The sequence below is a fragment of the Dipodomys merriami genome, unplaced genomic scaffold (assembly GCF_024711535.1).
Source record: "Dipodomys merriami isolate MVZ:Mamm:240054 unplaced genomic scaffold, mDipMer1.0.p SCAF_15, whole genome shotgun sequence".
NCBI classification, from domain to species: domain Eukaryota; kingdom Metazoa; phylum Chordata; class Mammalia; order Rodentia; family Heteromyidae; genus Dipodomys; species Dipodomys merriami.
The window spans coordinates 18,125,537-18,196,936 of NW_027202826.1; the positions used below are offsets into that span (position 1 = coordinate 18,125,537).

At 41.1% G+C, this 71,400-nt stretch overlaps 3 protein-coding genes across 3 annotated transcripts in view; 1 reads left to right on the forward strand and 2 right to left on the reverse strand.

Annotated features, from left to right (window-relative positions):
- The first annotated feature begins 8,098 nt into the window (after positions 1–8,098).
- Positions 8,099–43,942, forward strand: Metap1 (methionyl aminopeptidase 1). Its single transcript, XM_070022316.1, has 11 exons — positions 8,099–8,269; positions 22,399–22,450; positions 24,967–25,079; positions 27,994–28,054; positions 31,058–31,149; positions 32,036–32,119; positions 35,031–35,169; positions 37,030–37,161; positions 37,287–37,430; positions 41,250–41,315; positions 42,351–43,942. Exons 1-11 carry the CDS (start codon positions 8,156–8,158, stop codon positions 42,512–42,514), a joined length of 1,161 nt encoding a protein of 386 aa, XP_069878417.1. The 5' UTR covers positions 8,099–8,155; the 3' UTR covers positions 42,515–43,942.
- A 4,604-nt stretch (positions 43,943–48,546) lies between these two features.
- On the reverse strand, positions 48,547–58,940 carry LOC138826923 (alcohol dehydrogenase class-3). Its single transcript, XM_070022317.1, has 9 exons — positions 58,880–58,940; positions 56,680–56,781; positions 55,059–55,200; positions 54,483–54,570; positions 51,295–51,514; positions 50,934–51,194; positions 50,469–50,604; positions 48,959–49,097; positions 48,547–48,817 (listed from the first exon to the last, which is right to left on the reverse strand). The coding sequence occupies exons 1-9, from the start codon at positions 58,889–58,891 to the stop codon at positions 48,793–48,795; spliced, it is 1,125 nt and encodes a 374-aa protein (XP_069878418.1). The 5' UTR covers positions 58,892–58,940; the 3' UTR covers positions 48,547–48,792.
- A 5,777-nt stretch (positions 58,941–64,717) lies between these two features.
- Positions 64,718–71,400, reverse strand: part of LOC138826924 (all-trans-retinol dehydrogenase [NAD(+)] ADH4-like) — a 14,350-nt gene continuing 7,667 nt past the window's right edge. The window contains exons 6-9 of the mRNA XM_070022319.1: positions 70,819–71,079; positions 68,565–68,700; positions 67,612–67,750; positions 64,718–65,290 (exon numbers count right to left, since the gene is read on the reverse strand). Coding sequence (XP_069878420.1) covers positions 65,266–65,290; positions 67,612–67,750; positions 68,565–68,700; positions 70,819–71,079 — 561 coding nt within the window. The 3' untranslated portion in view covers positions 64,718–65,265. The remainder of the gene's footprint in view (positions 65,291–67,611; positions 67,751–68,564; positions 68,701–70,818; positions 71,080–71,400) is intronic.

Sequence of the window (71,400 nt, forward strand, 5' to 3'; positions counted from 1 at the left end):
GCCAATAACTTTCTGAATAAGACTTAAATCTCTCAGGAAATAAGAGTGTGAACTGACAAATGGGATTGACTCAAATTAAAAAGCTTCTGCACATCAAAGGAAACAACCACCAGAATGAAAAGACAGCTTACAGAATGGGAGAAAAAAAATCTCTGCATGCTATTCAATGGATCAGCATCCAGAATATCCAAAGAGCACAAATAATCCAATTACTAAATGGACAAAGGAATTGAGCCAGTCAGTGCTCAAAAGAAGTACAAGTTGTACATAAGCAATAAAGAAGTGTGCAGCATCCTTAGCCATAAAAGGAACGCAGTTCAAAACAATATTGAAATTCCATCTCTCCCAAGTAGGTATGGTGATTGTAAAAAAAAACAAAAATAAATGTTGTCATGAAGTCAAGGAAAGAGGTGGAGTAGGGGAAGAAAACCCTTAGACACTGCTGATGGAAATGTAAATTAGTAAAGTCACTGTGGAAATCAAATTGGAGGTTCAAAAAAAACTGAAAACTATGCCACTCAGGCATATATCTGAAAGGCTGTAAGTCAACATAAAATAGTGATCTCACAACCATGTTTATTGTAGCTCTGTTCACATAGCCAAGCTATGGAATCAACCTAGGTGTTGTTACAAATGGATAAAGAAAAGGTAATTTGTGTGTGTCTGAGAATGTGTGTGCATGTGTATATATGTCTATATTCATGTGTATATCTATATCGTGTATATATGTATTTATACATACAAATGAAGTATTATTCATCCATAACAAAGAACGAAATGATGTCATTTGCAGAGAAATGAATGGAGAGAGAAATTGTTGTGTTGAGCAAGATAAGCCAAGTTCCAGCCAGGTGCTGATGGCTCACATCTGTAATCCTAGCTACTCAGGAGGCTGAGATCTGAGGGTCAAAGTTCAAAGCCAGCCTGGGCAGGAAAGCCTGTGAGACTCTTATGTACAATAATCCACCAGAAAACCGGAAATGGCACTGTGGCTCAAGTGGTAGAGGGCTAGCCTTGAGCTGAAGAGCTAAAGGACAGCACCCAGACCCAGAGTGAAGCCCCATAACTGACCAAAAAATAAAAAAATGTAAACCAAGTCCAGAAAGCCAAATATTGCATATTTTCACTCAAAGGTTAAATATAGAACCAAAAGAAAATGCCATCAATAATATGACATGATTGTAAAAGGGGGATTAGGGGATAGGAAACAGCAGGAGTGAGGTATGGGAGTAAATATGTTTTAAACAACATTATATGTATGTGTGAGAATAGCATAATGAAACTCAATGAAGAATATTGAACAGCTGGGGGAGAGAAAAGAGGCTAAGAAAGAATGACTTAATCAGGGTGCATTGAGTGCATGTATGTAAATATCACAACAAAACCACTTTATTCAGTTACTTTACCCTTATAAGAAAAGAACAGGCTTTTCAATTTTTTGGAAACATTAACAAAATGAATGGCAGGTCCATCAATGAATAAGTACCTGTTTCTCTGGTTGCCTCTTAGATAAGATCTGCCCAGCTAGCCAGTTCTATTAGGAGAGACTTTACATGGAGAAAAAAATGAAATGTAAAGTCTTGAAATTTGGGGAGTATTTGATATGTTAGTTTAAACTGGCAACTATGGATGCACCTATGTCTTGAATAATACTTATATAAAGTTGTTTGTAAATATATAGTTGACACATCCTAAGTATATAATGATATGTTATGACCTAAATATATATACACACATATATACATATACATGTATATACTATATACACACATATATACATATATACACATATACATATATACATATATACATATGTATATATGCTATGTATATGTCTTCCTTGTATAACTAATGTATGCATAAACACTATAATTTTTCTTTTTTGGTTGGTTGTGGAGCTTGAACTCTGGGCCTGGGCACTGTCCCTCAGCTCTTCAGCTCAAGGCTAGTGCTCTACCATTTGAGCCATAGTGCCACTTCCGATTTTCTGGTGTTTTATTGGTGATAAGAGTCTCAATGGACTTTCCTGCCCGGGCTGGCTTTGAACCGTGATCCTCAGATCTCACCCTCCTGAGTAGCTAGGATTACAGGTGTGAGCCACCAAAGCCTGGAAAACAATAATTTTTTATATGTAATTCTTTCTTAAATTTAAACATTTTTATTTAGTTATTATAAAGACAATGTATAGAGGAGTTACAGTTACATAAATGAGGTAATGAGTACATTTCTTTTTCATATATGCTAATTTTAAGAGAAAGAAAAAATAATTAGACTTTACCTTTAAAGAAGTATGAAAAACTAAATTTCTGGTATTTAAGCCATATAAAGTCAATGCCATTTTGTTGTAGCAGCCTTAGCAAACTCACACACTAAAAAGCATCTGTCCCATCTGTACCTCAGAATCCAGAGCCTGAATATTTAGGGACTGGGTGCTGACTGAGCTTTTTCTCTCGAGGCTAGTGCTCTACCATTTTGAGCCACAGCACCACTGTTAATTGGAGATGGTTAATTGGAGATAAGAGTCTCACAAACTTTCCTTCCTGGACTGGCTTTGAACCACGATCCTCAGATCTCAGCTTCCTGAGTAGCTAGAATTACAGGCATAAGCCACCCATGCCTGGCTGGCAGGATTCTTTATACCTTAACCAATCTCTCTCTCTCTCTCTCTCTCTCTCTCTCTCTCTCTCTCTCTCTCTCTCTCTCTCTCTCTCTCTCTCTCTCTCTTTCTCTCTCTCTCTCTTTTAGTAATTCTGCAAGCAAGAGCTCTCTGCTTGTATGGTGTGAAATTTCTTCATATGAGGACCTATGCCCTCATTCTGAGTGAAAGATAACTCAAGTGTTCAATTCAGTCAAGGATCCTCACTAAGCAATTTCAACTTTTGAACATCACTTTTTAAATTTTTATTTTGTTGTGTTCTTACTGGGGCTTAAACTCAGATCCTGAGCACCATCCTTCAGCTTTTTCACTCAAGGCTGAGTGAGTAAGCCACAACTCCACTTCTAGCTTTTTGGTGATTAAGAAGAAATCAGCATTTCAAGGACTTTCCTACGCAAGCTGGCTTCAAACCTTGATCCTCAGATCCCAGCCTCCTGAATAGCTAGGAATACAGGCATGCGCCACTGGTGCCTGGTTCTTGCTTGCTTTTGTTTTGTTTTGTTTTGTTTTTTGTTTTTTGTTTTTTGAGACAGTCTTTCTGTGTGACCTAGCCTGGATTGGAACACACAATGTAGTGCAAGCCGGCTTCAAACTTCTTCATTCTTCTCATTTGCCTCCAGATTGCTGAGATTACAGATATGTGCCACTGCATAAGTAGGGAGATTCTTCAATAGTCCCACCAATAACATGATTTCTTCCAAAATGAAACAGAAGGGAGTGGTTTTATTATGTTAAGTAAAATTCACTCTTGTTTAATATAGCAGACTGTCAGGAGCCTAGCATGATTTTATTTGTGGACTTTTATTTTTGTTTATTTTCAAATAGGAAGCAAGCTTTAGAAGAGCAGTTATATTACTATCAGATTTTAGAGTTCTCCAAAAGCATTTTATCTGTATGTCCTAATAATTTCTTCTTAAGAATTATAGAATGAGCTATTCATAAATACCAGTGTTTAAAATAGGGCAACTTGACGTTAGGGTTGGGAAGAATATATCCTGTTCATCTTTTTGGGGGCCGGAGGGGTTGGCCGTGGGGCTTGAACTCTAGGGTTGGGCCCTGTCCCTGAGCTCTTCAGCTCAAGGCTAGCACTCTACCACTTTAACCACAGTGCCACTTCTGGCCTTTTCTGTTTATGTGGTGCTGAGGAATCAAATCCAGGGCCTCATGCATGCAAAGCAAGCATTCTACCGCTGAGCCACCTTCCCAGCCCCTCCTGTTCATCTTTATAGAAAATACTAGAATATATGGAATGAACAGTAATGAACAGCAAATTACTTAAGAAGCCCTAGAGATTTATTACCAATATTTCTGTTATAAAGACTCTTACTGCCTAGATATAACAAATATTTTTGAGAAGAGATAAAATTTAACTGCAAGATAAGGAAAGAGACTGGATTGCACTATTTAGCTGCATTATTCATTTTGAGGATGATGAGAACAGGATGAAGCAAAATGAATGGCTTATGCAATCCAGGTTGTACATTGCTTATTTTGAATAACCAAGAGCCATTTGATTAAATAGCATCACCCACGGTCACGAAGGCCATTCTTCAGAGAGCAGCTGAACTCATAGACAGATGAAGTGGCATTCTCACAAAGGCATTGTGACCCTGATATCATGCTTGACCTCTCCTTTGAGACTTGTCCTACCACCCCTGTTGGTCTTTCTTCTTATACTGCTTTCAAACATGCCCCAGCTAGAGCTGAAATGGGGTCCTATCATAAATCAATGTCTAGGAATGGATGCCATAAAATCCCTAATTTATGTGCTTTGTACTGTGTGCTCCCTTCAAAAACATAAAGCTATACAAATAGAGTAACCAAAATTACTGCTAGGAAAGGACCATTTGGCTAAGAAATAAAGCAACAGAAATCTGCAAACTCACTGCATGGGCGTGGGTGTACAGTGTCCCGTGCAGCAGGAAAAGGGCTACTGTAGACAGGTTTGCAGAAAGTAGAGAAACTTAGAAACCAAATAGATGCTTGTCTTTGATGTCCAGGCTGATTTGATATAGCGTAGTTACCTTTTCTGCTGGCTATTTGGTGAACATAGCAATCCATTAGTGTAATTTCAGCCCTAATTGGGAAAGTATGAAAGCATAGTACTCCTCTTTTGCATCTTTCCTGGGCCTCTCTTTGCTGGAAGAATTGTTATAAACCTAAGAATACATGTAAATGTTAGTCTCTTAGATAATTCAAGATCTCTCTTTCAGATCCTACTAGTCTATTGATGATCCATTACTTCCAGAGCTTAAAGGAGCATGGTCAATTTTGCAAAGATCTTTTGGTGTTAATGCATCTGTCAAATATTCCACAATTTATAATATTTATCAAAACGCCAATTACTCAAGGTTTCCACGTCTTTTAAATTTATCACTAGTGATTAAGACAGAAAACTAGAATGGTGCCTATTTTATGCTGCCACTCCAAGCCCACTTGAAAAATTACATTAGCTCTCCTTGTCTGTGAAATCAATCTTGGAATGGTCTTGGTATCTGTACATTGTGGAATATGTCAGCAGAAATCAATTCAAGCTACTTTGGTGTCTCTTTCCCAGAGACAGCAGATGATGGCACTTGCCATTTTAATTTGCTTGATGGTATGGAAGGAAGCCAGATGGGAAACACATCTTCCCAATTAAACTTTGTAGTGCTTGATGGATATTTATCCGAGCCACTGAATTTTAGATGACATAGTTGCCTTAACACAAAATTTCAGTCAATTAATTTTCAGACTGACTTGTATTATAAAACATGTGTTTTCTTAGAAAAGTAGACAGGAGTTTAAGAGTTGAGTCTAAGAACTTTTCCTCTTTTGAGTCCAGAACTCTTTTTTGAGGGAGGGAGGGAGGCTTCCTGGACTGTCTGGGGCTTGAACTCAGGGTCTGGAAACTATCCCTGGGTTTTTTTTGCTCAATGAAGCAGTCTACCACTTGAGCCAAACTCCACTTTGAACATTTTGGAAGTGTGTTGGAGATAAGTGTCTCATGGACTTTCCTGCCTAGGTTAGCTTTGAACTGCAATCCTCAGATCTGTCTCCTGAGTAGCTAAGATGACAGGTGTGCACCGCCAGCACCCAGCTCAGAATACTTTCTTTTTTTACACTATTTATTTATGTATATTTATAATATAAATTTCCCCATCTTTTTAACTGAAGTGAAATCTGCCTCTTGTAATAAAAACTAAAAATAAATAGGGGAGACTGAGATATGAGGATCATGGTTTGAAGCTAGCCTTGGCAGGAAAGTATGTGAGACATCTCCAATTAACTACCAGAAAAAGGTGGAAGTAGCACTGTGGCTCAAGTGATAGAGCACTAGCCTTGAGCAAAAGGAGCTCAGGGACAGCACTGGGACCCAGAGATGAAGCCCCTGAGCTGGCAAAAAGCAGAAGAAAAAAAGAAAGAAGAGAAAAGAAAAGGAAAAGAAGAAATAGGGACATTTGTTTGCTTTCGTGCTAGAACTTGCACCCAGTGCTTCCCATGTTAGCCAAGTGCTCTACCACTGATATACTCCAAACCCCTTGAAAAGACTTTTTCCCCCTTTGCTGGTCCTGGGGCTTGTACTCAGGAACAGAGCATTGTCCCCGAAATTCTTTTTGCTCAATGTTAATACTCCACCACTTGAGCCACAGCTCCACTTGTGGCTTTTTCAGTAGTTTATTGGAAATAGGCGTTTCAGGGATATTCCTGCCCAGGATGGTTTCAGATCTCAGATCTTCAGATCTCAGATCTCAGCTTCCTGACCAGCTAGGATTACAGGTGTGAGCCACCAGCACCCCCCTTTACTAGGTATTGAAATCAGAGCCATGATGCTGCTAGATAAGCACTTTATGACTTAAGTTATTACCTGCCCCACCCCCAGCAGGAGAACGGAGGATGTAGAGAGTGGATGAAGGTGAATGTAAGTACTTTATATGCACCATGAAAATATGAAATCTGTTGGAATCATTTTAAGAAGGGGAAGATGTATGAGGGGGAGAGATGGAAGGATGAGTTTGAACAAAGGTTAGCACAGCAGGACAGCAGTTGGGTAATAAACTTCTCTTCCTGACTGAATCCTGCATGGTATTCTCTTTATTGGCTACTTACCTACCTTAATTCACCTTATAGTATGAATGTATGGAAATGTCAAAAGGAACGCCTTCCTTTATACAGCTAATATATGCTAATAAATCTTTAAAAACTACCCAAATACCTATTACTAGTAGATTTGACTTGGTAAATTATTCACATAATAGAATATTAGGGAGTTGCTGAAATTATGTAATAGTCTATTTAATAACAATAAAGGACATTTACAACATAAAGAAAGCAAGTAACTACTGTGCATGATACTGTACAGCTTTAAAATATTTAAATATTGAACAAGTCTTATATACACGTATTAAATACATAAATATCACCTACACATAACACATGTACAGTGATGTTATTTTGTTTTTTCCATATATGTATGCATTGTCATTATTTGATTTTATTACTTGTATGTAAGGCTCCTACAGTAAAATCTGGACTAGTAGCGATGGAAAGGTTTTAAACAACATATAACCAGGTAACAAAATTCACAGTACTTAGATGATCAACAAATAGCTGTTTCTCCCTTCCCCACTGACAGAAGGTATTAAGGAAGGTTGAAACATGGCAGCTCGGCACGTAATTGATTCAGGCAACAGGTTTGCATCTGACAAGCCCTGCAGTTTTCCAACTTGACATTTCATCGTGAGCACCCATCCTTCCTGGTTGCCCCTTCGTCAAATGGGAACGCACAAGGACTATCTGTGCGGGGATTTCGCATTTAATTGGCACCTACGATTCCTCGCCGGGTAGGATCTGAATGGCGGGGCGTGAAACAAACAAGCAAACAGGAACCGGGCTCGGGGGAGGACGCGTGGACTCCCAGTTCACCGGGCCATTGAAGCTCTGGTTCTCCTTTTTTGTGAATGGGCGGTGGCCATTAAGGCCCTACTCGTGAGAAACAGAACTTGGAGGAGGGAATGACTTTCCTTGGGGCGGAGGCCTGTAGGCACGCGGCGGAGCCCCACGTCCATTCCGGCCGCCCTGTGTGCAAGCGGGTCGTGCAGGATCCCGGGCCTACATCGCCTCGATCCCCGAGGTCGCGCAATTGCCCAGCGGGGTGGAGCTCGGGCCCCGGGGCTCCTCGCGCGCGCGGCCCCCACGTGCGCGGCCCCCACGTGCGCAGACACTGCAGGGCGGGGCTCCCGGGAGGAGGGAGGCGTGGTCTTGCGGAAGGGGCGTGGCCACCGCGGAGCGCGAGGGGCGTGGCGTGGGCGTGGCGCGCTGCGCGGCCGGCGGGTCTCGCGCTCCTCGCCCCTTCCGCGCCAGAGCCCGCGGCGGCCGGGGCTCCTCCCCCCCGGCTCGGTTTCTCTCCCCTCCCCTCTCCACCCCTCCGCCCGCCCGTTCCTCCGTCCCTCCCTCCCTCCCGTCCGTCCCTCCCTCCTCCTCTTCCTCGGTGAGGCGCTCCTCCGGCAGGCAGGCAGCATGGCGGCCGTGGAGACGCGGGTGTGCGAGACGGACGGCTGCAGCCGGGAGGCCAAGCTCCAGTGTCCCACCTGCATCAAGCTGGGCATCCAGGGCTCGTACTTCTGCTCGCAGGTAGACGCCCGCGCCCCGCGGCCCCCCGCGGCGGCCGGGGCCCTCCCCTCTCCCCCCTCCCTCCCTCCCTCCCTCCTCGCGGCCCTCTGGACTCGCTCCTCCCCCCCCAGCCCCCACGCGCGGTGCCGCCGCCCCCTCGGGCCTCGCCAGGCCCCGGCCCGCGCGCCGCGCTCGCGGGGACGCGCCGGCGGGGACGGAGGTGAGGCCCGCGCGGCCCGGCCCGACCCGGCCCGACCCGGCCCATCGAGGCGGAAGCGGCTTGGCCGCCCGCGGGCCCCGCGTCGCCCTCGGGTGGCGACCCCGCATCCTCCCCGGCGGGAGCTGCCAGGTGTGCGGGGCGGGGGCGGGGGGACGGGGCGATCCGCCGCAGGTAGGGACGTCCGGGAAAGGGCCGTCCCGCTGGCCGTCCCCGGAAGCTTGGAGGCCGGGCTGTCATCCTGCTGGGGTGGCTGGCCTGGGGGGGGGGGAAACTGCGGGGTCCAGCCCGGCTCCTTTTGTGTTTTATTTCCTACGGGGTCTTGACAGTTCAGCAACTTGGAAGGTGGGGGTGGGGGGGGGAGACTGTGCAGTTCATTCATTCCTAAGACCCCCCCCCCCAGCGTGAGGGATGAATCGCTTTTTCTCTGTGTGAGTGGATGGCCCACGGAGTGAGGACAGGTCGGTGCAGGTAACGACCCTGCTAGACGGTGGTGTATCTCAGTTAAGTTCTGGGCAGTGGAACGAAGTCAGCATTGACTGGGTCCCGATGGAAGCGGGTGTTCCGTGTTCGTCCTTACTGAAGAGTGTACTGCTGTTCCCGCGGCATTTTGAGGCTGAGAATAACTTGCTGGGATAGCTTGGCTTTCCCTTCTAGCCCAGGTTTGTGGAAGAGAAGCACACGAATACACTGAGGTGGTGGTGTCCTGGGGGGGAGAAAAGCAAATGAGAGTCCCAAGGCTTTGTCCTAGAGTTACCCTTGCTAATTTCCTGTGACATCCCGAATTAGTGAAGTTACTTGATCTCTGTGAGTCCCATGTTGCCTTGTACAGAAAGGAATGGTAGTCTCCTTGTGAATTTCATAAGGTTGCTCAGAGACTCAAATGATCTGTGACTCCAAAGTGCTGTACATGATAAAGTCTCCCCCCCCCCACTTTTCCTGAAGACGCTAGTATAATTTAAAATTGCCATGTATATAAAGATGAATAAAGTTGAGTGCTGGTGGCTCATGCCTGTAATCCTAGCTACTTAGGAAGCTAGATTTGAGGATTTCTATTAAAGCCAGCCTGAGCAGGAAAGTCCCTAATAGTCTTATCTCTAGTTAGCCAGCAAAAAGCTGGAAATGGAGTGGTGGCTCAATGGTAGAGCACCAGCCTTGAATTAAAAAAAAAGCAAACACAAAAAAAAAATCTCAGGGGCAGTGCCTAGGTCCTGAGTTCAAGCCCCAGGACCAGCTCAAAAAGAAGGGGAATGAACAAGAATGAAAACAAATATTAAAACAGATGCATATATTTTCAAATATAAAATTTATGACAAAGCATGTATACAAATAAACATGTAAATAGAAGCCTTAAGGTCAAAGCACTTGTAGACAAGCCATTGCAACAGACCTTAGCTGTTTTATAGGTCTTCTTTTCAGATAGGATATGACTCTTGACCTTGTTGGTATCATTTGGAAAAAGTTCTACTTGGGGAAAGCTCTGTTGCTTGATCTAAAAATAGCAGTGGGGCTCCTCCACATGCAAAACTCGGTGCAAATTTCTTGGATTCTTTTATCGGTTGTGGGGCTTGAACTCTGGGCATGGGCGCTGTCTCTGAGCTCTTCAGCTCAAGGCTAGTGCTCTACTACCATTTGAACCACAGCACCACTTCCGGTTTTCTGAGTAGTTGATTGGAGGTAAGAGTCTCACGGCCTTTCCTGCCCAGGCTGGCTTTGAACCTCTATCCTCAAATCTCAGCCTCCTGAGTAGCTAGGATTATCAGCGTGAGCCACTGGCACCCAGCTTTTTTGGATTCTTTAACATTTTTCATTTCTAGTTTGTTGAGTTCCTGTGAAACATAGACTTAGAAGGTAATTTGCTTGTGAAAATTGTGCACCATCTAAGTAGAAGAAGTTGCTTCACGTTGAAAAGTTGATGTCATTGCTGAGTGTAGTAAACATACCTGTAACCTCAGCATTTGGGAGGCCAAGGCAGGAGGATTGGGAGTTTGAGGTCAGCTTGGGCTACCTAGTGACTAGGGTGTAACAAGTCAGTCTAAAAAAAAAAGAATGCATGCATTAATATTTACTAACACTTTTCTGTTAAAATTTGTTAGAGGTACTAATGAGGAGACTATGATCAAGCTTGTGTGACAGTTCAGTTATGAGGACATGGTAAGAACATGGAATCATTGGAGCTTGTAGAAAAGTACAGACACTTTTTGTAAAAACACTCAGGCTTTATTAATATGGTAGGGTTTGTGGGTACTCCATGATGGTTCTGTAGATGTGTTTCTGGTACCACTGTTAGATCTGAAGTTGGACATACCCAGCAATCGTACAACCACCTCCTATGGTCAGTTAGTAAGATCTGTCATTGAGTCAGGTGTCTCAATTTCCTCTCAATTTTTCCACTGATATTAATCACCTTGTAAACTTATAAGAAACCTAGAAGAAACTGATCAGTAGACCTTTTGTTCAGAAGTTCTTTTGCCTCACTCTGAGAATGATTATCCCTAACACAGAGTTCCCATTGCTCTCAGGATATTATACAGTACAGTACCTCCTCTTAGTTTGGCCTTACTCTCTTGCTCATAGGCTATGTTTGTTTCTTTTCCCTCTTCAGAATGTCATCTGCAGTCACAGCTGTTGTTTCAGTCCCAGTTAGAGACCTTCATCAAGTCACTGTTTTCCTCAGCCTCTCAGATGAGTGTTGTTCCTTGTGCTTCTCACATCCCTCATTTCAGAAGGGCTTTCTCCCACTCTCCTTCCTCTGCTCCTAGTATCTGGCCACCTTGTCTTTGGAAAGAAACAGAAGGAAACTACAAGGGACATTTTTGTAACACCATAACTGAAGTAAGCCTTTCTCAGTCATTCTGTTACACCATCCTGTTTATTTTCAGGCTGGGTGTATTTGCAGAATTTCTAGGTTGGTATTAGTAACTTTGGAAGGAGTGAGGTATATCTGCATAGGTGAGCACATACCCTCCGAAAGTATTACCTTTCCTAGGAGAAGCAGTGGCAGCTCCTGCTTGTGTATCAATGAGTCTGTAGCATTACTAGCAAACCCTTTTAGGTAGATGTAAGGCTGGGATGCATTCATTGTAAATTGGAGTGGAATGGAATGTAAATATGATGATAACCCTTTCTATTTGATCCGGAACCTCTCCTGACCTCACAGTTTTTAACACAAGGCATTCTTCTAGGGGCAGGTAGTACTCCCAGACCAACAATTAGAAGTCCTTTTAGGACTGGGAGTGTGGCTTAGGCAGTAGAACACTTCCTAGCAGGAGAGCAGAGTTCAGTCCCCTTTACCACACAAACAAGCTACCAAGTCTTTTTTTTTTTTTTTTTTAATTTCTTTAATACTTTCACTTTACAATGAAGGAAAACAAAATTGAGAAATTTAACTCTCTGGGCTGGGAATGTGGCTTAGTGGTAACATGCTTGCCTAGTATGTATGAAGCCCTGGGTTCAATTCCTTAGTCTACATAAACAGGAAAAGCTGGAGGTGGTGCTTTGTGCTTTTGCTTGAAGCAAAAGAAGCTCAGGGACAGTGCCCAGACCCTGAGTTCAAGCCCCAGGACTGGCAAAAAAGAAAACAAAAAAAAAAAAAAAAAAAGAAAAAAGAAATATTAACTCCCCTGCTAATAAGTGACCAAGCGAAGGTAAAAATGTGACATCTAAGTCCATGATTTTAGCTACTTCTCATTCTTAGTTTTGAAATTGTATTATGATGAGTTGTCCTAGGTAGTTAGTAGGTAGGGCTTTTGTGTGTGTGTGTGTATGTGTGTGTGCTAGTATTGGAGCTTGAACTCTGTCAGGGTACTTAGGTTCTTGCTTAACTTTCTGGCTCAAGGCTGATGGTCTACCACTTGCTGGCTTTTTGCTAGTTAGTTGGATATAGATTATCTCACAGATGCCTGCTCAGACTTCAAATCTTGATCCTCAGATCTCACTCAGATCTTGGCTTCCTGAGTACCTGAGTAGGATTATAGGCATGAGCCACCCTGGTGCCTGACAGGCAGTTGTTTTCTTTCTTTCTTTCTTTTCTTTCTTTCTTTCTTTCTTTCTTTCTTTCTTTCTTTCTTTCTTTCTTTCTTTCTTTCTTTCTCTCTCTCTCTCTCTCTCTCTCTCTCTCTCTCTCTCTCTCTCTCCCTCTCTCTCGTAACATTAAAAAGTGAGAAGAAGCTGGATGTCAGTGGATCATGCCTGTAATCCTAACTGCTCAAGAAGCTGAGATCTGAGGATCACAGTTTGAAGCCATCCAGGGCAGAAAGTCTGTGAGACTCTTATCTCTAATCAACTACTCAGAAAAAGCTGGAAGTCATTCTGAGGCTCAGGTAGTAAAGTGCTAGCCTTGAGCAGCACAAAAAGGCTCAGGGATAATTCCCAGTCCCTGAGTTCAAGCTCCAGGACAGGCAAAAAGAAAAGAAAAGAAAAGAAAAAGTTGAGTAGAGATGTCTGTGTCTATGTGTGTTGGTCCTGGGGCTTAAACTCAGGCTTTAGCATTGTCTCTGAGCTTTTGTGCTCAAGGATCACTTTGAGCCACAGCTCTATTTCCAACTTTCTGGTAGTAAATTAAAGGTAAGAGTCTCTTCAACTTTCTTGCCCGGGCTGGCTTTGAACTTTGATCCTCAGATCTCAGCCTCCTTTGTAGCTAGGATTATAGGCATGAACCACTGGTAACCCGATAGGATACTTACCTATATTTTTTGTATAACACTTTAAATGCTGCTTTTACCTTGCTTTTCTCTTATAATTCTACATACTCTTTTGAGATTTAAATTGGTAAACTTCCATATTCTCATAATGAGTCATTTGGAATAGGATTATGAGTTTATTTATATGCCAGTCCTGAACCTTGAAGGCCTAGGCACTGTCCATTAGCCTTTTTTTTCTTTGTTGCTATGGGCTAACACAACCTCTTGAGCCATACCTCCACTTTTGCTTTTTAGTGGTTATTTGGAGATAAGAGTCTCAGACTTTTCTGCCCAATTTGGCTTTGAGTGGTGATCTTCAGATCTTAGCCTCCTGTGTAGCTAAGAATACAGAGGTGAGACACCTGTGTCGGGCTAAGGATTGCTTTTCATTTAATGAAATAATGTATCTGCCTTTGAAGCATTAAGAAGATGATGGGTGATGAAAAGTCTTTCACTGATATAACCTATTTAGAAAAGTTTTATAAATAGGCAAGATCATGAAATAAGACATCTCATTTTGCACAGTTAAAAAAATTAAATGATGGTTCAGTTTCATTAATTAGATTGTAAGTACAATATATCTTGAACAGTGTCACCCCTTCCATCTTTCTCCCCCAGCTTTCCCCTTCAAGTTATGTAGTTCAGTTTTTATATATAACAAGGGCATTTACTCACCTTCCTTTTGTGTACACAGTTTCAATATGCAAGAATTTAGTCACTGTCATTTAGTTATACAAAGTTCCCTAAGGACACAGTTTATATTGCGGTGGTACAGTAATCAAGTGCAGATGTGACTGCTCCTAGAGATCATCAGGTCAGTACAGATGTGCAGGCTGACCAGTGATTGGCTTCTGTACTACTGCCAAAGCCCGGCTGTGGTTATCACTGCCTTAACCTGTATTTCACATGCCAACAGCAAAGGGTGGGGTTATGTTGTCTTGTTTCCTATTTTTTTTTTTTTTGGTCGGTTGTTGGGCCTGAACTCTGGGCCTGGGCGCTGTCCCTCAGCTATTCAGCTCAAGGCTAGCACCCTACCACTTGAGCCACAGCGCCACTTCTGGCTTTTTCTGCCTATGTAGTACTGAGGAATCAAACCCAGGGCCTCATACATGCAGGGCAAGCACTCTACCACTGAGCCATCTTCCCAGCCCCTTGTTTCCTATTCTTAAACTCAGGCACATTTTAATAAAAATAGATAATCCAAAGAAGGATCTGACCAACAAAGAAAGGATAAATGATACGCTGACAGTGCAATTTAAATATAAGTGGAGTTGTAGAAGAAATGTGTGGAGATGGCCATGGGAGCATTGTCATTGCAGGCTCTCTAGGAGAAGCTGGGGGCAGGAACCTTTTGACATAATGAGGAGAGTGCTGTCAGTGATGGTGTGGTGATGCTCCAAGGAAGTAATGGCATGGAAACTTGCCCCTGAAGGGACTTGTGGAAGAATTGAAGGTACAAAGGATGACGTTTGGGGGCCACTTCAAAGGGGTGCTACAGTTGGACAAGCATAAAACTGATACCTGCTGTTTCGTACGTTAGCAATGAGAAGGTGGCAGTCTCTGTCCAAATGTGTCTATAAATTCTATGAATTTTAAAACGAAGAAATGAAACATGTTAAGCTGGGCACAGTGTCCTGTAATGTCAGCATTTGGGAATCTGAGGCATGAGAAAAGAGAGTTTGAGATCAGTCAGTGCTGAATAATAAGTTCAAGGTCAGCCTTAGCAAAATAGCATGACTAGTACCTCAACCTAAACAAATGAACAAAAAACCCACTCTATTTGTAATTTTGTTTTTACTAGACACTATTAGTTCTATTTTTCCATTTCCTGGTAACAACTGTGAGAGAGTTCTAATGCCTTGACAGAAGTTTTAAAGATAATGGCATAATTACAAGTGTGTTACTGATTGTGAAGATCACTTTGCATAGCAGGGGCAGTTTACATGATTAGTTTTGTGGCTCCACAAAGCAGTAGCAGTCTGTATGCAAAGCTCAGTCTATGTAGATCTTGAGACTATTTTGTGGACTATGTATTTTATTTGGGAAAAAAAGAAAGAGTTTTAACTTTGGGTCTATGGACAGAGATCAGCGATGCCATGAGCTGAAGTCTGTGTAGGTTCTTCTTGGTTCGAAACCTTTTGGTGGCTGTTGGCTCTCTGTTGTTTTCTAGAATATACTGATGCTTATGATCTGATCCCCTGCTGATATCTTTAGCTTTGGTCTTGTACCTCTTTTCATAGCACTGTGTGGTTTTTCTTTTAAACCTTTATAACTTAAATTCTGTAATCAGTCATATAATGGATAAGAACCTGCCTATCTTCACTGCTGCATGTCTACCTACTAGCACAGTATTCTTGGTAATAACATGCATTAATTTATGTGAAAGAATAAACAGAATTGTATGTACTTGTTATTTGTGCATGGACTGTGTGTGTGTGTGTTTTGTAGAGGGGATTGCTTCCCTAAGATTCTTGAAGGATTTAGTGATCAAAAAAGTTAAGAATTGTGGCTGGGTGGGGTGGCGGATGCCTGTAATCCCACTATTCAGGAAGTAGAATTTTGTATGGGGCCAGTCTGAACAAAAAAAGTTAGCAAGACCCCAACTCAGTCAATAAATTGGGTGTGGGGTGGTACAAGCACATGATCTCAGTTCTATGAAAGGTTGTAAGTAGAAGGTTTGTGGTCTGCGGCCAGTTCCAGGCAAAAATATAAGTCCCTACTTGAAAAATAATTAAAGCAAAAAAGGGATGGGAGTGTGGGTAAATTTGTAGAGTACCTGCTTAGCTAGCAAGCTTGAGACCCAGAGTTCAAACCCTAGTATTGTTTGTCAGAAAAATGAGAATTAGGTTATATGAACTGTGACACAGATACACAGTGTAGATGGAGTTAAGATGTTAATCTTTCCAGTCTCAAATTGCATTCCAGTGTCTGCACATATAAGGTATTGATTGCCATGAGCAAACCTTCCAAAAATACATTGTCTTTAGACCATGGAATTCATGTACAAATGGTCACCTGTGGTAGATTAGGCTAGCATGATGTGTCCCTATCTATGGTTCCATTAGCTCTGGCAGTGGGTAGAGCTGTTGCATGAGGATTGGCAAGTTGGCAGACTTCATCTTTTAGAAAGCAACTTTTAAAGAGTTGCATTATCATTTTAAAACTATGTATTGATTTTGATTAGATGCAAGTTCTTGTTTTATAGTACTTGTTTAAGATGGTGAGCTTACTCATGTGTTTTAAAGTATATTTTATGCTGTATTGAATTTTAATTTACAGTGAAATCGTTCAAATATTTCCTGATTTGGTCTATAATCCTTGACTTAATATTATCGAGGCAGAGTGTATATATAGTTCATTAATTTTTTCAATGTTATTTCCCCTTAGATGAAAATACTTCACAATCTAATCACTTACTTTCTAAGTCACAAAGACCTTTGTCTATGCCTTCCTTCCAGTCTTTCAAGAGCTGCCTTGCTGTGTTCAGGTCCATCCACACACGCTCCTACAGTTGTACACTTCTCCTGGTACTTTAAAGTATATTGCCATTTTTCTCTGAAGGTTTTATTACATCATTTGTTCATCCCTGGTTAAATGAAATCTCATTTTGCTGGTCTTGGGGTAGGTGATTGATTTTTTTTTTTTAAATCCTTCTTGTGGACTCTTTCAGTTTGGAAACTCCTGTTTCTGTCAGCTCCCTCTTTCATCCTTCCTCTACATTCTCTTTTCTTCTTTAAAATAATTGCTTTTCTTCTTAAACTTAGGGCTTTGTGCTAGGTTAGCTTGCTTGCTTGGCTTGCACTCTGTTACTTATGCCACACTTTTAGCCATGACTATTTTTTTTTTTTTTTGGCTAGTTATTTTGGAAGTGGAATCTCCTGGGTTTTTTAGTCTGAACTGGCTTCAAATTTCTGTCCCTAGATCTCAGCCTTCTGAGTAGCTAGGATTATAGACACAAGCCACCAGCGTCCAGCTTCTGATCATTTAAAAAAAAAAAAAACAACTTTCATTATTTAAATGTTAAACTTGCTGGCTAATCTCATATTATCTCCAGTTGTTTTGTATTTTTTTCTTGGTGATGCAGGGATTGGAACTAGGGCATTGTGCTTGCTGGACAAGTGTTGTGCCTCTTGAACCACTCTTCTTACTTTGGTTATTTTTCAGATAGAGTCTTACGATTTTGCCTGTACTGCCTGGACCTTAGTCCTGAGATCATAGATGTGAAACAACATGTGTAACCTTCTAACCATGTTGAGAATGGGATCTTGCTAACTTTTTACCTGGATTGGCTCTGAACTATGATCCTCAGATCTCAACCTCCTAAGTAGCTAGGATTACAGGTGTGAGCCACTGTACCCAACCACTTGTTATGTCATTTGCTCCACTTTTGGGGAGATTTCCCTAGCTTTATTTGTAGTATTCACTAGAGATGGTACATCTAACATTCTGCCATGGTGGGACTTTGCCCCTGGGTCTAGCAGATTTTTAGGTTTCTAAAATGAGATCTGAACTAGATTCTAGAACCTGCTTTTCTCTTCACTGTCTTCCTTTACCCGTCCACTTTCTATTCTTTGTTGAGACTTAGTGGCATAAATAACTCTGCTATAGACTAGACTGTAAGACAGAAACAAGTACAACTCCATGACATTTATGGAAAGGAAGAGAAGAAGTTGACATTGCTGTATGAAGTTATGTGTCTCAAAGTAAGCTGTGTTTGTCCTCCCTGCTTAACTGTGACCACGAATAATGAGGAGTAACTCCATAACCAGTGCATGTGAGCAAAGAAAGCTTCAGGAATGCAGTCATTTGTCTTTTACCCAGTTGCAATGTAGTTATTAGAGTCATTTTTCTGGTGTGCCCTGATGTCTTGTTAACAAGTTGCTCTGTAAGTTTTCTGTGACTACAGTAACAAATTACCACAAACTAGGAGTTTATTAGATGGTGTAAAACCAACAAAAATATGCTACCACAAGTTCTGGAGGCCAGAAGTCCAAAATTTGTCCCTCCCTCTTCCGCCTCTCCTTTTCTCCCTCTCTCCTTCCCTCCCTTCCCCCCCAATCTCACATTTATTTATTTATTTATGCATTTATTTATGTATTTATTTAGTTAGTTGTGGGGCTTGAACTGAGGGCCTGGGCACTGTCCCTGAGTAAAGAACCACAATGCCACTTCCAGTTTTCTAATGGAGATGAGTCTCATGGACTTTCCTGACTGGGCTGGCTTTGAACCATGATCTTCAGATCTAAGCCTCCTGAGTCTCTAGGATTACAGGCGTGAGCCACCAGTGCCCAACTCATCCTTATTTTTTTTATTTTTTTTATTTTTTTATTTTTGGTTGGTCGTGGGGCTTGACCTCTAGGTCTGGGTGCTGAGTCCCTGAGCTCTTCAGCTCAAGGCTAGTACTCTGTCCCTTGAGCCACAGTGCCACGTCTGGTTTTCTGGTGGTTAATTGGAGGTCAGCGTCTCACAGACTTTCCTGCCCAGGTTGGCTTTGAACTGTGATCCTCAGATCTCAGCCTCCTGAGTAGCTAGGATTACAGGCATTTGCCAGTGGCACTCGGGCTCTCATCCTTATATTTAAGACAGGGTCTTCTGTGTAGCCTGGGAGGCCCAGGCTATTCTCAAACTTTTTGTTACTCCTGCCTCAGCTTTCTGAGTGCTGGGATTATGGGCAGGGACCATTATGTTTGGCTCCAAAGTCAGTTTCAGTAAGCCTAAAGGAAGCATGAAGGTCAAGACTGTGTTCCCTTCAGATGGATCTCCTGAGAGTTTGTTCTTTGTTTTGTCTAACCTCTGGTGGCTGCCAGCATTCCTTGACTGTGGTTTAGCACTCCAATCTTTACCTCACAGGTCGTGTTATCTTCTCCTCTGGTATGTGCATAGTCTACCTCAGTGTCTTTTCTAACTAAGTGGTATTTAGGGCCCACCTGGACATGCTAGAATAACCTAACACAGAATTCTTAATGTAGTCATAACTGCAAAGAACGGTTTTTCCAAATCAAGTAACCTGTACAGTTCCAGGAGAGTAGAACTTGGTATCTTTGGGTGGCTGTTATTTAGCCTGCTTACCATTATTATTGCTGTCCTTACAGTCTTCTTTGGTTGGTCTAATACCAAACAGATAAATGACAGAGTTATTTCTGCTGCTTTTTGGACTTTTACTGTTCATGGATTTTCTAATTTAATATATTGTCCCCATATAAAAGTGTTTTCTTCTGATGTCTTTGCTTTTATGTTTTGGTGACATTGGGTCTGGACAGGGACATGTTGGGACAGAATCTGTAGGTACATAGATGTCACAAGAGGCCAAGCTTCCTAAGGTGTACGTTGCCTGCCACATCACCTGAGACAGTATCTCAGGGACTGGAGCATGAAGCAGAAAGACAGCAAAGAGTAGAACCTGAACGTCAGTTTCCTAAGAAGATTCCAGAAGCCCCATCCAACAACAGCTTAGTTTTTGTTTGTCCAACTGGATTGCATGACCACAGGTATCCAGGAGGCTGGGAATATTTTGAACTGGGCTCTCAACTATAACATAGCGTTATTACTGTTCAGAAAGAGACAGTGACAGCAGTACACAGTCTGCACAGAAGGTAATAGGGACAAGGGTCACATCTCCATCTCCATCTACAACAGAAAGCAGACTTCTATGCATATGGTTAACATCATCTGCCTTTCTTCTTTGGTACTGGGATGTGTTCAGTTTCTGTAATGATAGACATTGGGCTGGCCCTGACTCCATGCCATGCATAGTGTGATGTTTCTGACAATGACAGGTCCTGTATACAATGGCCCATATCTTGTAGCCTGGGAAATGTAATCAGACTGTACCCCTCCACCCCCACCCCCCCCCATCAAGCAACACACAACTGTGTTAACCCTGTTAACTGCCTTGTATAAGTTACTTACATTATCTCATTTAATCTGCTACTGTAGAAGTTATTTTTTTTGTTATGTTAATTTGACAAGATACCTTGAGAGAAACAACTTAAGGAGGAAGAGAGTTATTTTGGCCCTTGGGTTTCAGAGGTTCCATTTCATGGTCTGTTGGCTCCTTTACTTTGGGTGGGTAGGGACTGGGACAAGATACCTCCTTCGAGATAGGTATGGCCCTCCCCTCTCCCCTGGGACCTACTTCCTCTAGCCAGGCTTTTCCTTCTAATGGCCCATTCATTGTGAACACAGCAGCAGAAATATCCATTGATAAAGTTACTGTCTGCAAATCCCTATCACTTCTCTGTGACTGTGGATCCACCAACTGAGACCAAGCCTTTGACACATGAATCCCTTAGGGAACACTTCCTGCTCAAGCCCTAACAGCCCTATTAACCTTGTGGAGATGAGAGTCCCACGTTAGAAGTGACAGCAATCTCATTTCATAGGTGTGGCAACAGGATCCCTGAGAATGGATGTTATTATTTCCTAAAATTGAAGGGGCTGCTTAATCAGATCCATGCATTCTAGTTCTGTGTCTGGACCTCGATTATTGCTTTGAATATTGTGTGTGTGTACATGGGGCACAGCAAAGCCACGGGAAGGCATGACTTTTAGTCAGGTCATCTTGGGTTACAGCCCCCCTTTGGCCAGTTACAGTTTCTTTATGTGATGTAGATGAGCTACCATGCTGTCTGAGCTTCAGTTTTTGTCATTTTTGAAATGGGATGTTATATCACTCTTGATAGATTTTGTGAGGATTAGAGGAGAATGTAGGTAATAACTGTTATCATTTTCATCATTGTGGTTTAACAGGTTTATTCTGAACAAATTAATAATATCAGAGAAACCACTTTTTTCCCACCTTAGTGATTGGTTGTAATCTCTGTCTTTTGTGCTAGAGTCTTTAGTTTTCTGACAATGGGGTTGGGAGGAACCAATCTTTTCATCAGTTTTACAGTTTGATGACAGGGATGAGCTATTTTATCTCCTGTATTTTCTATAGCTGCCATGACTGGTTGTCACAACTTGGTGACTTAAAAGAACACAAGTTTATTATCTCAACAGTTTGGGTCAAGGTCCCTGGAAATGGAAGGAGAGAAAGAGGGAGGGACCAATACAGGAAGAGGGAGGGAAGAATAGGAAGGAGGAGAGGGAAGGAAGGAGGAAAGGAGGAATAAACCAATTTGGTAGGGTAGAAGTCTGCCACAGATTTCAGGGCTGAAGCCTTTCTGTGTTCCTCTTTGTACCTAAGGGTTTGTCCTTTTCTCTGTCTTTTTCAGTTTCTGGAGGCTTTGAACAGTTTTCGCTGTTACTTTTTATTGCAGTCATAGTTTCCTAAGTGACACACCTTGTCTCTAGTTATTTGTCAGCCAAACAGAGGTGCCAAAGCCTCACCGTGTTTGTGTTCTAGGCCCATTACATCCAGGTGCTACTGATTGTGTGCATGACTGACTGAAGAACTGCTACTCTACATAATGAAAGAATCTTTAAAATGTTACTTATTTTTTCCAGTATCTGATGGGGAGTGACTGATTAATGGGTCTTTTTACATACTCGAAAATAATTTGGTGAAATAAAATTTCATTATGACCATGACAACTATTCAACCTAAGGGATAATTAATTTTTTTCTTCTTTGATATAAAGTTTAGCTGTGTGTAGTATGCAGTGTGTGTGTGTGTGTGTGTGTGTGTGTGTGTGTGTGTGTGTGTGTGTGTGTGTGCGTGTGCGCATACTAGGTAAGCAGTTTACCTCTAAATTATGCCCTTTTTGCCTTTAGAAGAGAAGTTTTAAAAAGGGCCCATTTCTATATTTTTTTCAAAATTTTTAGTTTTTTTTTTTTTTTTTTGCAAATAAAGCTTGCAATAACTATTTCCTGCATTTAACATTCTTTAAAATTAATGCCGGGCACAGGTGGCTCATGCCTGTAATCCTAACTACTTGGGGCTGAGATCTGAGGATCTTGGTTCAAAGCCAGCCTGGGCAGGAAAGTCTGTGAGCCTCGTCTCTCCAATTAACCACCAGAAAACTGGAAGTGGTGCTGTGGCTGAAGTGGTAGAGCACTAGCTTTGAGCTGAATTGCTGAGGGATAGCGCCCAGGCCCAGAGTTCAAGTCCCACAACCAAAAACAAAAAGAAAACAAAAGAAAAAAATTTTTTTTCTAATTAAGAGTGTTGCTGTATAGCTCAAGTGGTAATTATTTGGCTAGCAAGTATTAGGCCCTGAGTTCAAACCCCAGCACCAACCATACCACCTCCAAAAGAAACATTTCTAGTTAAAGTGGCTTGATACTAATTTTCTTGTTTGTTCTTCTAGGAATGTTTTAAAGGGAGTTGGGCCACTCACAAGTTACTACATAAGAAAGCAAGTAAGTAAAACACTTCTTTAGACACTTTGTCTTAGAAGTGACTTTGTACCAGGAGATGGGAATTCTCTATGTTCTGAATGTCTATGTTTGAATGTTTGTTTACCTATGGTGAAGAATAAAGGGGAATTATGCTAGAATAGTCTATAGAATAGGTAACCATGACTAAAATGTAGTAATATAGGTTAATCGTATTTCACGTAGGTAGCATGAAACATGAGTAGTGGTTGACAAGTATCCATAGTCTTTTTACCCTCTTGTCTTTGTTGGAAGTATTACCATATCATAGGCTGAAGACACATGAACTCTGACTCATTTAGACAGATTCCTTTTGCATTTGCTTGGTTTCAGTTTACACTGCCTTTTCTACTCAAGGTTTATTATAGTCAGGCTTCTATGTTTTATGATTCTACATCTGTGAATACCATAGCCACAGATTCATGCAACTGTGTTTGAAAACGGTTTTCATCTCTACTGAGTGGGTACAAACTTTTTCTTATCCTTGTTTCCTAGACCATACAGAATACCCACAGTTCCCATAGACCTTACATGATTTTAGGGACTACACATAATCTGGAAATGAAATGTGTGGGAAAGATGTACATAAGTGCCTGCAAATGCTTGGGTTTACAAGGGAGGTCTTGGTGCCAGTTTCCTGGGGTACTATGGGATGAATGTACTTTCTTCTGGGATCTTCAGGTTATTTCTTGCAGTGTAATGTTTGGTTTTCTTTTTTGAAGTTATTTTGTGTATACCACAAGATGAAGCTATCAGCCTCTTGTTAGTGTGGCTGACTTACCACAGCTTGTTGTTACAGTCACTTGGAAACTTGACAAGGGCTTTCCATGCTGTCTGATGGGTGGAGATTTGGCAAGTAGCATAGGGTTTTTGGTTACCGACCTTGTATTCATCTTTGTATGCCCCTGTTTTAAAAAAGGTGCCTTTTCTGTGGTGGTATAAAGTGACACCTGTGTGTGATAGCAATGCTCGGTGCAGAGGAGGAGTAGTTAGAGCAAAGGAATGATTTAAGTGGAAGTTGTCAAAGCATAAAAGATAAAAGTTTGATTTCTTACTGCAAATTCCAGAGATGGGTTTTCAAGAGAGTATTTAACATTATTCATTCTTCCTTCACATGGTAATTTCTTTTTACCTGGGACAGCCTTGAACCTCCATCTTCCGAGCTACACTTCCATTTACCTGGAATTAACAGGTGGTAACCAGCATCTATGCCAAGCTGGATTCTTCTATGTAAAGGCGTAGCTTACTAGTTATATTTTACTTTGTAGATGGGAGGTGCACAGTGTGCTGACATATAATGTACCATAGAGGATCTGTTCTATGTGAAAGGATTATTAGTGCATTTCAGTAAATATACCATTAATTATTAATAGTCAACATGGTAATTTGTATATTTGTTCCCTTGAGTTTTCTACTCATTATTAAGTGACTTAGAACGAATTGTTCTTTCCTTTTTGTTTCTTTGCTGCTCCTCCTGGTTTTTCCTTCTAAAAACAAGGCACATGACCGCCATAAAATTATCAAAACAGTTTGAAATATTGACTGAAAAGTCACTAGTCAGTTAAGTGGAAATACTATTTTTTAAGATTGCTTTGGGAGAGCTTTGTTTGTTGTTTTTTTTTGGTTTTTTTTTGAGACACAGACTTAGTATATAGCCCAGACTGGACTTGGATTCACTATTTTTCTGCCCCATTTCTCAAGTGCTACGATTGCAGGCATGTGCCCACCACACTAGCTCAACTCTTTTAATAAAAGCGTAATTTATCTGTCATATCTGATTTCAGTTAGGAGTTGTACATGGAGACCTAGGTCTGTAACCACAGCACTTAAGAAGCAAAAGGATTGCTAGCCTGGGCTCCATAGTGAGACCCCAAAGATAAACAAAAAACTTAACTATTTATTGACAATTTCTGTTAGATAGGTTTTGGTAGGGCTCACATTTCAGTTTACTTATATATTTTGTGTGTATATCTGTATTTTAAAGACAGGGTCTTGCTAATGTAGCTATGGGACTAAGCCTCTGAATACTGAGATTTTAGGCATGTGCCACCATGCCTGGCTTTATGTTTGGTATTTTAAAGTTAACTTCCAGCTTGGTGCTAGTGGCTTACACCTGTAATCCTAGCTACTCAGGATGCCGAGATCTGCAGCCAATCTAGTTGTTCGTATCTGAGAGGCTTCTGGTTAATTGAAAAGTCTCAGATTAATCTCTAATTAACCAGGAAAAAGTTGGAATTAGAGGTGTGGCTCAAGTGGTAGACTGCCAAATATGAACAAAAAAACTGAGCAAAACTGTGAGGTTCCCTGGAGTTCAGAAGGTTGTGAACACAGCAGTGTGACTCTGGTTATGGTGGAGGTTTGCTAGAGTTTTGTACTGGGCATTCTGACTTCTTTTTTAACTGAGTAAGCACTAAAGGGTACTACTGTGCGGAAACTTGACTCTGAAATATACTCCTTTCTCTTCTCCCTGCTTCTCCCTGTGCCCATCTGTCCTCTCACAGAAGATGAAAAGGCCAAGAGAGAGGTATCCTCCTGGACTGTTGAAGGGGACATTAACACAGACCCATGGACAGGCTACCGCTATACTGGCAAACTCAGACCACATTACCCACTGGTGAGTAAATAAGGTAAAAGAATTTAACCTTCTTTTCAGTGTTCATTTCCTGAGAGTGGTGCTTGTAATTTGTATTTCAGTAATGAACCATATTAACAGGATTTTATTCACAAAAGAACTTGCATTCCAGCTCTTTGGCTCTGATGGTGCAGTACTTGAAAGTTTAGTAGGGTAATTAGCAGTCATGGATGAAATGGCTAGTTTTACATGAAAAGAGTAAAACCTTAAAAAAAGAGAATGGGTCAGGTGGAATAGATCTTTTCTGGTGGTAGTGTATATTACGATCACTTTCAGAATTTTTTCTTTTTTTAAGTAAATGGCTTTTCTGCCATTCCTAGCCCTTCCTGAGTTCTTGGCAGATAGGACTCAAAGGGACGTGTGTGTGTGTGTGTGTGTGTGTGTATGTGTGTGTGTGTGTGTGTGTGTGCGTGCGCTTTTCTGCCATTCCTAGCCCTTCCTGAGTTCTTGGCAGATAGGACTCAAAGGGACGTGTGTGTGTGTGTGTGTGTGTGTGTGTGTGTGTGTGTGTGTGTGTGTGTGTGTGTGTGTGTGTGTGTGTGTGTGTGTGTGTGTGTGTGTGTGTGTGTGTGTGTGTGTGTGTGTGTTCCTAGCCCTTCCTGAGTTCTTGGCAGATAGGACTCAAAGGGACGTGTGTGTGTGTGTGTGTGTGTGTGTGTGTGTGTGTGTGTGACGGGTTGAGTTCAAAGCCTTGAATTAGGCAATGCTCTAGTCTTTTTTTTTTTTTTTTTGTCAGTCGTGGGGCTTGAACTCTGGGCCTGGGCGCTGTCCCTCAGCTCTTCAGCTCAAGGCGAATGCTCTACCACTTAAGCTACAGCGCCACTTCCGGTTTTCTGGTGGTTTATTGGAGATAGGAGTCTCATGGTCTTTCCTGCCCGGGCTGTCTTTGAACCGCGATCCTCAGATCTCAGCCTCCTGAGTAGCTAGGATTACAGGCGTGAGCTAGTCTTTTTTTTTTTTTTAAGTAAAATGTGCAAAGAGGTTTTATTGTGATTTTCAGCTCATGTATATATTTGTTTATTTTGGGAGGGCAATATTGAGATGTGAACTTGGGGCCTCACAGTTGCTAGGTAAACACTTTACCACTTGTGCTGAACCGCTATCCATTTTTGCTTTAGTTACTTTTCAGATAGGATCTTGTTTTTGCCAGCTTTGGATCTCAATCTTCCTATCTCTGCTTTCTGAGTAGCTAGGATTACAGATGTGCTCCACCAGGCAGGACTTGTTCTTTTGAGATAAGATCTTATCACTCCCCTGTCCATCCTTCCCCCCCTCCCCCCAGTTTTTTTTGTGGTACTGGGGTTTGAATTGAAGAGAGTGCATTCTGCTGACACACATGCCTTCTGCCTAACACATGTACACTCTGAGTGACACAGTCATCTTCCTGCCACTTTAGATACACCCCTAGTCCTTTCTGTGCTGTTTTTCAAATAGAGTTGTGAATTTTTGACTGGGCCATACTAGACCATTATTCTCCCATTTACACTTCCTGTATAGTTGGGGTAATAGTCATGTACCACCACATTCCAGCTTTTATTGGTTGAGATGGGTTAGCTTAAACTTCTAAAAAACCTAGGCTGCCCTCAAACCCCAGTCTTCCCAATCTCCCCTTCCTATGTAGTTAGGATTACAGATTTAAGCCACTGCAGTTGGCTTTTCTCTGGCTTTCACTGTATAACCAAAGCTCATCTTGAGCTCAGCAGTCATCCTGATCCCGCCTCCCCAAAGGCTTGGGTTACAGGCATGAGCCATAACACCTGGCTTAAGAGTTTTAACATAGGAATTCACTTACATTGAAACTGGTTATCCTTAAAAATTTAAATTATTTTTCTCATGTCCGTCCTTCCTTCCTTCTTTCCTTCCTTCCTTCCTTCCTCCCTTCCTCCCTCCCTCCCTCTTTTCTTCCTTCCTTCTTTCCTTTCTTCCTTCCTTTTCTCTTTCTTTTTTCCCTCTTTTCTTTTCTTTTGTTGGTTGTGGGGCTCTGGGCTTGGTCACTGTCCCTCAGCTCTTCAGCTCAAGGCTAGCACTCTACCACTTGAGCCACAGCGCCACTTCCGGCTTTTTCTGTTTATGTGGTACTGAGGAATTGAACCCAGGGCCTCATGCATGCAAGGCAAGAACTCTACCACTGAGCTGCCTTCCCAGCCCTCTCTTTTTTATAAGTGTATAGATCTTAAACATATGAGTAACTCCCTTTAAGCTTCTCTTCCAGAGATAAGGAAAATGTTGGGGAATTTATATGTTGGTACAATATTTTATTATTGTCAGGGTACCTGTTTGGAACAACAGAGGCATGTTGTGGCCTATATACAATCTTTTTTTTTTTTTTAAATCAGTCATGGGACTTGAGTTCAAGACCTGAGCATTGTCCCTGAGCTCTTTCACTTAAGGTTAGTGCTCTACTACTTTGAGCCAAAGCTCTAGTTCCAGTTCTCTGGTGGTTAAGATAAGAGTCTCTTGGACTTTCCGACCTGGGCTGGCTTTGAATAGCGATCCTCAGATAGCAGCCTCCTGAGTAGCTAGGGTTATAGGTGTGAACCGTCAGTTTACAGCTAGTTACAATCTTAAATCAGTGATGGCCTTAACTGTTCTTCTTTTTTTTTTTTTTTAAATTGTGAAAATACAATTACATGGGCAAGATAATGAGTATATTTCTTATCAAGCATTGTTGCCTCCTCCCTTGTTTCCCCCTTCTTCTATCTTAAATGTGAAGGGGTGGCATTAATACTAGGAAAGTAATACTTAGGCTTAATGTGATAGATATAGGATATCTGAGTTGTCCATGAATACTTTTCCTATATAAAGCTTTGCTTAAGCTCGCTCATTATGTTTCCCCCAGTTTCATAAACTTTTTTCCTGGTAAATAGATTTTCACTTGCCTCTCTGCATTTTTCAGATGCCAACAAGGCCAGTGCCAAGTTACATTCAGAGACCAGATTATGCTGATCACCCCTTAGGTAAGTCCTGCATTTTGTGTAGGCTTGAAGACAGCTGCACAGGAGAGGAGTGCTTTTTTTGTAGAAAGCTGTCACTGCTGGACTAGTAATAAATGGGCATGCTGTTTGCTTAGGCACATTAGAACATTTAAGAGAATTAGAGACTTCCCTGCCTTTAGAAATCAATCCAGTTCTGTAAACATTCTGTCATTGCTAAGCAAATACTATACTCAGAACTCTACTATAGTCTGTGTTAGCCACTTCTAGATGGAGGACAACAAAAGCAGTTTTGATATTATCCTTTCTTTGTCACCTTATGAAGGAAAAGTGGGTAATAGAGTCCTGAGGTCAAGTCTACCTCAGACTTGGACAGTAGCATTGATGGAGTCAGTAGTAATGGGGTGGTAACATAGCCATGAAGAAGGTGGGGTGGCAGGAGGGAGATGATACCACAGTTTTAACTAAGTTCTTTGCATGTGTTACTCCGTTTAACGTTTCATCATTTTTGAAGTGGGTTCTGTAGTCTTCTCTATTATAGATAATGCTAGGTATGAAGAAAGGTAGTTTGGAATACAAGTCAGTGGAGAGGTCTCTGACTGTAACTTGTACATTAGTCCCTTGTAAATCAGCCTATTACTATCTGAAATTACTGTTCATGTTAAAATAGTTGCATGTCAATAGCTTCATTTATTATTATTATTGCTGTAATTTTTTTTTCGTTTTTGAGATATGGGGGGGTCTCACCTTGTCGCCTAGGCTGGTTGGCCTCAAACCTGCTCATCCTCCTTTTCTTTCAGATGTTAGAACCAAATCAAGTTCTTCTATACATAGTTTTAAAATTCAACCACCGTTGCTGATAGATGGAGAGAAAAGACAGTCTGAGGATTGCTGAGGACATGGAATCCCATTATTCTCAGTGTCGCACTGTTACAGCTAGAGTGTTTTCACCTCCAGTACGCTCGAGGCCCTGCCTTTCCTCTTCTCCAGAATTTTCCCGGCTATTCTTATTTATTTTGTTAGCTTACATTAGTTATACAGAGAGGGGTTTCATGTTCTACCTTTTTTTTTTTTTTTTTTTGGTCTTGTGCCTTGAACTCTGGGCCTGAACACTGTCCCTCTCTGGACCTGAACACTGTCCCTCAGCTCTTCAGCTCAAGGCTAGTGCTCTACCACTTGAGCCACTGCACCACTTCTGGTTTTCTTCGTGGTTTATTGGAGATAAGAGTCTCATGGCCTTTCCTGTCTGGACTGGCTTTGAACCGTGATCCTCAGATCTCAGTCTCCTAAGTAGCTAGGATTACAAGCATGAGCCACTGGTGCCCAAGCTTTTCATGTTCCATTTCTACACATGTTTACCTTATGTTCGTATCACTCTCCATTCTTAGCTACCATTGAGAGTTTATTCTTCTGTATGAAATTATAGCCAGTGTGTGTTCGTTTCCCAAAATAACTTGTTGGCATTTTTATTAGGATAATATTAAGTTTATAGATAAATTTTGTAGGCATTGATACCTTAACAGTGTTAACTTTTTCTATCCAAGAACAGAGTTTGTTTTTCTGTGCCATATAAGGCTTATTTCTCCCAGTGATGTTTTCAGATTTTCTTTCTGAAGATCTTTCACTGTTAAGTTCTTTTGGGGTACTTCTTTTTTGTGAATAGTATCTTCAGTAATTTTTAGCTTATTTTATACTGTGGAAAAATTGCTGAATATGTTGTATTTATCTGCTAGCTTTCTGAATTCCAGATGATTGTCTTGTTAAAGGAGCAGATAATCATACCTGAAATTGATAAGGAAATTGTTGTTTCCATTTAAAATTATATGTGTTATATTTCTTTTGTGGACTGAGTCTATTCATATTGCTAGACAGTATGGCAGAGCCAATGGTAGTCATTCTATGGTGGTGATTTCTGGTTTAAGATTTCTTTTCATTGTGTTAGGTTAGTAGATTGTCTTCTGTAGATGATCACTCACTTACCAATCTTGAGCTCTCCCTGCCTTCTGCTTGAATCTCCATGAAGTTATGGTGTTTGTGGGTTTGTAGTTTTGTTTTTTGTTTTTTTGTTTTTTTTTGGGTCTGGTCGTGGGGCCTGAACTCTGGGCCTGGGCACTGTCCCTCAGCTCTTCAGCTCAAGGCTGCGCTCTACCACTTGAGCCACAGCGCCACTTCTGGCTTTTTTTTTTTTGCTTATGTGGTGCTGAGGAATCGAACCCAGGGCCTCAGGCATGCAAGGCAAGCGCTGTACCATTGAGCCACCTTCCCAGCCCCTAGTTTTTAAATTCTATTTGGTAGCATACTTTTGGACTTTTTCCATCAGGGCTTATAAATGAGATTAGTTGATGATTTTTTTTATATGTATATATTTAGAGGAGTAGTTGCTACATTAGCTTTATTTCTTTTAAATGTATGAGAAGCTTGAGTTAGATTAATAAAGGTTATTAGGACACAATATATTTCAAACTTTTTTGTGATCAGAGTGAGGAATAGATTTTATAACATGAACTGTGTGTATATAAATTAAAAACATTTATCTTACCATGGATTGTATTATAGAATCTAATCATTTCTATTCCACTTCTACTTTAAAATGTTACTTATAGCCCAGTAAGAGACCATAAACTAGAGTTTGAGAAACATTGATTAGGTTGCTGTTTCAGAAAAGTAGTGAAATTGATTGGTTGTTGGTATATAGTTGCTTTATGAGTACATAGGACTTGATGAGATGATACTTATGAAGCAATTGTAAATTGTGTGGTACTGTTCATATTTGAGTCTTTACCACATTGGTTGGTATATATAATAAGTAATCCATAAATATTGATTCCTTTCTGGTAGATTCAAAAATTGGTTCTTTAGATTCTCCCTTCAATTTGTTTAGCAAATTTCCTTTACATGTTGAAAACATAAATTTCAAAATAACTAACCTAGATCTAGCAGTGTGTGAGATGACCAAGGATATTATTATGCTAATAAATTCTGTGTCTTTCATTTGTTTTGGTTTTACATACTGACTTTCCATTTCAGGAATGTCTGAATCTGAACAGGCTCTTAAAGGTACTTCTCAGATTAAACTACTCTCCTCTGAAGATATAGAAGGGATGCGACTTGTATGTAGGGTAAGAGTTCTTTTTTCCTTGGGTAGAAGCTGTTCAAACAGTTCTTAGATTTGCTGACTTACAAATGTGTCAAATATTACATTTTCTAACTGTGACTGGCCATACAATAAACTACTGTCTGTATATAACTTCATTTACTGCTGTTTTCTTCTTAAATAGGCTTCTGGGAATTAATATGGCAAGTAGTTTTTGAATTTGGTTGGTAGTTCTTTTTCCCTTTGTGTTTCTTTTTAAAACAACTGTTTTTATAGCATTTTGTTTTCATGGATATCATATTACGACATAGTTGAAGCTTAGAGTCTTGTGAAATGTCTGAGTATGGTGATACAGGTTGGTATTATAATTTGTAAGGAAAAATAATTGATTCCATATTCTTCACTCAGATGTGGTCTGGTGGCTTTTATGCAACACTTTAAAAGTGATTTGATTCTAAATTTTTGTTTATTATCTGGAGAATTTTATATCCCTTTCACTTTAAAAGCAATTTGATACTAAATTTTTGTTTATAATTTGGAGAACTTTATATCCCTTTCACTTTACTGTGATTTTATAAGGAAGAACATTCATATATTCTTTTATTTCCCTCTAACCTTTGCCATTATAGAATTGGGAGAAGATCTGCACTATTGTGTAGATAATTTAACATGTCCATTTTCATATGGAAATCATTCAAGCTTACTTATTAGTAAATGAGCTTGATCCAGTTTTTATGTAAGCTTATGTTCATACATTTACATTTTGTTATGTTTGTGATATATTAATATGTTCGATGCAAAACATTTTGAAGGCGAAATTAACTTTACCAATTTCCCACAGAATCTAAGATGGTACAGAGGGTAGATTTCTATTTCTCTTTCTTTGAGTGTACTGTTTTCCCCTTTTCCAGCTTGCTAGAGAAGTTTTGGATATTGCTGCTGGCATGATTAAACCAGGTGTCACTACTGAAGAAATCGATCATGCTGTACACTTAGTAAGAATTTTACTTTTTTACTTTGGAAAAAAAATTCAAGTCAGATGTTTCAAGTTTTCAATGTCTAAAGTACCTTGGTTAAGGTAACAAAAGTGACTTTTTGCTTTGTTTAAAGTATAGAAAGCATTGGGCAGTTATTTCTATCTCTCAAGTTCATTCTCCCTCTGGATGTTCTGTGGTGTCAGCCAGCCACAGATTGAAAATGCCTTTCTTGCCACTACTGTAAACAATAGAGTACGTAGGCACACTCTTAGTATTACAAATGATGTAGAAATGATTTTAAAAGTGAGGGGCAGAAGTGCCGAGGTAATTTGCAAACAATACACTAATTTTGATGAGACTTGAGTATGTACAGAAGTTGTCACAAAACCAAAAATAATCCCAGAAATCCTAAGAAACTCATAGAAATTCTGTGTTCTGTTGGGAAACACCGTTTTGATATTTGGAACTAGTCCTCCAGCAGTCCTTGCAGTATGGATGATACCTGTGCAGTGGCCAGTGCTGAGCCATCTTCATGTCATAGGTGGGGGCTGAGGTGAGATGCTATGTATCTGAACCATCAGAACTTCAGTTTCATGAAGTGATTAATTTTATTAGTTATTGCTCCCTATATCAAATATTCAGGAAACATTCAGAAATAAAGAATATAACTTTTTAAGTTAGACTCGAAGAGACAGTATTTTCTCCATATCCACAAGCCAAGCCAGTGTACAGATGAGATACATACTTGTGAAATATGACATAGGGATGTCTTTTTAAAGGTGAGTCCTACTTTGTAGCCCTGGGTGGCCTGTGATCCTCCCGTCTCTGCCTCCCAAGGGCTGAGATTACAGGCATATGTCACTACACCCAGACCGCTCCCCCTTGTTTTTTTTAAGATGTTTTTATCTGATGCTATATATGAGAATGAAACGGGCTCTTAGGTATTCTCTTGCTTGGTGATAGATTATTGTAAATGGAGAAACCACTGCTGAATGATTTTGATGTCATGTCTTTTTTTTCCCCTTTGTAAAAAATGTTGGCAAGGATTTAATTTAGTGTAACAGGATAAAGTAGAGAGAAATATAAAAAGGGAGTAACATTTCCTGTTCCCCATTCAGGAAATGTGAGTAAAAATGAATTGTTTTTTTGTTGGTCATGGGGCCTGAACTCTGGGCCTGGGCGCTGTCCCTCAACTCTTCAGCTCAAGGCTCTACCACTTAAGCCACAACGCCACTTCCGACTTTTTCTGCTTATGTGGTACTGAGGAATCGAACCCACGCTCTCATGCATTCAAGGCAAGCTCTACCACTGAGCCACCTTCCCAGCCCCTAAATATGACATTTTAATCCAGAATTCTGTAAGACTTAATATTGATGCAATGTTCATATAAAATGTCGGGATCGTAATGAACACCCTGGAGTGCCTACAATGGGCCAGGCTTCTCATTGAGTGCTTCTTCTATGTTTACTCATTTGAGGTCCCCAGTAGACTCTGAGATAGGTGCTGGTATCATTTTTATCTTATGGTAGCTCAGATTTCAATTGTCACCTAAAGTTACAGAATCTAGGTGTGATAGAGCTCACAGTTGTAGTCAACGCAGCTTGTTTTTAAATACTCGATGCTGTGACCCTGCTGTGAGATGTATAGAGAAGCATATCCTAAATATGGAGATGGTTCTTGGTTGTATTACTTTTTAAAATAATTGAGGAAACTTCAAATTAATTACGTTTTCTAATTATAGTAGAATTGCTAGTAAAATTACAGTGTATTCCACTGGTAGTTTTTATACAACCATTAGAAAAATTTTAGCCTGAGGACTGTGGCAGTGTGGAAACAAATTCTGTGTGCTATGATTAGCCCTGTGGGAAAACATCAAATAAGTTAGCCTTGTTCTGGAGACTTGATCATGTTGTTTAAGAGGTTCTTTGTTCCATCAAATAGTGTGATTAAAAATGTCTCAGGAAGTACTTTGTCATTTCCTAATTATTCAGGTTTTTGCCTATAGGGATATAGGCTCGTTTTTACATAAAAATTATAATTACATCAAAAATGCTTATTAGTATTTACTTTAAATATTATCTCTTTACTTAATATATTTAAGGAGTGTGGTTCACTGTAAAGTAGACTCTTCAAGCTGGGTATAGTAGTACTGCCTGTATTCCAGTGCTCAGGAAGTTGAGGTAGGAGAATATAAGTTCTAGCTTAGCCTGATCTTCAGAATGAGAACTTGTTTCAAAGAAACAAAAAGAAAAGAAAAATCAACTCATCAAAAAAGTAGAATCTTCATACAGTAATGTGTATATTTAAAACGTGAATTTTCTTTTTTCTTTTGTTTTTGGCCAGTCCTGGGGCTTGAACTCAGGGCCTGGGTACTGTCCTTGAACTTCTTGTGCTCAAGGCTACGCTCTATCACTTGAGCCACAGCACCACTTCTGGCTTTTTGTGTTTATGTGGTACTGAGGAATCGAACCCAGGGTATCATGCATGCTAGACAAGCAGTCTACCACTAAGCCACATTCCCAGGCCGAATTTGCTTTTCTTTTGTATAAATATTAGTTAAATGACTAGCAGACACTGCATCTGACTGGTTTAAACCCTGTTATATACTGTTATATTCCAGCCAGATGAGGAAACAGAGGCAGGAGCCTCACTTGAGCTCACGAATTCAAGGGAAACCTGAATAATAAAGGAAGAGAAACCCTGTCTCAAAATGAAGAACAAAAGTACAAAATTCTCGCCTTCCCTCCTCCCTGCCCCAAATATATAAGAGATACTAAAGATCCCTTAGTATTTTAAGAGAAAACATGCAGTGAATAAGTTCTTTGTAATAGCATCTGTTCAGCTTTTCTCAGTGTTAAAATCTAATGAATTGTATATCGATATTTTCCTTTTGCACATTCTAAATATTTTCTCTGTGTTTTAATTCTAGGCATGTATTGCAAGAAATTGCTATCCTTCTCCCCTGAATTATTATAATTTCCCAAAGTCTTGTTGTACCTCAGTGAATGAAGTCATCTGCCATGGAATTCCAGACAGACGGCCCTTGCAAGAAGGTGATATCGTTAATGGTAAGAAATATGTAAGTGCAGCCTCGTCACCTTGAGCAAAGAAACAGCCAAAGTTTGGGGAGCTGTTAGTCACTTCCTTTTTCCTGACTTGCTTCATTAACTTAACATTTTCTTCCACTCAAATACACTGTGAAATCTGGAGAAACCTTAAAAATTTTTTATGGTTCTGTGCATGTTGATTCTAAGGTATAACAAGCATTATTTCCTCAAGGCCTATCATGTAATTAGTAAATAAGTAAAAAATAAGATTACGATGTGAAAGTACTGTTGAATAGAGTGCAGTTATTTTCGTGGCCAGTAATGGTTTTGAAATCATCAAGACAGGCTTCTTACCAGAGAGAGAAATCCTTCATAATAGATGAAGAACTGAAGAGCTCAGAAGCCCTTGAGTGAAATGGCTTTACAGACTTCTGTGCTGTACTGTCTTAGAAGCTTCAAGGCCTTTTCCTGTGACTGAAGAGCAGTATCAATGAAGAAGCTCCACTAGGTGGTTTTTTGTTTTTTTCTTTTTGTGCCAGTACTGGGGCTAGAACTTAGGGCCTGGGCACTGTCCCTGATCTTGCCTTGCTCATGGCTAGTGCTCTACCATTTGAACAGGAGCTCCACTTGTGGCTTTTTGGGGGATAGATTACTGGAAATAAGTGTGGTGGTCTGGACTTTTCTGCCCTGGCTGGCTTTGAACTGTCACCCTCAGATCTTTAGCCTCCTATATAGATAGGATTCCAGAACTGAGCTACTGGTGCCCCAGCTTTAAATGGCATTTTTTACTATTAATGAAATTAGTATTTTTAGGATCCTAAAGCAATCTGAGGAATTGAGCTTGAGTTAATTCTAACCCAAACGGACCAATTGTGGTGCTGGGTATGAATGACAGAAGAAATTTAACTGTAGCATTATTTTTATTAAAGCTGCTACTGCTTTTAGTTAGTATATCTGTTTGTATAGAGTTCCATAGGTTTTTGAGGTCAACCCTATTTTTTCATACAAACTTCTTTTTTTGTGGTGTTGGGGTTTGAACTAAAGGCCTCTCACTTGCTCAGCTGGTCCTCTACCACATGAGACATGCCTGCAGCCTGGCATTTTCCTGATTCTTTGGAGCTGGAGCTTGTGAACTTTTCTGCCTCTACTGGCCTTGAATCACAGTCCCTCTGAATCTCAGCTTCCTGAGTAGCTAAGACTACAGGTATGACTTACTGGGACATGGCTATACCAGTTATTTTTATTACATGTACATTGTATGAGGCTTTTCAGGAATGTGTATGTTGTGCTACTGTATTGGAGGTTGACTACAACAATCATGGTATAAACTGCTGATTTAATGTGCTTTTTAGGTGAATATTTAGTGTACTGTAGTATTAATGTAGTAGTCTGTGTTTTTGTATCTAGGGAAGGATGAGTATTCACAAACAAATGAAAGGCAGAGGAGCTTTAACAAAAGAAATGTATGTTAATTTTCGTATCCCAGGAGGAAAACACTTGTTAAAGATAATAAATGAAAATATTATTTTCCATTTAGTGTCAAAATGAAGCAAACTTGTCAATTTAATGTTACCAACTCTATCTTGTGTGATTGTATCCCACATGCATTTTTCTTTGGCCACAAATGATGTTCTTGAAGAGTATAAAAGCCACCATCTCTCTTGGGCTACTATGTGGCTGTTTCTTCTCTCCATAGTGAGTTTACCTGCACTGCCTGCAAGGAGCCTCCGGTAGATAGTAGCCGTCTGTTCACTGGTGTCTCATTTGAGGATGTAGAAGTTAACATTTCCTTAAGGGCTTGATGCTGTGCTGGTGGAAAAACTAAGGTCTATTTTGAAGTGAAAACAACTGTGGTCTTTCTATTTGCACATTGTTTTGCAGTGGACATCACTCTTTATCGCAACGGTTATCACGGGGACCTGAATGAGACGTTTTTTGTTGGCGATGTTGATGAGGGAGCACGGAAACTAGTTCAGACCACGTATGAGTGCCTGATGCAAGCCATTGATGCAGGTCAGCTTCGGTGTCCTCATCTTTAAATTCAGGCAGGAAGGCATATGAATGTTAACAAAGGCACAGAGCTAGTTCTGGCTTAGTAACTGTTCCTCTTTATCATGGATCTGTTCTCTTCCTTCCAGTGAAGCCCGGTGTTCGATACAGAGAATTAGGAAACATTATTCAGAAGCACGCCCAAGCAAATGGATTTTCAGTTGTTCGAAGCTATTGTGGACATGGGATCCACAAGCTTTTTCATACAGCCCCCAACGTTCCCCACTATGCCAGTAAGTGCTTCCCAAAAATTTGGTTATTTTACTTAATGAACAAATACTTTATTCAAACCTAAAAGGGCCTTCTCGTTTGCATTGATTAGAGTAATATAGTAACAGGATTCCCAAAATATGTATTCGCTCAAATACAAGTCAAGTTTAGGTCTGGCTTAAGTAACACTCCAAAGTAGGTATGTTTGGTCACTGTGCCTCCAGCTCTGTGGCTCTCCAGGTCACTTTGGGAGTGGTCCGTGCAGTTCACATGTAGCGCAGGAGGAAGGGAGAAGATTGGCAAGGGTGCTTGGGAGTGTTAATGAACCGGCTTGGAATTGGCTTATGTTTGTTTTCCATTGGCAAGAGTTCGGTCATATAATTATATCTCACAACAAGGGAGGTTGGGAAATAAAATTCAGCTGCAATCTCTGGAAGAAAAGTAAACCAGTTTTGGCAAATGACAACAGTCTGACATGTGTCTTGCCATCATTATTCTGATTCCTTAGGTGAAATCAGTTCATCTTGCTTGGTTTGCTGTGAGCTCTTAGTTCCTGTCATAAACTATATACTATTAATTGGTACAAATGGAGGGGAATAACCCAAGTTGTGTTCTTCAACTTGAAAGATGTATGATAGAAGAGCAAGGGAAAAAGTGTAAGGCCATTAATGTGTTCCAGAAACCATTTCTCTGGAGGTTAGCCATGCGCAGGAATAGTGTCATAAGTGCTAAAAGTGAAAGGCCAGGCACTGGTGGCTTAACACTTGTAACCCTAGCTACTCAGGAGGCTGAGATCTGAGGATCTTGGTTTGAAGCCAGCCCAGGCAGGAAAATCTGTCAGATTCTTTACCTTTAATTAACCACCAAAAAAAGCTGCAAGTAGAGCTGTGGATCAAGAGGTAGAGTGATAGCCTTGAATAAATAAGCTCAGGGATAGCCCCTAGGCCCGAGTCCAAGCCCCAGGATCAACACATAAGTTAGGTAGGAAGGAATTTCACACATGGAAGTGCACATTCACAAACACAGCTTGCGCCACTGTGATGTGTCAGTCTTCACGCTCTCCCTGTCCTTGTTTTTTCACCTGTGTAAATGGGAATGGCACTTGTAGTAGAATTGCCAAGAGGACGGTGAATCCATGAGAAGGACTTAGAACTCTATAGGACAACAGCTCATGACCTGATGTTCACTTTTATCATGACAGTGATGATGGCAGGCATTATCTCATTTGATCATCATAACCCCAATCCCAACTCTGAGTAATTTCTCATCCCTCTGTTTCTTTGTGTTTTCTGGTGCTGCACCAATGCCAAGACCACCTGCATGTTAGGCAAGTGCTCTCCCACTGAGCTACATCTCCAGCTCCTCTCAGCCTCAGTTGTAAAAGCAGATCTTCTGCTAACAGGCAGTTTGTTTGTTCAAAGTCATGCAGTCCATAATTATTTGCCAGAGCTAGGGTTGGTCCTAAGTTGTGGAGTCACTGTTCTGTGTTTCATGCTTTTCAGTAAGAACTACAGTAGTGGGGCACTACATCCTGGAAAATAACAAAAGTGTGGCTTCAACTTTGGTTTGCTAGAGGAGATGAGAAGCACTGTAGGTGGAGGAAAGCCTGAGTAGGTGCATCCAGCAGAGACCAACAGACAAGCTAGGCTTGGCTGAGTGTCTGTTTTGATGCCTGGCCTGGGCAGTGCTGGCTGTGAGGAAGGCTAGACAGGGAAGTCTGACTTCATTTCTGGGCATCTTCAGGAATGTTTTAGGGCAGAAGAGTAGCATAAGGAAGCTGATAGTCTGGGAAGGCTAACTTGGGCAGTGGTGTCTAGGATATATTGCAGAAGGAAGCCGTGCAGGAGAGTTGGCCTGGTAGGCAGTTGTTGCAGTAGTCCAGGGATGAAGTAGTAAAATCCTGGCTGTCGATAGCTTCGAAGAGAAAGTGACACAGGTGAGAAACCTGCAGGAGAAGCTGAGCAGTCTCGTGCTGCGCAGCAGCTGGTGAGGATCAGTACGCGCTCACTCGCAGACGAGTCACGCTTTAGAGTGTGCAGCCAGCTGAACAGATGCTCTGGGATAGAAGGTTAAAGGTGCCATCCATCTTAATAAGTTTCTGTAGTCACACAACAAAAAGCTAGGTTGGAAAGCATGTAGCTGACTTCATTCCTGTCTCTAAAGCTCCGATGACCTGAACACTCCCTTTTACAAAGTAAGAACCTGCTCTGAATATGGTGGCGGCGGCGGCTGTGGTGGCTGCAGGTATAAGAGAAATGTGGAGGGGGTGGGAATGAAAACCATTACCCTCACATTCAATGGCAGCAAAACTGGACACAGGAGCATTTGTGGGGAAAAAGGGAGGGGGCAGTGCAGTGATGTCACAGAATTTAATGTCACTAATGTACAAGAGCTACCATTGGGTTTCATCATTAGATATAGAAAAATGCTAAAGAAACCCAATAACAACCAAGAAACAGGGCAGATATACTTCATTTTATACATTTGATAATGTTTATGAAAGGTCAAGTGTAAACCAAATTTGTATGTATTACAATTACAGAAATATTCAAGGAAGCTCTGTGTGTGTGTATGTGTGTGTGTGTGTGTGTGTTTTGCAGAATTACTTTTTGAAATCGAATCTGTTTTGGTTTGTGCAGCAAAATTTTTTTGGTCATAGGGTTTGAACGCTGTTCCTGAGCTCTTGGGCTCAAGGCGAGTGCTCTACCATTTGAGCCACAGCATCACTTCCTTGGTTTGTAACTCTATTCTATTTACCCAAGTGAAGGAGGAATCAGGATATTGTTGAATAACTTTCCTTCCGGAGATTATTAGATGAATTTATTTGCTGCTTACTTACATCATTGATGATGAAAGTAATGACCATAACAGCCATCACATTTGCAGTGTACATAACAGATAATAGAGTAGGTCCACATTTAATGAAGTCTTAGGCACACTCTGCAGCATTACAGTTCTGCAGATAATGTGTATTTGTTGAGTGAGATACTTTGGGAAATGGAAACTTTTAAGATTCTGAGAGATGAAGAGGAGTTGTAACTTTGCCAGAATACTAATGAATCAGTTATAGAATGTTCTGGAATGTAGGCTTTGTATGTCAGCACTGTCTCACAGAAGTAGAAGATGAGGTATAATTTAAATTTCTAGTAGCCAAATTAAAAAGCACAGTATGTGAAATTTAACTCAAAATTTAGTACCCAAAATTTTCTCTTTGATTCTCAAGGGAATATGACTGATTCCATATATATGAGTTGCATGTCATCATGAGAGCAAGTGCATGAGATTACAAATGAGCAGTCTACTTTTACTTAGTGCTTGCTCTGGAGGATGCTTGTGAATTTAGAAGGTGGATTTGGAATCTGCAGTGAATATGTTTTGGCATAACCTCAGGCACTGGAAAGCAGCATGGTGGCTGCGTGTGAGGAGGCCTCCCCAGACACATTGGCCATTCATTAAATCAAGGTCCTGACTGCCAACACCTCCTGGAAAAGCTGCCATCTGGTGGTTGGACTGAGCATATACCTCCATTTATCTGATAACTTATCGATCAGCTCTTGGTCTTTAATTTGAAATTTAAAGTAGTTCTTCAGTTTTGTCTAAGGTTAACTCAAAAGGCCGATTCCTATTTTTAATTTTTTTGGCCTTTTTTGAAGGATGGTATCTGAAATCTAGCCTGTGGACCTCTATTTTAATGTAGAAAACATAAGCAGAATGAAATGTGCCTAGAACAGTATCTGTCCCCAGATTGATGGTAAGGCCACTTAACTTCTGTACTCTTTCTTCTGAGCTGTTCAAGGGTGTGGGGCTGGCTTTCAATCTTTTTTTTTTAACTTTTATTTCAGAAAATAAAGCAGTTGGAGTGATGAAGTCAGGCCACGTGTTTACAATTGAACCAATGATTTGTGAAGGTGAGAATAAAAAACAATGCTGTCATTATTTTATTAATCTTTGGTTAATCGTTAGCATGGTTCTGCTCTACTGGCTTCTTTTGCTTCATTGCATGCTTGGGTATTGTGCAGAGAACTAAGCATTCACAGGGTTGACAAGAAGATGCTAAATTTGCTGTTTGTAGGTACCAAATGCTTAATTTCTCTCCCTCTTCATAAAGTCCTTGTGGGAGGAGGAAGGGTTGTAATTAAAAGCCTACATCAGGCCTGTGGAGAAGTTCTTGTTTAGCGTAGGAGGGGATAGAAGAGAACAAAGGGAGAGCAATGGAGCCACGAGCTGGTGGCTCAGGTTTTTAATCCTAGTTACCTCAGGCAGCTGAGACCTGAGGATCGAAGTTCAAAGCCAGCACAGGCAGGAAAGTCTGAGACTCTATCTAATCAGCCACCAAAACATGAGAAGTATAGCTGTGGCTCAAAAGTGGTAGAACACTAGCCTTGAGCGAAAAACAGCTCAGGAAGAATGCCTAAGCCCCGAGTCCAAGTTCTATGACCTACCAAAAAAAAGGGAAAACATATGTTGATCCACGCATTTTGATGCAGACAGAGATAAATGACTTATTTTCCCACCATTTCTGGCAAGGTGTTACCCTTTTACACAGAGGAATAAACTAAAGAGAGTAACTCGGTCAAGTCACTTAGTTGCCTCCGTGGTAAGATTATAAATGTGAATTACTGGTATCCAGCAAAGTCAACGTCCTACTCATATATGCTGATTTGTAGTGATCTGTTTTCAGTGCCTTTATTTTGGACATACATCTAGATTTGTTTCACTTTTATTAAACGTGTTATGACACACTTAAGTTTAAACATCACCGTTACATCATTGGTACTAAAGACAAGACTGAAGTTGGAAAGGCTTTAGCTAAAAACAAAAGTATCAGTAGAAATGTTAATAGTGAATTATCTAATAGGTTTTCTTCTTGGTAGGTGCTTCCCTGTGGAGTTCATTGAGAAAATGGAAGGCTCAAACTAAGAACATGCTTTTGTTTATTTAAGGTGGATGGCAGGATGAAACCTGGCCTGATGGTTGGACTGCGGTGACGCGAGATGGGAAGCGGTCTGCTCAGTTTGAACACACCCTGCTGGTCACGGACACTGGCTGTGAAATCCTAACCCGGAGGCTCGACAGCGCGCGGCCTCACTTCATGTCCCAGTTTTAATTTGCCACGATGGCACTTTCTTACTGTACTGTGCGTTTTATTGAGAGTACAGAAAGGAAGAGGCAGTTTTCTTTTTTTGGTTTTTAAATCACTTGTTTTGACAGTAATCAGAAAGGACTACAGCAATTGGTGTGTGTCCTCAAGAGTTTGTCTTGGATCTGAAAAAGCTGAGAAGAATCAAGGAAATATTGCTCAACTCCTTTCAGTGCCCACAAGCCCAGTCCTCCCCCCAGCCCTGCTCACCACTTTCTTGTTTGCCCCTTGAGCACTTTTACTTAAACCTGCTTCTAGTTGCTTTTATCACTGCCACAAACTGGCCATCCAGAGCCAGCTGCTTTCCAGGTGAATGTTGAAGATGAGAATCCTTGAAAACAGCAACACAAATTGCACCAGATTTTTTTTATTATATATGTGAGAAAACATATGCATACCTTTTAAACTCCATATATGTAATAACTGAACACTATGTGACCTTTGATTTGGGTTGATTCTGCTCTGACAGGGTTATTTGATATCCTAATGGGTCTGTAGTTTTTATAGTGATTTAATTCCTAGTTGGGAATTGGCTTCTTCCTCCCCATGCTAATTATTTACCCCGTTCTTGTGTGTCGGGAAGCCCTCACTCAGTGAGGCTCTCTCTCCAGCGTGGACTCTGTCAGTGATGAACGATGAACATTCACTTTGGAAGGAGGTTGTCAGGTTTCTTAACATCTAGAGGGCAGAAGTAACCACACGCCAGGTGGTGGTTGGCTGTTGTAGGGCATGAGGATTTTGTAATACACAGTGATTTCAAACTTCCATTGGTCAAAAATAGGCAGGAAGCTGCCTGTTTTTTCAAGGGTATGCCTTGAAGATGCACAGAGAAGGGCGATGGGTGCACTGTGGGATGATGGGAAAGCTGTGGTGTCCTTCTATGAGCACAGTGAGTTAGGTGTTCTGGGCATTAGACTTGGTGATGGCGAAAAGGAACCTGTTAAGTACTGTGGCTGTGCCTGGTATGCTGAAGCCCACGTCCTACACACATCGTTGAGCAAGCACCTCATTAGAAATGCCTCAGCTGCCTGAAACCTGTGTTCCTTCTAGCAGTTGTCCAAATAGAAGTGTATCCGTTAAGACATATCAGATCATAAAGTCATTGTCATTAGAGTCTCCTTGACTACTGAGTATCGATGACTTGACCCATTACACTTATAGGAGATCATCTTTCCCAGAGTGCCTCAGACCTTATTGCTTTAAGAGAATTATGATAATGTTTTCATTACTTTTATTGTTTAAATGATTTAGTAAAGTGACTGAATCTGGTATAGACTTTCTGGGGGTATGTGTGTGAAGTTTTTAAAAACTTTAATATTTGTGAATGGAATGCCTTGTAATATGAATGTTAATATGTGTAAAGGGAGATTAAAAGTTTGAATGATTATCCCTTCACATCATGGTCATCTTTGCTGCATGTTTGGGATTTCAGAGGGAGCTGAGTGAAAGGCGATTCTGACAGGGGGAGAGGGGTGGAGATGGTCTAGGAGCCATAGTCATGACATTTTGTGTTAGGTGTCTGTAGTCTTCTTACAGTAATCTACCCTCTGCCTCCTTTTTTGTGGTATTTTATGGAATGACCCTTAAAAAATCAGTTGGCTTGTAGGTTTAATGGTCATGAAGACATGGGATAAGCATTTGGACAGAAGACTGCGTAGACAACAGGTTGTATTTACTACTCATTACATCTCATGAAGGTACATGTTGGTGTCACATTATTCCTAATGCTGTTCGATTATTGGGGTCATTCAGATCTTTCAATTGTACAAGTACCTTTTTTTCCCCCAGGACTTGGAGACATTTGGTATCATTCATGCAGGGATGTCTGCGTTTATGATAACCCTTGCTGAGATCCACTACTTTGCTACATTGGGCTAAAGGCATTTTCTAAGTCTAGCATTAAATCTGTATTTATTACCTGACACTCTTTCACTTAAGTGCCTCTTTCCCCTTTTTAAGAATCAGTGTGGAATCATGGAGTTTTAAAAATTCTTGTTCTACATTTGGCCAGTGGGAAGTCTCTTTGAGCTAGTTTGTGGATTATTTTATATCATGAATACTTTCTTGCTTTTGCCATAGCAAGGTATAGGTTGATTATGTATTTTTCCTGCCCCATACTGAGAATTGGTTTCTTTGTGTGGGGAATGGTGTTTGGAAATCAAGACCTGAGTTCACCTGGGGACTCAGTGTACATAGGTACAGTGTATTTTTTAATTTTTTTTGTAATAAAATTTTATTCACAACTGTAAGTACCCAAAGATCAAAGTAAAAAAAAAACAAAAACAAAACAAAAAGTGAACATAAACAACCAGCAATATCCATCTTCTTGCTTACTCTAATGGCCAAAGGGAAATTCTACTGAATGTCAAATTAAGGATGACTGCACTCAGAGTCTAAAGGGCCTTGCTACTGCTCAGGCAGGTGTTAGCCTTGTTGAAGGGACCCATCTGTGACTCTCCTACTTAATGGGCTGCTGATCATAACTGACTTTTTCTAGAGGAAAAGACTAGAAATACTTATGCGTAGTGTATTACCTAGAAATATTCTTAAGAAATCCCAAATACATTCTGATACTTCCACTGTAGATTCCACACTGATCTCTCTTCCCTAGAGTTAACATGCAGTTAACATTTCTCTCTTCCTTTTCTGAGAACTTTTTGTTTTCACACAATAACAGATTATCAGCTTTGGAGGAAATTGGTCATTGTCTTTAGAACATATGTGAGATAAGTTTCATCTTTGTATTCTAAGTTTCATAAACCACGAGCCAGTTTTTGTTTCTTGTTTTTATTTTATTTTTTTTATTTTTTTATTTATTATTTTTTTGTCGGTCGTGGGGCTTGATGTTTCTTGTTTTTAAATTGTGAATCTTGGGGGTAAACCATAGAGAAGAGGCGAAGAGACTATTGTAGTCTGGAGTTAGCAATACTGGGGCTCTCATGAGATGGTGCCAGATTTCTATGGAGCTTTTAGCTCAGGAGGAGTAAATGACCACTTTGTAACATGGATGTGTGGCTTGTTTCCCAATGCCTTCATATTAGAAAATAACATCTGCCCATAATTGTTCTCGGAACAGTTTGTTTCAGAACATAGGCTGCCCTGGACTAACAAAATGTGTTTTCTTTTGAAGGGGAGCATCCAAGGAAAGGTTAGAGTGGTAGCCCAGGATCCATGCATGGCAGCCCCTGGCTTGTGCTTGAGTTCTTGGGCAAGCTGCCTTGCGGGGATGCTGTCTGTGGCAGGCTCCTCCATCGCCTCGCTTTTCCTCTCTTCTGGACAGTGCTAAGTTTGAAAAAGAAAAACAGAGGCTTGCATTTGGATGCGTTACAAGAGAAAGCAGGAAGTAGATGGCCTTGGCTACAATTTCTCTGCTGCTTTTCATTTTGGGAACTGGACAACAAAACCACTTGTTTATGGCATTTGTGTGGTTATTTAATAAAATGTTCCAAAACATCACTATGTGGAACACTCAGTCCCCTGTAAAATTTCCACTTCTTACTGATGTGTTAGTAGCTTCAGGTATTTTGGTAATATCTTTTGTGGAAATTTCTATGATGTCCAGCCTTTGTACTCAAAGGTTTTATTGTAAAATTACTTCCATCAATGGAGTGATGAGATTCTCAGTGCTATTACTAGTATTCTGCCTTAGTTATCCTACTACTAACTACAGATGGGTGCAAAGGAAGCTTTTTCCAAAACCTGTACACAGTTGTATCGCAGTGTTTCAAGAGGGATCTGATGTCTACCATTTATAAGTGATTGCGTGATTAGGACAATTGCACTTATCAGTAGAGGGCTTCTTGTGCACTGATACCACAACTTAACTGTTTATTATATATAATATTATAAACCAAACTTTTCTTTAGTATTTCAAGTCCTCTTAATGTACTTGAGCCTTGAGTGGTTCTGAGAAAATAACACCAAAGAACTTTAGTAGACCAATATATTTTAAAGCACATTTCTGCTGCTTTTTAAAAAATCTTGTCCAGCACATCTATTTTTGGCAGTCAAGAGAGTATTTCAGCAGGGTGCAGTGGCTATAATCCTAGCAATTCAGGAGGTAGAAATTGGAAGGGGATAGTGGTTTGAGGCTAGCCTGGACAAAAGTTTGCGGGCCCAGTAGCTGAGCATGGTGGTTCATGCCTGTCATTCCAGTTACATCGGAAGCTGAGATTGGAGGATCATTGTTTCAGGTCAGACTCAGTGAAGTTCATGAGCCCTATCTCAACAGAAAAAGCTGGGTGTGGTGGATCATAGTCCAGGCTAGCTCAAGCCAAAAGCCATGAAATGATACAGTACCTTTCTAACAAGCATAAAATCTAAATTCTAACATACATATGTGTGTGTATACATATTGTAGTACATGTTTGAACTGGAGTTAATATGTGCATGTTTAACTCATACACTTTGAATTGTTAACTTTCCAGTTGATAAAAATCAATCTGTTTAAGAGCCCAGCCCATTTCAACTACTTTGCTGCCATAATCTTGTGTTATGGAGAACAATGTGTAAACCCTGTCTACTTGGTAAGATCCAGTGCCCTTGATACAATTTTATGCATTACCAAAGTAGCTTAAATACATTAATATTTGATCAAAAGTTTTGTGGTACATTTTTTCTAAAAGCAATTGCTGACAATCTGATGTTGCATGTTAATTAAAACCAACTGGTTGAATTCAAAATCAGTCTTCCTGGGTTCACATTGTTTCTAGGCCTACAGAACTGTCAGTCACTTCAGGACACTGACCTTCAACTTGCTGGGCAGGTGGGTAGCCAAATAGAGAAAGCTCTTACTTAAGAGCCTTCCAAGCATGGAAAATGTTCTCCTTCCCCAGATCTACACAATGGGGAGAATGAGTATCTAAATATAATCCTACAGTCAAGTCTCATGCATTATCCCTCTGGGTCACCACTTCCATGGACCTCCTGTATGCAAGACTGCTTTGCTGGAAATTCTTGAATGTTTTGATTTGGGATTAGGAGACTCATATCACATGCAAAGAACACTTCAGAACTTTTATCTGCTTGGCTGCCAGTCTTCCTGAGCGTTGAATAAAGAGCTTGTAACTTCCTCCAGCAAGCATTGTATTAGGAGGTTGGCCAAACAGAAAATAGGACAGCTAAAAATGGAAATGTAGGCAAGATTTGAAAAATGTTAGGCGTATGGAAATTTACCAACTAAATGTTGTGAAGATGCCTTAAGTTCCTAACAGTGCTTTCATGAAATACACAATGACAGCATCTTTTTGAAATTACATTTCTGTCAAGGAAAGTTTGAAGATACTTTCAAAAATTTCTTCACAACCCTGTCAAAGTGGTAGAATCCCAATTTAAGACATAGAATTTAATGATAGAAGTGGTAACTGGCACACATGAATAGTTTTTAGTCTTGTGCTTTCAGTATTTTGTTGCAAAAACTGCTTGGTTCAGCAACATACACAGTGTCCAAGATGTATTAAAAAGGATCTTAAAGACTCTTTTACACCTCTACTTGAGGTCTCTAATCCAAGAATCCTGAGTAATGTAAACCTGCTTCCTCATACTAGATCTTGTACTTTTCAGCCAGAAATGTTAATACTTGTTAAAATCAACTGACTGGCTCAAGAGTATATACTTACTTGTAAGTAAGTTGGTCAGTTTTTATATATATATATATATATATATATATATGTCATATATGATTGGAGTAGCACTATTGAGAATCTTTTTCATATTTGTGAACCCAAAAATACATGTTGCTTTTAGTCATATAGGAAAACATGGCCTCTTTGTTTTTTTTTTTAAATTAAAAAGGTGACTGTGGTGTCCAATGCCTGTAATCACAACATTGGGGCTGCAGAGGCAGGAGGTTGAGTTTGAGGACAGTCTGGGCTATATAATGACACTTGGTTTCAACTGTAACTGTCTCTTCTCTGTTCACTTCATGAAATGAATGTAAATAATGGAGGTTAGCCGTGAGAATGAGCACAGCATAAAAATAGGTGACAACAGCACAGAAATGTAGAAATCATTTTTATTGTTTTAAAAATATTCCTTAAGCTAGCAGTGATTTATGTGAAGCATCTAGAAAATCGATTTGTGACTGTTACTAGCTTTGCCCTTGATTACAGAGACTTTCAAGTTACTTCCACATATGGGAACATCGCTGTTTCTTATAGAATTGCTCTATGTTGATGAAGCCAAGAACTTGAAAGGTCTCCCATCACATTACAGGATAGGAACACGATGGACAGTTTCTCTTGGACCTAAATCTTTACGACAGTTCGAATGCTGTAAAGAAGGAAGCAATAAGCATGTGAATGATGAACATTTGCTATATGACTACTAATGCTATATTTCTTTTGATCCTCCAACCCATCAGCCCCAAGCCATTATTACATACTAGAATGTGGATCTAGAGAGAGAGCTTACCTCTTCCCTGAATGCATCAGTTCAAAGGCTTCATTAATTTGGTTGAAGGGCAGATTTCCAGTCACAAACTCATCAACTTTTATCTTTTTAGACATGTATTCAGACACCAACTTCGGAACACTTTCTACACTCTTCCATCCTACAAGAAATCATATATCCACTAATCTATGCAGTTACCATATGCTATTACTCAGTAGGTGACACAAAGACATGTAACAGAATGATACTCAAAAGGAGTAAGAATTTCCCAAATTGATATGAAGCAGGGAAGAATTTGAGATATATCTTTTATTATTATTTTTTGGTGCTAGTCTTGGGGCTTGAACTCAGGGCATACTGAGCTGCTTTTGCTCAAGGCTAGCACTCCACAACTTGAGCCACAGCACCACGTCTGGCTTTTTCTGTGTATGTGGTACTGAGGAATCAAACCAAGGGCTTCATGCATGCTAGGCAAGCACTTTACCATTCATACCTAGACCTAGCCTTTGAGATACATCTTTATGAAAACATATACTCGAATATTTTTCTTGTTCTGGATTAAGATTTACTAAAATCTCACTGAAGTTTTGGCTAAGTGACTTTTTGTTGGAGACAGGATGTTGCTGTCTATCCCAGGTGCCTCAGCCTCCTGCATCGTCTGAGCCTGCAGGTGAGAATCACCATACTTAAGCTATATAGAACTCTGCAAGTCTTAGCAACAAATTTAAGTCCACAATAACAAAGACTTCTGTCATCACTGTATTTAAGGAAGAAAAAACTATGCCAATATAAGGACCATATTTTCTGGGTCCTAGATTTAACAATGAAATAAGGATAACATCTCAGGATAGAAATGCAAAATCTTCAAGTGATCAAACTTTAAAAAAGTTTCAATTTATTTGTATCTAAAATCAACAAATCTTCCCACATTTTAAGGACTCTTTAGAGGATACTTCAAATTTCTTGGGCCTTCTCCAAATCTTCCTTGCTACATCCTCCATCAGGATTCCCCCCCGCCCCCCCCCCCCCAAAAAAAAGAAAAAAATAATGGAAGTTTTACATTTCTCCCTTAAATATACTCAGAATATTTTAGCATGCCTGTTCTCTGGATCAGAATTTCCATTTACATCTTTGGGTCATATTTTAGATGCAATCAATGATAATGCTCTAGCCAATTTCTCAGTGGTAGGTAGGAGGGCAAGGGCTTCAGTTAAAGGTTACTACCAAGACCCTTGAAGCTCAGCACCCAGCTTAGAATGCCCATCTAGGCCTGAATTCAAGCCCGAGTAGTGGCAACCAAAAACCCAAATTGAACAAAAACTGTAACAGTGTTTCAGAAGATGAGTCCCTTTGCAGCTCCAAGGGTAAATATTAAATTTGATACTCTCCTATTAAAATAAATGCAGGAGACAATTTATGACAAGGTGCCTCAAGAAGGAGATGCTTACTAGTACAAAAAATCAGCCTGGGGTTTCTAATCTGCCACTGGAACTTGCAAGAGTAAACTGTACTCTTCCTATCTGCTAATTACCTCCGAAGGCCGTGCCTTTCCACGTGCGGCCTGTCACCAGCTGGAAGGGACGAGTAGAAATTTCTTCGCCTGAAGCAGCAACTCCAACCACCACGCTGACCCCCCAGCCTTTGTGGCACGCCTCAAGTGCAGCCCTCTAGACACACAGGGAAGACCAGCAAAGGTGTCAAGGTTACACCAAGAATGCCTGCGTCCCCAGAGGCTCGGTGTGCCGTTTATTTAAAAATACAATTTCATTGTGATTAAGATGTTGTAGTGAGGGTGTACCATTTCTGGTGTTTTATTGGACAATTACTATATTATCATATTATTGGATAAGTATCTTAAATATTTTAAGAAATGCTTCCCTAGATGATAATAACACAAATGAAGCAAATTTAAAACTTCAATTTGCTTTCCATTTTAATCTTGAGAGTATATTGGAACAGAAGCTCACAAACAAGGAACAAAGGCCAGCGTACTCACCATGACCTTCACATTACCGATACACTCAAAGGAGTAGTCCACTCCTCCATCAGTCATTTCAACCAGCACTTCTTGGATGGGTTTACTGAAGTCTTGGGGATTAATGCATTCAGAGGCTCCAAATTCTTTGGCCCTTGCAAATTTATCTTTATTGATGTCCACACCAATGATCCGGGATGCACCAGCCACTTTACAGCCCATGATAACAGCCAGTCCTACTCCTCCGAGACCAAAGACAGCACAAGTAGAGCCAGGCTCCACCTAACAGCAAAGATAAGTCAGTCAGGGGCACATTGCATGGCAGTTAAGGACACCACATTGGAGGCTAAGGTGGAAGCTAAAACCCAGGCAAACCCCTTACTTTGGCGGTGTTCACAGCAGCACCATAACCTGTGGAAATGCCACAACCTAGAAGGCAGACTTTGTCCAGCGGAGCTGTGGGATCGATTTTAGTAACAGAGATGTCAGCGACGACTGTGTACTCAGAAAACGTGCTGGTTCCCATGTAGTGTAAAATTGTTTTTCCTTTGCAAGTAAATCTGCTAGTGCCATCTGGCATCAATCCTTTTCCTTGAGTGACTCTGAAAAAAAAAAAATCAATAAAAAGGAAAATGGCGCTGTGGAATTAGGTTTCCTAAAACCCAGAGGAGAAAGTTAATTGTTTAAAAAAGTGTACTAACATTCAAAGCTTAATTTCTAATACGTTCTTTAATAGCATCACATTTCAGCCATGCTTTATCAGCGAGCTTGTAAAAGATTGTAATCTTAACCATCTTTCAATACCCTTTGGAATTTGTCAGAGTATTGAACTCATTTTAACACATATTATGTAAGGGTGAGATGAAATTATTTAAGATTCCATCATAAAAATGTGTGAGTAACCTCAGCCGAAGAAGCCACAGTAGTAACTACAAAAGGAGTGAAGAAAACAGTGGCTAAACTGGCTCATGGAAATCTTGCAGGCCTTTTTGAAAAAACATTCAAATTTTATTTCCTCCTCCTCTTTGTTTTACATATGTGGGTTACCACAGTAAGAAAAAAAAAAAAAAAGCAAAACAATAACTCCCAAATGCACAAAGGTAAACACTACAACCAAGATCCTAAAATAGGTGGGGACTCAGACATCTTTATTAGGACCACAGCCCTAAAGTAAGGTCATTTGGTTCAAAATCTGTGTAATCCTGGATCTTTCCTTTTTAAGTATTTTGCAGGCAGGGTTATGAACTTTGGCCTGGGGCTGGTCTCAAATGTTGATCCTCGGTGCTGGGAAGGTGGCTCAGTGGTAGAGTGCTTGCCTTGAATGCATGAGGCCGTGGGTTCGATTCCTCAGCACCACATAAGCAGAAAAAGTCCGAAGTTGGGCTGAGGCTCAAGTGGTAGAGCGCTGGTCTACAGCTGAAGAGGTGGGGGACAGTGACCAGGCCCAGAGTTCAGACCCCACAACCGACAAAAAAAAAAAACAAAAAAAACAAATGTTGATCCTCCTACCTGTAGCCTCCTGAGTAGCTGGGATAACAAGCACAGGTGGCTTACAAAATGAGATGAGGTCTTGCTAACTTTTTTCCCAGGCAGGCCTTTAACCATGATCCTCCTGATCTATGCTTCCCTAGGAGCTAAGATTACAAGTATGAGCTAGTGCATCCTGTAATCATTTTATTACTGTCTTTTGTTTATGTGGTATTGAAGAATTGAACCCAGGGCCTCATGCATGCTAGGCAAGCGCTCTACCAGTAAGCCACACTTCCAGCCCTCCGTAGTCATTTTAAGCAAAATAAAACACTGTAATTTGTACACTCAAATAAACCCTTTGGTCTGTGTGTGAATGAATACATAGACAGGGAGAAAATCTACTGCTTCAAATTTTCTTAGAGTTATTAGAAACAAATTTAAGAGCAAACATTGTTTCATATAATTCTGGCAGCAGTGTAAAAAATCTCTTATATTTTTACTGGAGAGTTGTAAATTTTTTTTTATAACTTAGCAATTTCAATCCCAGTAAAACACCCACAAAAAAGTGATGCACAAATGCTTCAGAAGGTCTGTAGAAGAAATGTCCCTAGTAACATTAATCCTAACAGTCCCCCCAAACCCAAATGTCCATTAACAGGACAGAGGACAAGCAGTGGTGTTTGGAATGTAATTCAGCAGAGCAGTAGAGTAGTAGAGAGCACACAGCAACTTCAACTTGGACCTGGCTCAGTATAACGAAAGAAAAAAAGCTGACACTGAGTTGGAGGGACACAATGAACTTTAAGGGATGGCAGAGATCTCTATCTTGATCTGAGTGAAGCCTCTATCAGGTAAACATCTAAAAACATCCACTGAGCTGTACATTTAAGATGTTTATACTCTAAGTACTATATGTTGTGCATGTTCTGCTTCTAGTAAAAGAAAAGGAACAAAGGGGATCTTAAACTGCCTCCAATCTGGACAAAAGGTGAACAAATGCAGCAGTGGTACTCAAGAGATACTATGTTGAAAATGAATTATATAATGTGGGTGGGGATGGGAGGGAAAAACTGGGAGTGAATGAGGGAAGGGGTGACATTGTCTAAAAAGAAATGGACTCATTACCTGACTTAAGTGACTGTAACCCCTTTATAATAACAATAAAAAAATCAAAGACCAAAAACCCACAAAAAACTGGCTGCAATCACTCCAATCAGCAGTCCCCAATGTGGTATCAGCTAACAATAAGGTAACCACTTTTTCTACATCAAAAGGTTATGTTCTCTCTCGTAAGCTTCCCAGTAACCTCGAGGTAACTTTTATTACTCCATTACTTTGATTACATGAACAATAAAATGGCCTATAAAATGATTACACTTAATCTCAGAACATCTCCTTCCTTATAAAAAGAGAATATAAGATAGAAAAAAGGTTCAGAAAATTCTGATTTGTAACTTAATGTGACACTGAGCAATTTAACTTCTGAGTACTGTCACTGTCATAGTGGAAAACAGGAAAATGAATGATGGTGACAGTGAGGTACCTTGAAAGCTGGCATGAAATAATCCATGTAAAAAGAAACACATAAAGGCTAGGAATGTGGCTTGGAGAGTGCTTGCTTAGCATGCATGAAACCCTGGGTTTGATTCCTCAGTACCACATAAACAGAAAAAGCCGGAAGTGGCGCTGTGGTTCAAGTTGTAGAGTGTTAGCCCCTGAGCAAAAGAAGCTCAGGGACAGTGCCCAGGCCCAGAGTTCAAGCCCCAGGACTGGCAAAAAAGCAAAGCAAAGCAAAACAAAAACACGTAATTACTAGTAATATGCCCCCCATTTTTTTATTTAAAGAATAACTGGATATGCTGGGAGAGAGTGAGGGAAAAGAAGACACTGTAAGAAAGTAAATGTACTCATTACCTGACTTATGTAATTGCAATCCCTCAGTACATCACCTTTACAACCATAAAATTAATTGATTAAAAAATAGTTGGATTGGGGAGACTGCAGAAGGAGGATGGTGAAGAGCAAGACAGGTTAGGTGGGAAGATCCTGTCTCAAAAAAAAAAAAATTAAAAAACCAAAGTCTAATAAAAGAACACCAACCTTATCTTCTGGCACAGGTTTGTTTTAGGATTGAGACAGAATTTGCATTCTCCACACTGTGGGATGTAAAGTGGGATGACCGTATCTCCTGGAAAGCAAACACACAGATATTATCCTGAGTTAGGAAAAGTGATTCTATCAATACAGCAGCCTCAAACATTCATTCCTGTCTGCTGATGCAGTTCCACACATTCACATCAAGATCTGAAACTACCCACAGAACAGCATTCTGACACTGACTGTGCAAAAAAGTATGCTTCAAAAGTTTTTAATGTAAATAAAAGGCCTTGTATTTCAAAACATTGATTCACTCACCTATCTAAAAATCTGTGCTTTAGATTGCCAAGATTGGCTTTGCAAGTGCACTTAAAACAATTGCAAATACACAGCAATCTTGCAGAATGAAAGGGAAATAAATCCCAGTATCTGTGCTTACAAGATAAAGACATCAATCTTGATGACTTTCCTTAGTAATAACTATTCATACATAATCATTTATGCAGTGTATCAGAAAAGTAATTTCGCTACAAAAATGAACCAAAATCATGAGGTAAGTGGTTCAAATGCTTTGCTCACCTGCCTTTAGCTTAGTTACTCCTTCACCAACACTTTCCACAATTCCAGCACCTTCATGTCCCAAGATCACTGGAAAACAACCCTCAGGATCGGCTCCACTCAGGGTATAGGCGTCAGTGTGGCAGACAGCAGTGGCAATGATCTACAAGGAGATTAAAATAAAAGGCAATCAGGGGTGTGTGATCATGCAATTCAGGGAGAGTCGCCAAGTCGATGAAAGGTAAAGGTACTTTACCACACAAAGCCTTCTGTTAACTTTGAGGGACATTTCATTCAGAGTTTAACTTGCTGAAAGTTAGCAGTGTTTGCAACACAAGGAGTCCTCACAATGAGTCCTGGAGCATTTGATGGTGGTATGTTTCTATGCAATGAAAAATGCCCATTATTCCTTTTTTCTGTCCCACTATTCCTTTTGTGTGTGTGAGTGTGTGGTGTGCGCTGTTGGCAGGAAAAGGTAAATGAGATAGTTTTATGAGCAGTGTGTTTTCAGGTGTGGAGAGGAACACCACGGCTCTCTCACTGCTAGCTTCCTGTAGGGAAATCGTATTTCTCTGAAGAGCACTGGCTCTGAAATATGCCAGGTATCTCCTGGAGTTTGGGTCCAATCTAAAGCTTTCACTCGCAGCACTCCTTTTCTGCCACCAAAGTTAAGTAGTACATAAGCCACTCTTATCTTTCTGAGCCACCAAAGCACAGAAAGCTCAGAGCTCTTGCACTGCTCTGCTTCTGGCCTGCACATGTCTGTGAGGTGTAACATTCTTTACCCCCCATTAGCTGTTTCCCAGGAATGAGAACTGAACCCATCCTGTTGCAAACAGCTCACCTTACTTCCCAGGACAGACACTGTCTTCATTGGTGGCAAAACTCACAACCTGCTTAATTTGCCAACTTAAAGAGAGCTGTGACTGTTTTTCTTAAATGTAACCTTTTTATAGGATGTTAAGGAAACACTCACTACTTTCAAGCATTAACTTTGTCTAATAACAAGTAGAGAAGCGAATGTTAAAAGGAACAAGTTTATAAATGTCAAGGCTAGAGCTGGCTGCCTTGTTCAAGAGACCTCTATTCAGAGGTAATTTCCTTTCTCTTCTTGTGAGATGGAGCAGTACAGGGAACACAAATCCACTGACGCCTGGCTCTGCTGCCATGAATTGTCCATCAGAAAGTTCCCCAATGAAGGGACTTAATTTGCTTATTGCTGTAGTTAATCTGGAGCCTCCTTCCAGATTTTCTTGGGGGTGCTTCTAACAAAACTGAAAATCATTTCTTATTCTATTTCTAATACGACATAGTACCTTTGAAATTATGTATTTTTTCAGCAGAAAAAGGAGGAGTTTACAAAACTACCTTAAACCCAAGACTGAAGTCATACATATTGCACTAACTCAGTAATCCTTGGGGATGGTTGCTTAGGTCCATTCCACACCTAAAATGCTGGAGGGGAATCCTGCAAAGATGAGCAGGGTTAAGAACAGGATGCTGTGATTCTAGGGATGGTGACTTTCCATACCTTCTCCCTGACTCTGTCCTTTGAGACCAATTCTTTGTAGGCCTCAGACTTACTCATCTCTGCAGAGACCTCATTATGAGTCCTTTCCCAGTGTCTCAGGTGCATCATTACCTTAATTCGTACTTCATGAGCCTTTGGTGGAGCTACCTCTATCTCCTCTATGGAGAGAGGCTTTCCAGCTTCCCAGGCAACTGCAGCCTTGCACTTGATAACCTACAGCAGGGTGAGGAGAAAAAGAAAGTAAATTGTTTACTAATAAAAAACAGTGGGGCTGGGAAAGTGGCTCAGTAGTAAGTGCTTGCCTTGTATGCATGAGGCCCTGGGTTTGATTCCTCAGTACCACATAAGCAGAAAAAGCTGGAAGTGGCACTGTGGCTCAAAGTGGTAGAGCACTAGCCTTGAGCTGAAGAGTTGAGGGACAGCGCCCAGCCTCCGAGTTCCAGCCCTATGACTGACCAAAAAAAAAATGTGTACTTGAGATGGCTACCTCTTCACTCTATAAAAGCCTCTCTCAGCTAAAATCTGTATTCATCAACTATTCAATGACTATAATGCATAAAGAAGAGCAGATGAGGTGGGCATGGTGGTGTTCACCTATAATCAATCCCATCTACTCTAGAGGTAGGGATGAGAGGGATTGTGGTTTGTGGCCAGTCTGGGCAAAAAGAACCCAACAAGCTATTAACATTAATTTCACTTGTTCTTTTGTATGTTGTTATTGAAAAATTTAAAACCACATATGCAGCTTAATAGCATAGTAGCTAGTGGTTAGTGAGAATCACTACCATCATCAAGCACTGGGAAAGTTAGGTTTGGGTCTATTTACATGCTTATGAAATGTGTTGGCAGAATAAAGGTCGCAAATCCCTGGATTAACAGGAGACAGACTTGAAAGTCAATAATTATGAAAAACAAGTAGAACCATGAGACTCTATTTGAAAAAAATAACTAAATCAAAAAGAGCTGTAGGTGTGACTCAAGTGGTAGAAGACTTGTGAGTATATGGTTGAGTTCAAATTCCAGGACTGCCTTCCTCCCAAAAGAAAAAGAAATTAAATCAGATAGTAGAAAAAATTTAGACACAGGAACAGGATCTGATTTTACATTTATGTCCCACAGACCTCAAAACAAAACACCAAAGGACCAAATTTAGAATACTAACAATTTGCTCTTCTAACTTACAGACACAAGTGACATGATAGAATAATAATTCATCCAGAACTGAAGTCTGATACTTCTCCCCTTTAGAAAACGCTTGTAAGGAGCTTAGCCATGTTCTTTTGGTGACAATTCTAAGCAAAACATTCTTAAGTCCAGGGAACTTGCTCTATTTCAACCTCTGAGCCATTAGAGGAGTGATTTTTTTGCACTTCCTCTGCAGACATTTGGCATTAAGGGAAAAGTGTGTATTTATTTAGTTTATTTTTAAAGATCATGGCTTCTTGCTTTGTAATCCCCGTTGGCCTGCATTACCTAACCTCGGTTGGCCATGAAAGCTGACTCCCCATGCTTTTGTCTCCTGAGTGCTTGAGATTACAGACCTGCCCCACGACACACAGCAAAAGCTGCATGCTTCTTTATTAAGACCGAAAGCCCTGTCATACTGTCTCATTTCCTTTAAACTTCAGCATTTCAGAACACAGACCCTTCTAGAAAATATCCCAAGTGTGCAATGTGATCAGCAACAGGAGGCTGATGGCCTGTCTTGCTTGTGTAATATGTTTTCCAGGGCCCGGGGACCGAAGTGTGCCAACAGACCCAGGGCGCAGAACCACGTCGGCTGCCCACTGGGCATCGGGTGTTGACCACAAGCACATCCGACTTGGGAAGGCCGACCTCCGACCTTTGCTCTGATGGGCCGAGAGCCCGCAGAGCCGCTGTGGAAGGCTTTCAGGAGGAGGCGGCTCTCCGGGGCCGCGGCCCCGCCGTCCAGGGGGCCCGGCGTCCTCCCCAAAGCAGCACAGCGACGAGCGGGCGGACGCCGACGGCACGGCCCACCGCGGACGCCATCCACGGAGGATCGGGCCGAACAAGCCGGACCCAGAAGGACCGAAGGTTCGAGGCCCGCGCCTGCCGGCCCCGGGCTCCCGGCCCCGCTCCTCCCGCCCGACCCGCGCCCCGGTCTCCCGACGCTGCTGCAGAGAGCAGAGGAAGCCGCGTTGCAAGCCCGGGTCCCAAAGCCTCCCTTCCTCTCCTTCCCGTGCTGGCCGGGGATCCTGTTATCCAAGCCCGCGCGCTCCCGGGCTGGGGACCCGCAGCCACCTGTGCCCCCCCCTTCCCGCCTCGGGACCCATCGCGCGCCCCGGGATACCTGGTTCGCCATGTCGAATCTGCGCAGAAGTCCCGGATGGACAGCCTGGGCCTGGGGATGTGGGCGGGGCAAGCGTGGAGGCGGGCCTGGGCGGTGCTGCCTCCCGCGGAGCATGCGCGGAGGCGGGGCTTGGCAGCGTGGGAGACGGGGGGGGGGGGGACCGGAAGTGCGGGGTGAAAAACGGAAGTACACTAGAGTTGTGCTTGTCTGAGGTGGCTTCCAGCCTGGCGGGGCACCGGGCGACGCCTTCGTGGGTCATTCGATAGGCTCATTGCAAGTCACCCTGGTTGGAAATCTCCCCATGTAGGTTCAGCCTAGGAACCGCGAGTGTGGAGGAGAGCTGTGGCCGGGCCCGGGAGCACGTGACCGGAAGTCAGTGACTGCCCTCCCTGGGCCGAGGCCTTCTTCCTTTCTACCTCCTGTGGCCCCGCCACACCGAGGGACGGGGGCAAGCGGGGCGCACGAGGGAGGGGCTTTCTAGAAACTTCCCGGTGCCATTGCAGCCGCTCCTGACGGGTGGGTAGGGTTTCTGGGTTGGGGAAGAACCTGGCAGGGAGGGATGGCGGCTGTGAGAAGCCTCCCAGTGGGACCCTGTGGGGCGGGAAGATGGTTTGCTGGAATGGCCCTGGCAGACGGAGACGCTTGGTCTACTGTTCAGTCCTTCATGCTTCATTTCCTAAGTATACGCCTTCATGGAAGGTCTGCGCCGGGAAGGCAAGGCTGGCTCTTCCCTCCTCCTGGCTAAGTCTTCCCTGTGCTGTGTCACGTGGGTAACTGGCACACGTGGAGGTCACTTCCTGGGCCTCACCGGGGTCATGCACTTTTCCCATAGGACCAGGGGAGGGTCCCAGTCCCTTAGGTCACATCCACATCCGGGATCGCCACACCTTCCCTCACCTAGCGTTACCTTCTCCCCTTCCCTTTCCCTACCTAAACCCAGGTCATACCTCAGGCTGCCCCTTCTTTTGCCCATGTGGGTCTCCACCATGCATGGCGGGGGCAAGCAGTTCGGTAAAATAGACTTCTCTTCCTGCCTGAAAGCGCACGGTGTCTCCTTACCGGCTGCCTACACTTAAACCTATTTAAATACCTAACACTTAATGGTTGGTGTTTTCGAAGATTCTGTTCAAAGTCCTTCTCCCCCCCCCCCCCTCACCCAAACAATAACTTTTAACTTCTCTAATGATACAAGAATGGTTACCAGATTATAATCTCCAATCGGGATGACTCTCCTAAACTTTAGGATTGCATGCACAACTGCCTTTTAGATACTTGTCTCTACTAGGAGATTCGGCAGTATTTCAAACTCAATTCATCTACAGTTTATCTTGTATTTATCCTTACAGGGACTTGTTTCCCCTCTGTGTCTCTGTACATTGATAGCATCCACCTTCTTCCTCCAGCCAGAAACCCGAGAATCACAACTTCTCCCTCACTTCCAACATCCCATCTGTCATCAAACCCTAAATATCTTTCACATCTTTATCCCTGCCTTTATTCAGCCTCTCATTATTTCTTACACTGTTGTGGAAAGAGCCTTCCATCTGAGTTACTTGATACCAGAAGGTTAAAATCGAATGTGCTATTAAATTAATATTCCCTATTAAAACATATATTAATTGATGCCATTTCCTTTCTACTGCTTAACGTTTTTGAGTGAGTTGTCTTATAAGCAAAATGTCAGTATTTTAAATTATTCATGGACTAAGATATAAAATCTAAACTCTGTCCTTAGCCTAGTCAGCCCTGAATCACCTCATTCTGTTCTTGTTTCTTGCTATTCTGCCAGACAAGTCTCTCTTGTGGAACATTTGTCATTCTTTCAAAAGACTCTGTGCTTTCTTGTATATTCTGGTACGTCTGCTTGGGATGTGGGAAGCAATTTCTAGTGATGGAACTTTTAGCAGTGAGTTATTTTTCTTTTCCCTATTGAAGACACATCATTTATCTTCTGGAAAGAGACCATTGAGCTTTATAGTATGTTGTTTAACAGTAATAGGACTTCTGGTTTGTGGTCTGACATGTAAGTAGACATCTCTCCAGTATAAAGCTGAATGAACTGGGGAATTAAGAATTCTTAGATCTGTAAGAGAAGTGAGGTCATAGGGGAAACTGCTGCCTCCAAAATTAGAGAGGCAGATGGTTATAGACAACCATATTTACTTGAGGTCAAAAACCCATCACTGCTGGAACCAGTATTGGAGTTGCAATGTAAATGTTGAACGGCTAGAGTCTTCTTGTGGTCAGCTGCAACCTATTCATGGATGAAGGCAGGCATTCATGATTGAGGAGTGTCATCTCCATAAGTCCTCACAGTGAAGATTGGAGAAAAATCTTTCCCCTTTCCTGTCAGGAGTTGGAAAGCAACCATTCTGAAATGTGCCAGGAAATTCTGTTCTTAATAAGGCTTGCCCATGGATTTTACCACTGCAAAAGGAGTATTAGAGTTATTAGAGGAAGCCAAGCCCTCATATTCCATCCCTCATTATCCCTCATTTCTCACACCTGTAATTATGGTCAGATTAAGTTGTGAGGACTAATTACAAATTAATTGTGGAAGGAGATAGCTTAAGTACCACAATAATTTGCACTACATTTTGATAATTCATAAAGATAAAAAATTTCTGACCAGTTTTTGTGAGAATAAATTCTGAGGGAATTCAAGGGCAGAACATAATTGTATGTCATGTTAGGAGCACTGTGGTTGCTTTATGGCACTGCTGTAACAAGAATGGTTAAGACCATCTATTTATACATAGACTTTTTTGGGGGGGATCAGGTCGTGGGGCCTGAACTCTGGGCCTGGGCGCTGTCCCTCAGCTCTTCAGCCCAGGGCTAGCGCTCTACCGCTTGAGCCACAGCGCCACTTCTGGCTTTTTTTCTTTTTGCTTATGTGGTGCTGAGGAATCGAACTCAGGACCTCAGGCATGCAAGGCAAGCGCTCTACCACTGAGCCACCTTCCCAGCCCCTATTTATACATAGAAACCCAACCTCAGTACTAATGCAGGTTAAATGAAGTTGAGCTCTCAGATCTTCTGGTGATAATGTAAAGGAATGAGTATAAAGAAAAATGATTACAAAGGAAGACGAATGCTGGAAATAATCTGCCATGTTATATCTGCTCACTTATTCCATTTACTTCTTCCTTAAGGGGAAGGTAAAAGAGCAAAAAGTAAACATTTACACAAGTATTGGGAAACCTATTGTGGAGGAAGAATGTGGTGACTAGTTTTCTCTCTAGGTTGGTAGGATGCTATGGTTGAGATGGCTGTCTGGTTTTACCCAGGGTACCAGATACTGGGGTAGTCATGACCAACTAGCGAGGCAAGAGAGGCAAAGTAGGCACCCTCACTAGTCAGGCAGCAGGATCAGTTTGCCAAGTAGTGTTATCTGATCTACCATGATTTTGGGGGGTGGCAAAAGTGCTGCTCCATGACACTAGTTTTTCTGCCATGGCTTTATCTTTCCCACAATAGTTGCAAGACATCTGTAGCTCTAGCCTGCAATATCTTTCCTGAGGCAGGATGTAAAGGGTCTTCTCTCTACCATTATCTTTTTTATTTTTATGGAGAGTGAAATTACTACCCCTTCAGCAGCCTGCCTACCTTCCTCCCTCCCTCCCTCCCTCCCTCCCTCCCTCCCTTACTCCCTTCCTCCCTCCCTCCCTCCCTCCCTCCCTTCTTCCCTTCCTCCCTTCCTCCCTTCCTCCCTTCCTTCTTTCCTGTTCTCATAAAGACAACAGTCTCCTACCTGTTCCTGTCCATCCTTCCATGGGTTCAGTTTGCAGAGACTGTGGTTCTCATAGGCTAGTTAGAAAACAGTGTGTTTCCTGAAATACAGGATTCACTCAATAATGTGAATAAATTCTCTCTTGCCTGTCTCTGGGTGAATAGCTGGAAGACCTCAAAGGCAGGCAGGAAGTAGGCAAATGGACCTGTCGTTAAAAGAGCTTATGACATAGTTAAAAATGTTTGAGGACCAGAAGAAATAATGCATGAAAGTGCTCTTTATAAATGTCAATGTTGGGTGTCAGTGGCTTATGCCTATCATTCTAGGTACTCAGGAAGTTGAGACTTGGAGGATCTCAGTTCAAAGCCATCCTGGGCAGCCATATCCCTGAGACTCCACCCCAAACTATCCAACCAGAAGTTTGGCTAGAGGTTTGGCTCAAATGGTGAAGTGCTCTTTGTGAACAGCCATGAACTAGAAAGCCTAGTAATTGCAAGAGATGAAGAAATGAAGAATCACCACAAGAGGGTGTTGTAGCAGTATTTTGAAAACTGGCAGTCTGGTGATTCAATATTGTGCACCTTTGCAGCTGGCATTTAAAAATATGTGTAATAATTTCAGATCCAGAAAAATCAGCCTCTCATTATGTTGTGTATTTAATTATTTTTCTCTGAAAATTAATAGTTTTTGGTATAGAAAGTGTCTTAGGAAGTATCTTAGAAAAATTCTATTCTAAAAAGTATGAACTATTTACACATTCATGAGGATAAACTTTCAATATCAAGAAAAGTGTTTACAGAGTGTCTTTGAATGTATTTAGAGATTGTTTTAATTTCAAGAAGTTTACAAACAAATGCTTGAAAAACTACAAAGCAGCATATGCCAAGACTTCAGCAAAGAGACAAGAAGTCAATGTAGACCAGATCATGAAAACAGCTTTGTGGCTGTGAGGAGTTGAAGAGGAGGCAGAGTCCCAAACAACATAGGAGATTTGAAACGGCAAAGGAGAGGAGACAGAGGATGAGGAGAAAGAAAACCTCTATCCAGAGAAAATGTGAGAAAGGCAACCAACAGCAGGGTACATCTTAGTCTCCATAATGCCAACACAGGAAACATCTACAGATCAACTGGCTTCTATTTCCAAAGAAATAAAATCTTAACTAAGTAATGTGAGTTTCTGCTTTGTGTCATTACTACTCACATCAGCTAAAGCTTCAGAGATGGTTTTCTCTCAGAGTTCAAAATGTAGACGTTTTAAAGAAAACAGGTAGATTTAAGAAATTACTCCAGGTTGGAAGCTAGTGTCTATTACTCTAACATGAATTAGGTAACTCATCTTTTGTGAATAACTATTCTAACATCTATGATAGTAAGAGTTTGAAAACTCCCACTTGCTCCTCCTACATTAATCTTACTGTTGAATCTTACACAAATGTCTTCACCCACTATATAACCTTATGGTAATGCATTGCTCTTTTGTTTGTGTGTGTGTGTGTTTGTACTGGGGCTTGAACTCAGGGCCTGAGTGCTGTCTCTGAGCATTTTTGCCCCAGGCTATTATGCTACCATTTGAGCCACAGCTCCACTTCTAGTTTTTTTTAGTGGTTAATTGTCTCATAGACTTTCCTGTCTGGGCTAGTTTCAAACCCTGACCCTCAGATCTTAGCTTCCTGAGTAGGTAGGATTACAAATGTGAGCCGCTAGAGCCCAATTTGCTTCACTTTTTGTTACTTTTTTTTCTTTTTGTTGGTTGTGGGGCCTGAACTCTGGGCCTGGGCACTGTCCCTCAGCTTTTCAGCTCAAGGCTAGCACTTTACCACTTGAGGCACAGTGCCACTTCTGGCTTTTCCTGCATATGTGGTGCTGAGGAATGGAACCCAGGGCCTCATGCATTCAAGGCAATCACTCTGAGCCACCTTCCCAGCCTTCTTTGTTACTTTTAATTGGATGTAGAAAATCATGCCAGTTAATGTGAGTAAGAGTGATCTGCAAAGAAAGCACTACACATTACAGTTACGATAATTATCAAAGATAAAAAGGAAGATTATTTTAGGAAACAGAACTTTCAGAGCATAGACTCATTTTTCTTTAAATAAATCTTTATTTATGTAGGTTGTGATATCTCATTACTTCTGGTTATAGTAGAGGGGACAAGAGAAGATAACACAAATTAAAAAGGAAATAATTTGGCAACTTATTTACAAAGAATGTCTTGTGGCTTAGTAGAACACAGAAATCATGTAACAGTAATTTATATATGTATATAATCAACATAGTGATAAACATAGTAATACTTTAAGGTTTTTGTAGAAAAATTTCAACAGACAAAAGTGAAGACAATAGTATAATGAGACTCCATATATTCACTAGTGAGCTTAAAAATTATAAACATAACAAAATCCAGTTTTATTTATTCCTTCATTCTTTCTCCCCAAAGTTTTAGACAATTCCTAACCATCTTATGATTCTATTCTTGAATACTTTAGTTATCGTTGTTAACACAGGTAAGTCTGAAAACATAGATGATTACAGATGCTGCTCCTATTAATTGCTATTTTATGCTGAGATATTAACAGAGACTGTTTCTTACAAGTCATACTTTCCTTGATTTATTATATTAACCAGACAATGATCTTCCAAATTGTTCCTGGGATCTTCAAAAGGTCAGAATTGTTCGGATGCTGTTAATAAAAATAAAGCATTAATAAATTAATTTACCCAAAGCCCACAAGAAATACTTGTTCTATAAGTTCAGCGTTTGGTCTAATCTTTCTTCATAGTCATTCAGGAAAATGTGATCTCATTTGAGCTGTGGAGGTCCTGTTGCCCTCTGGTGCTGTTGATAATAGAGCATACCAAGGAGGAATGAGGCTAGTCACTGCTCTTGGCTTTCTCTTTGCCAAGGCAAAGATGCTCATGAGAGGAATTCTGTGTGTTGGGATGCTACTTTCTGACAACCCAGATGTTTTCAATCCTTGATAACTTCAAAGTGTGGGAATTAAGAAGGGGATAAGCCTCAAGGACAGAGAATTCCTTATCTCAGACATTACTGTAGACTTCCTGACATCAGCAGGGTACCATGCTTACATATTTTATCTACCCAGAAACTGGAAGTGACATCTTTGTGTGGGAGGAGAAACTGAGACTTTTCCTCATCACAAGCCAGGGTAAGCAGATGTGGTGTCCAAACCCCCTTCATCTACTCCCTTGCTTCTGTGCAGTTGTGGAAAGAGGACCTGTGCCACATGGTGAGTATACCTGGGAGGACCATTAAGTTCCTTTCCTGATGCTACCTTTTCATCTGTGTGGACAATCAGGTGGTTTCTTCTGGAGATCAGCAAGGGAAAATGACATCTAGGCCTCTGTTTCAGCGCTAATTATGAGGGAAGCCTCCTTGCAGAAATGGAGACCTGCCAACCTACTGATAAAGTGATGGAATATTTTCCATTTGACTATCACTTAAGTCTGTGACTGAGATCTCTAGGGTAAGGGGTCATGGTAGAGGAACTATGAACTTCAGGCATAAGGCTCCATACCCATACCCAGCTACTAACTTGAAGAACACACAATTTGGGCCGTAGCGAGATGTGCATATTACTTTACTAGTAAAGTTTTATAGTATAGTTTAAAGATAATCTTTATTTTTTCTTTCTGTTTGATTGAACTTCTTTTTTATGTTGTGGCTTTCACATATTCTTTCTTTGTGAAAAAGCCTGGGTCCTCAAATCATAGACCTTCTTACGTTTTCTAAAACATTTATTCTCTTCTGTGAACTCCTGTCATTTTTACCTCCTCATTAGCTTCTCATATCTTTGTTAGGCCTTCAAGTTTACTTTTCCTCCTTGCCCTGTATCTCCTCTAAGTAATCTTTTTATTTTTGTTAGTCCTGGGGGCTTGAACTCAGGCCCTGGACACTCTCCCTGAGCTTCTTTTGCTCAAGGCTAGCACTCTACCACCTGAGCCACAGCCCTACTTCTTGCTTTTTCTTTGTGTGTGGTACTGATGAATCAAATCCAGGGCTTCATGCATGCTAGGCAAGCACTCTACCACTGAGCCACCTTCCCACCCCCCTCCTCTAAGTAATCTTATTCCTCATATTTTTCATTCTTTGCTTCTACTGAACAATATTGAACATTTTAAGTAAATTAATCAATCCTTGTCTTACCCACATCCCACTCCTAGGGTAATGTTCAATTGGAACATGGCTATAAATCAGTTCCTAGAGTCCAATAAAAGAGAGCACCTGATATCTAAAATTGTGGGTCAAAGTGTCAGAGCAAGATAATGACAGAGTCGAAGGATCCTTCACCAGTCTGACACCTGCCACTGTGTGCTCACATCCCTGTGGTGTCGCAGGGCGCTTTCATGTAGGGCCTGGTGTGGACACTCCATGTCAAATTGCAGAACATATGCATTCTAGACTCAGGAGTACACTGAACCAGAGGGGGTCTAACATTATATTGAGAAGCCTCTCCTTGTAGGGGAGTAATGCCACCTCGTGAACACTGGTGAAAGGGCAAGCACATACCAGTTTGTACTAGTGCTCCACATCATACTGTAAGTAACAGGGTGCGTTACAGAACTAACAGCTTTTTTTTTCAAAGTGGCCATTATTTAATTGTTGATTTGTAATTGTAATTTAACAGTTACAATAAAGAAAGTCAGAAAAGGCAAACTGGAGAGGTCTTAAATGTTTTTTTTTTGTTGTTGTTGTTGGTTGTGGGTTCTTGAACTCTGGGCCTGGGTGCTATCCCTGCACTCTTCAGCTCAAGACGAGCACTCTTTCGCTTGTGCCACAGTGCCACTTTTGGTTTTCTAGTGGTTTATTGGAGTCTCATAGACCTTCCTGCCCAGGCTAGCTTTGAACCGTGATCTACAGATCTCAGCCTCCTTAGTAGCTAGGATTACGGTTGTGAGCCACCGGCACCTGGCTTAAATGATATTTTAAAAGACTCAGCACAAAGGTTTCTAAACCACTCAAATCATCTATCTAGTGATTTACCTTTTTCCTTGGTTCATTAGGTCATATGCTTCATTGACTTTGTCAAAGGGCAGGGTGTGGGTCACAAATAAATCCAGATTGAATTTCTTATTCATGTAGTCATTAACCAGCTTTGGTACAGAATCTACACTCTTCCATCCTGTAATTTGGTCAAAATACCACATAAAGAAAAAGATGTCACATGAAGAAGTAGTTTAATAAGTATGTGTTAGGTGAATTAATATTAGGTCAGTCTGAAGCAATCCAAGTTTCAAATATATATAACACCTCCCCTCCATTTTTGATGTTGTATACATCTTTAATTTTCTATACTTTCTATATAGCTTTAGTTTTCTATATCTATTATTTTTTGTCTTCATAAGAAATAGTCAAACCAGGTACCATGGCTCATGTCTGTAATCCTAGCTATTCAGGAGGCTGAGATCTGAGGATCACAGTTTGAAGCGAGCTAGGCAGGAAACTCTGTGGGACTCATCTCTAATTAATCACCAAAAAAGCTGGAAGTAGAGCTATGGCTCAAATGATAGAGCACTAGCCTTAAGTAACAAAGCTTAGAGATGGCACTCAGGCCCTGAATTCAAGTTCCAATACTGGGGTGCACCTGTGCTTGTGCACACACACAACACACACAGAAAGATTATTTTCTACTCTAGATAAGAAATTACCTCAATTAGGTCAGTGTCTACTTTCTGCTACTCTATGTTGGTTTATTTCAGCACAATTTGAATTTCAATTTGCTAGTTTTGATTATCTTTCTATATTGACTCCATTTACTTTCACATAATGAGTAGTTTTTATACAGTCTTTAGATATGGTTTACTTTCTCAGTAAAGAGATGATTCAATAATTAATTGTTAATTATTAATTAAGGAAATGATTCAATAATCCTCAGTGTTACAATTTTATATTACTATGAAGAAAATTAAAATCTATGAAGGTAAAAAAATACTAACCTCCAAAGAGTGTTGCATTTAGAGTACGGCCCATTATTAGCTCCTCTGGAGACACGTCCAGTGCTTTGTCACCAGCCTTCACTCCAACCAAAGTACAGGTTCCCCCACCTACTGATGTGGAGTCTAGAGCTGCTCTCTGAAGGGTCAAACACAAAAGATTTCTAGAGTCAGTAGAAGAGCAGAACATGAACTCCAGTATGGAAATACACAATATTTTAGGGAACATTTTGTTCTCATCACAAGTTTTCATTCTCTTCTAGGGTTTGCATCAGTCAGATAAAATTCAGGGTTGGATACATTATGGAGTCCACTTCTGGGGATGTTGAATTTATTCTTTATCTCTTCTCTAGAAGAGGTTTAGGAATCAGGCTGAGTAAAGATGTAAGTGAAAAGGAATGAAATCACAACTAGTTTTTATTTTTATTTTATTTTTGCTAGTCTTGGGGCTTAAAATCTGGGCCTGGGCTCTGTACTTGAGCTTCTTTTGCTTAAGGATAGCATTCTACCACTTGAGCCACAGTACCACTTCTGGCCTTTTTTGAGCAATTTATTAGAGATAAGACACTCATGGACTTTTTCCTGGGCTGCCTTTGAACTGGGATCCTCAGATCTCAGCCTCCTGAGTAGCTAGCTATACATGGGTGAGCCTCTGGCACTTGGCCACAAATGCTTTCTATAACTCACACTAATGAAACAAGAGGAATCCATGGGCAGATAATTCAGTTCATAAATTCATTCTTTTCTATATGGGTATGATACTGGAGTCTTGTATTCAGGTTCTTGCACTTGCTAGGCACTTGCCCTACACAGACACACAGACACACAGACACACAGACACATAGACACACAGACACAGACACAGACACACAGACACACACACACACACACACACACACACACACACACACACACACACACACACACTTCTAGTTCTCTTCAGTTATTCCCAGCAAACAAACAAAACAAAAAACACCTTCAGTTTAGTGTCTTTGAGCACATGCATATTAGGTGAATATTTAGTGAAGAATAATGCTGGGCATTATAGCAATTAACTTCTGTTCATGGTCTATGTGTTATAGTTGACTTTTTACTTTATTTTATTTAATAGTCAAAAGGGACATTTTCTTGGCCAGTTACAAATGTGGTTGCACAAGCCTGTGATTCTAGTACTAGAGGATTATTCCAGGAACATTGTGAATTCAAGGCCAGTTTGGTTACACAGTGACTTTGAGGCCAACCTGGACTACAAAACAAAAATGATTTTTTTTATTCCCAAAGGAGAAGGGACAGGGGACAAATACAGCCAAGTTATTAACTGTTCCTATGTGGTAAAGAAAGTAGGCTGCCGGGCGCTGGTGGCTCACGCCTGTAATCCTAGCTACTCAGGAGGCTGAGATCTGAGGATCGCGGTTCAAAGCCAGCCCGGGCAAGAAAGACCTTGAGACTCCTATCTCCAATAAACCACCAGAAAACCGGAAGTGGCGCTGTAGCTCAAGTGGTAGAGCGCTCGCCTTGAGCTGAAGAGCTGAGGGACAACGCCCAGGCCCAGAGTTCAAGCCCCACGACCGACAAAAAAAAAAAAAAAAGAAAGTAGGCAATGTGAAATGAGCCTGGTGAGAGAGAACAGATGGGATGGGGAAAAATGATGGAAGGGTGACTCTAAACAGGAAGTACTGGGCACCTCACTGGACCCATGAAATCTTAACCTCCTTATGAAAGTCAGAAAAAAGTAAATAAAAAAGACATAGGAAATTGGAAAACACAATTGAAAATTATTTTCAGTCTAATAATATGTTATATTGAGCAATTAAAAGGGATCTCAAATGAAGAGGAATGGCCCAGTTTGTGGTTGTTACTGGCCCAGATCCTCACTCTGGCTTCCTGTCTTGCCATGTGACTTTTTCCTCATACATATTCCCACCCAGATGCTGTCAGCCCTGAGGGCCATCCTGACTGTAGACAGCCTTATACAGTTTGGACTTCTAGCCTACATAACCGCACACAAACCTCTTTTCTATACAAGTGCCCAGTCTCAGACACTTCCTTGTTGGTAACAGAAAGAAGATGAATACAGGATATGTCAGTGGGCATGGAAGGCTGAGGGCATGTTTAAATGAATTATGGCTGACAGTTCTTATTTTGTTTGAAAAGATTAAGAAGGAATAATCATACCAACTACAAGCAGCCTATCTTCATCTATCATTTGATGATTAAAGAACACATTGAAAATACACAAGGAAAAAAATGTACAAACCATGTGTTGATATCCTCCTATACACTCAATGGCAAAGTCCACCCCGCCATTGGTCATTTCAATGATGACTTCCTGGATGGGTCTGTCTAGCTCTCTAGGATTTAGACAATCAGTTGCTCCCAGGGCTTTGGCGAGAGTAAACTTCTTGTTGTTGATGTCAGTAACGATGATTCTGGAAGCTCCTGCTACTTTACAGCCAATTACAGCAGAAAGACCTACACCTCCTAGGCCAAAGATAGCACACGTAGAACCAGGAGTGACCTGGGGGCAGGAAAATTACACTTTTATAATTTACTTTTATAGCAGCTGGTTTCCTCCTCCCTCCCACCCTCCCTCCCTTGCTTCCTTCCTTCCTTCCCCCCCTCTCTCTCTTGCTTTTTTTTTTTTTTTTGTCAGTTTTGGGCTTGAACTCTGGGGCCTGGGTACTGTTCTTCAGCTTTTCAGCTCAAGGTGAGCACTCTACCACTTAAGATACAGTGCCACTTCTGTTTTTCTGGTGGTTTAATGGAGATAAGAGTTTCACAGACTTTCCTTCCCAGGCTGGCTTTGAAAAATGATCCTGAGTAGCTAGGATTACACTAG

Excerpts from the sequence above, each read along its gene's own strand:
- Metap1 (XM_070022316.1), top strand. The coding sequence starts at position 8,156 with ATGGCGGCCGTGGAGACGCGGGTGTGCGAGACGGACGGCTGCAGCCGG. Across the intron at positions 22,451-24,966 it reads GTTACTACATAAGAAAGCAA|AAGATGAAAAGGCCAAGAGA; the intron begins GTAAGTAAAACA and ends GTCCTCTCACAG. Across the intron at positions 31,150-32,035 it reads GGATGCGACTTGTATGTAGG|CTTGCTAGAGAAGTTTTGGA; the intron begins GTAAGAGTTCTT and ends CCCCTTTTCCAG.
- LOC138826923 (XM_070022317.1), bottom strand. Across the intron at positions 51,195-51,294 it reads CTGCTGTGAACACCGCCAAA|GTGGAGCCTGGCTCTACTTG; the intron begins GTAAGGGGTTTG and ends CTTTGCTGTTAG. Across the intron at positions 50,605-50,933 it reads TCGGTAATGTGAAGGTCATG|AGGGCTGCACTTGAGGCGTG; the intron begins GTGAGTACGCTG and ends CTGTGTGTCTAG.